The sequence below is a fragment of the Oryctolagus cuniculus genome, chromosome 17 (genome assembly GCF_964237555.1).
Source record: "Oryctolagus cuniculus chromosome 17, mOryCun1.1, whole genome shotgun sequence".
Taxonomy (NCBI): Eukaryota; Metazoa; Chordata; class Mammalia; order Lagomorpha; family Leporidae; genus Oryctolagus; species Oryctolagus cuniculus.
In genome coordinates this window covers 67,966,318-68,035,532 of record NC_091448.1, presented here as the reverse complement: position 1 = coordinate 68,035,532, position 69,215 = coordinate 67,966,318, and the positions used below count along the sequence as shown (strand labels likewise).

Here is a 69,215-nt window from a genome sequence, read left to right as displayed (position 1 = left end):
GCAAGCGTGCGCAGCCAGAGCCAGGGGCTACCCCAGCCCAGCTCCACCTGGGTCACATCCAGAACCCGCCTCTGCCCCTGTGGGCCCAGCGACGGGTAAGGAAGCAGAGCCTGGGAGCCCTTAGGTCAGCTGGCTGCTGCTGCTCCCTTTTTTGAAGATTTATTTTATTTGTTTGAAAGAGTTACAGAGAGAGAGAGAGAGAGAGAGAGGGAGGGAGAGAGGTCTTCCATCCGCTGGTTCACTCCCCAGGTGGCCGCAATGAATGGAGCTGTGCCAATCTGAAGCCAGGAGCCAGGAGCTTCTTCCGGGTCTCCCACGTGGGTGCAGGGGCCCAAGGACTTGGGCCATCTTCTGCTGCTTTCCCAGGGCTCTGCAGAGAGCTGGATCGGGAGAGGAGCAGCCGGGTCTCAAACCGGCGCTCACAGTGCAGGCTGGCAGTGCAGGCTGGGGCTTTAACCTGCTCCGACACAGCACCAACCCCAGTGCTGGCTTCTAAGCTTAGCTGACCATCACACTCATCCAGACAGCACGGAAATGCAGGTTCCAGGGTTGGAACCCCAGGCAGTGGCAGACTGTGAGTGTGTGTGAGTGTGTGTAAGTATGTACATTAAGAGGCCTGGAGCTAGGCAGACTGTGAGAATGGGGAGGGGGGATATGGGAACGAATGGGGGAGGGGCGTTCAAAGGCTTGGCAGTGCCTGCATTGGAAAAAGGCTTGGAGCCAACCGCAGGCTGTGGCTCTGGGGTTAACCTGCTGCTCTGACACTGGCGTCCCATGCGAGCGCTGGTTCAAGACCCAGCTGAGCTGCTTCCAACACGGCTCCCTGCTGAGGTGCTTGGGAACCCATGGAAGACGAGCCAAGTTTCCTGGGGGGCCCTGCACCCACGAAGGAGAATTGGATGGAGTTTCTGGCTTCTGGCTTCCGTCTGGCGCAGCCCCAGCCGTTGCAATCATTTGCAATCTGTTCTCCCTCTCTCTGTCACTCTGCCTTTCAACTAAATAATAAATACAACTTAAAAAAATGTGGCTTGATTTGCTTGCAGGCAAATACAGCTGTGTGTAGGTTCTTGTGGGGTCAGAGGGAGCCCCCAGGGCCCTTGGGTTACATGTGTGTTCCTAGAAGTGGCACAAAGGCACAGGCCACCAGCCCTGCGTGGCCGGCTCGGGCAGGACTCCACTCACCAGGAAACAGCCAGGATGTTCATTGCAGCTGCGTCTGATTGGACGGCCGGGTGCTCTCCTCCTCAGGGGCGCAGCCTGTGGAGCTGCCGCCCAGATCCAGCAGGTCCCTGCTTAGCTCTTGTTCTGCAGGGCCTGCTACCTGGAGCCCTCAGCAGGGGCAGGAGGGACTTGCGTGGTGGGAGTGTTCCGGAATTGTGCCTTGAGAAGGGAGGTGGTGGGTGGGTGGGACCCACTGAAAGGTGGGTGTGGTCTGAGGGCCGTGCCTATGGCAGCCTGGTCCCCTCGTTTCGGACTCAGAAATGGAGGAACTGATTCTGGCTGCACGCTTGGCAGGCTGGGAGCATCCAGACACGCCCTCCCCACCCCATGCCCCACTGGCTTGTTTTGTTTTAGTTTTAACTGTATTTTTAAAAAATGATATTATGGACACTGGCGTTGTGGCTCAGTGGGTGAATCTGCCGTCCCAGACACCAGCATCCCACGTGGGCACCAGTTAGAGTCCTGGCTGCTCCACTTCCGATCCAGCTCCCTGCTAATGCAGCTGGGAAAACAGCAGAAGGTGGTCCGAGTGCTTGTGCCCCTGCACCCGCGTGGGAGACCCTGATGGAGTTCCAGGCTCCTGCCTTTGATCCTGGCCATTGCAGTCCTCTAGGAAGAAGATTAAAGATTCTCTCTCTCTTTCTCTTTATGTTTCTCTGCCCGCAACTGTTTTCTAAATAAATACATCTTAAAAAAAAAAAAGATCATATAATAATATGGAGTATGCAGGCTTGAACAGCCCTATGAATTTTTTTTAAAGATATAGGCTAATCCTCCACCTTGCGGCGCCGGCACACCGGGTTCTAGTCCCGGTCGGGGCACCGGATTCTGTCCCGGTTGCCCCTCTTCCAGGCCAGCTCTCTGCTATGGCCAGGGAGTGCAGTGGAGGATGGCCCAGGTGCTTGGGCCCTGCACCCCATGGGAGACCAGGAAAAGCACCTGGCTCCTGGCTCCTGCCAGGATCAGCGCGGTGCGCCGGCTGCAGCGGCGGCCATTGGAGGGTGAACCAACGGCAAAGGAAGACCTTTCTCTCCCTGTCTCTCTCTCTCACTGTCCACTCTGCCTGTCAAAAAAAAAAAAAAAAAAAAAAAAAAAAAAAAAAAAAAAAAAAGATAAAAAAAAAAAAAAAAAAAAAAAAAAAAGATTTATTTATTTATTTGAAAGAGTTACACAGAGAGAGGAGAGGCAGAGAGAGAGAGAGGTCTTCTAATTTCTGGTTCACTCCCCAGTTGGCCACAACTGCTGGAGCTGGACCAATCTGAAGCCAGGAACCAGGAGCTTCTTCCGGGTCTCCCATGTGGGTGCAGGAGCCCAAGGACTTGGGCCATCTTCCACTGCTTTTCCAGGCCATAACAGAGAGCTGGACAGGAAGTGGAGCAGCTGGGACTAGAACTGGTGCCTATATGGGATGCCGGCACTACAGGAGGCAGCTTCACCCACCCCACCACAGCGCTGGCCCCACCCCTATGAATTTTAACACTTGTATGGATTTGTGTAGCCATCTTCACAAGCAGGGTGCTCGGTACTCCACATCTCCAGACCTCCTGGGGTGTCCCTTGGTAGGCACGCCCTCCCCTGCCTGGGCTGACTGCCCACCCCCCCAGTGTCACCTTTTGAGAGGAGTTTCCCTCACTCCCCACAGTGTCCTTGGGAGTCACCCAAGGTCGTCTGGAGGCTGGGCTGTGGTTCGCTGTACCTGATGGTGGAGCAGACTGTATCACCTAGACGTTCGAGTTTGTTTATTCATTCGTCCATTGAAGGGTGGCTGCCTTGGGTCTGGGTTGTACAGAGCTGGGTTACAGAGCTGCTGTAAGCGGGCATGCATGGGTTTGTGTAGGAGCCTCGATTTTCAGTTCTCTGGGGTAAATGCCCAGGGCTGAGACTGCTAGTGGAAAAGAGGCCCGTGTTGAACTTTGTAAGAAACCACCAAACCGCTTCCTGTACTCTCGCATGCCTCCCAGCAACGGAGGGGAGCCTGAGCGACTACATTCTCCAGAGCACTTGGTACATCCATAGTTTTTGTTTGGGCCTTCTAGTAAGTGTGCGGGGTGTCTCCTCAGGTCTTTCGCTGGTGTATTCCCAATGACCAACAATGAGCATTTTGTGTCTGTGCTTACTTACCATCTGGTAGGTAGAATATCTGTTAAGTTGTTGGCCTGTTTTGCTATTTGGAGTTTTGTGTTCCCACTCTTGAGTTTCGAGAGTTCCTTGTATATTTTGTTTGGGCCATGCGCTTTGCTAAATATATAATTTGCAAATATTTCTTCCCAGCCTGTGGCTTTTCTTTTCATTCTCCTAAGAGCGTCTTATGAGGAGCTTTGATTTTAGTGGGGAACAGCTTACACTTTTTCTTTTATAGCCCATGCTGCTCAGTGACATGTCACAGAACCCACTGGCTACTTCCAGGTCACAAAGATTATCTCCTGTAGGTTCTAATAAAAGCTTTATAATTTGTTTTTACATTTGGATGCATGATGTGTTTGAGTTAAGTTTTTATATGGTGTGATATTAAGCTGGAGTTGTATTATTCTATTACCATGATCTGCAGGAAGATGCCCAAGTGTTCCAAGAAAATTTCTAGAAAAGACTGTCCTTTCTCCCTTGAATAGCTTTTGCATCTTTATAAAAAGAATCAGTGGTCCATGTTTGTGTATCCATTTCTGGTTTTTCAATTCTGTTCCATTGATCTAGATATTCCTTTATGAATATCACGTCTGGGTTACTGTGGCTATGTAGTAAGTCGTGAGATTCTGTAGCTTGACTTCTGTAACTTTATTCTTTGATGTAAAAACTTTTTAGCTGTGCCTGCTCATTTGCTTTCCCATATAAATTTCAGAATAAGCCTGTTTAGTCTACAAAATATTCACAAATATCTTTTTGGGGATGCTCACTGAATGAGATTAAATCTACAGATCAATTTGGGGAGACTGGGCATCTTTCTTTTTTTTTAATATTTATTTATGTATTTGAAAGTCAGAGTTACAGAGAGAGGGAGAGACAGAGAGATCATCCATTCACTGGTTCATTCCCCAAATGGTCACAACAGGCAGGGCTGGGACAGGCCAAAAGACGGAGCCAAGGGCTTCTTCAGGGTCCCTACGTGGGTGCAGGGGCTAAGGCCTTGGGCCATCCTCTGCTGCTTTCCCAGGTGCATTAGCAGGGAGCTGGATCAGAAGTGGAGCAGCTGGGACTTGAACTGGTGTCCATATGGGATGCTGGTGTCGAAGGCAGTGGCTTAACCCACTGCGCCACAATGCTGGCTCTGAGAATTGTTATCTTTATTGTGCCAAATCTTCGGGGCCAAGAACGGAAGATGTCTATCTGTTTGTGTAAATCCAGTTTGATGTCTTTCATCCACACTATGTAGTTTTAGCAGATAGATTACCCATATGTCATATTAGATGTATACTAAGTATTTCATTTTTGAACTACTCTAAATGATACTGCTCTTTTCAAATTGTATGCTTCCTATTATATAGAGACAGAGTTTTGTGTGTTGATTTTCTGAATTTGTAAGCTGTTTTTAAAGATTTATTTTTAATTATTTTGAAAGCCAGAGTTACACAGAGAGGGAGAGGCAGAGAGATGGAGAGCAGTCCTCCATCTGCTAGTTCACTCTCCAAATGGCTGCAACAGACAGAGCTGAACCAGGCTGAAGCCTGGAGCCAGGAGCTTCTTCTGGGTCTCCCACGAGTTTGCAGGGGCCCCAGCACTTGGGCCATCTTCCACTGCTTTCCCAGGACATCAGCAGGGAGCTGGATTGAAAGTGGAGCAGCCAGGACTTGAACCGGTGACGATATGGGATGCCGGCACTGCAGGACCGGCCACAGCACCAGCCTCTCCTTTTCATTCTTGATGGCTAGGAATATATATATGTCTGTCTGTCTGTCTCTCTCTCTGTGTGTGTGTGTGTGGGGGGGTATGTGTATTTTCTTTTTGTTCTCTTACAAGTGTTGGTTGAGGTTTATGATAAGATATTTTTGATTTCGTAGATTTTTTTCCCCTGCTGTTTTTGCTTTCGGTTTCATCGATCCCTGATTTTATCTTTATTACTTCTTTTCTCCTGCAGGCTTGGGGGATGTTTAGCTTTTTGTTTTCTTCAAGTAGAAGCTATGATTATCGACTTGACACCTTTCTTCTTTTCCAATAGAAGCCTTTAGTACCATGTTTTTCTCTTTAAGCACTGCTTTAGTTATATCCTACACATTTTGATGTTATATTTTTATATGGTCCAGTTTGATTCAGAGTATTTTAGTGTCTTTTGAGAATTCTTCTCTGACTTGTGGATGATCCAGAAGTGCGTTGTTAGACTTCCAAGTGATGGGTACTTTTCTCGTCTTTCTGTTTCTCGTTTCTAGTTTAATTTCTTTATGGCTAGTGGACTGACATTGAATTATTTCACTTTTTTTTTTTAATTTGCTGATTTGTTTTAGGATCCAGGAGGTGGCCTGTGTTGGCACTGGGCGAGGATGTGTATGTGCTGTGGGGCAGAATGTTCTATGAAATGTCACGGGGATTAATTTGGTTGATAACCGGTTCAGGTGGTTTTCTGTGCACATGCTGTGTTACTGGGTGGGAGTGTGAACGGATCCTAGACTTGAGTGTGGGTATCTTCTCCCAGTGCTGCCGGGTCTTGGTGTGTGTGTTGTGTGGCTGAATTGGGAGGTACTTGCTTAGGATTACTGGGTCTTCCTGACGAGTTGACCCTTTCCTGGCTATGTAACATCTTTATAACCACGTAATCTCTTTCTTTGTCTTCTTTTTTGCCTTCTTTTGATCTTGTCTGCCTTGATGCTAAAATAGCCACTCAAGCTTTTTTCTGATTGGTGTTTCCCTTTATAATCACATTTTCAATGCATTTCCTGTAGATAACCCAGCGTTGAGACATATGTTAATTCTATTCTGATGACGTACGTCTTTTAATTTACGAGTTTGGACCATTTACACTTAATATAATTATTGACATGTGTAGATTTAAGTTTACCATTGCATTTTTTTTTTGGTTATTCCCTCAATTTTTCTTTCTTGTGTTTCTCTTTTTGCCTTCTTTTGGGTTATTTGATCTAGGTTTATTGGCATCGGATCACATTTTTAAAATATTCCAGTTACTACATTCTAATGGCCTTGGGGCCAGAGCTTACACGTGACTGTTTTTTCCTGTTTGCTGTTTTTCCGTGTCGTGGTGCGGCCTGGACTGTGCTCTTTATGTGGAGGCTGTGCAGTAGCTTTTCATCAGCTCAGCAGTGAATACTGAGGGACTGGCGTTTACGCTGCTTGTGATGCTTCACACTCAGGGCGGGGATAATTTCCTTTTCCTGGTGATGTGTAACTTGGGTTTAACATCTGCTGGATTAAAACTTTGGACTTTATAAACATATCTATGGTTGTATAAGGGTACTTCATAAAATTAAAGGAACATGTCTATTATGAAAAAAAAACTATGCATGGATTTGAAATTTTGCACCAAATAAGCATCATTTTAACCCATTCTCTCTCTAAGATTTTTGTAGTAGCCTGAGCTCAATGGAGAAATTGTGGCTTTTTTTTTTTTTTTTTTAAGATTGACTTACCTGTTTGAAAAGAAGAGAGGATGAGACATAGAGAAAGAGCTTTGGCATCTACTGGTTCACTTCCCAAATGGCCACAATGGACCAGGTTGTGCCAGGCCAAAGGTAGGGGCCCAGAATTCCATCCAGATCACCCCAGCGGGTTCCAGGGTCCCCAGCACTGGGTCCACTACCTGCTGCATTCCCAGGTGCATTAGCAGGAAGTTGGATTGCAGTCCAATATGGGATGCTGGTATGGCAAGCAGCGGCTTAACCCACTGGGCCATAAAACCCGCCCCTCAGCCCTAAAATGAAGTGTCCTTGGTGACAAACTTCAGAAATCAGTGTTCCCTCTGTGTGTGAAAGATAGTACCAACGCATGAAGGACTTCAGTCATGGCATTCAGAAAGCCTTCCAGGTCAGTCAGACTTGTCTATGCCTTGAATGAAAACACAACATGTTGAGAGGAAAGGGCTGGTCGAAAATGGCAGGAGAGAGAAGGGGACCCCAGAGGACAGCAGTGGCAGTGCCCGTCCAGCTCCCGACAAGAAAAGACGTTTACTTTGATGGTCCCATGGGCTGGGCCACCTGTCTCCAGGAAGCAGACAGATGCATGAGGTTTGATTAATCTGGTTCAATGAACGTTCAGTACTTCTACTTCTTTTCTGACTTGTGGATTGCCAAGCCAGTCTATCCGTGATTTTCTTCTAGTTAGGACAGCAAGAGTTGGTGGTGATAATGGAAGACGAGACACATGCAGCTACTTTGCTTCCTTCTGAAACCCCACTAGACTCACTGTGCAACAGCTGCCCAGAAAGATGTGGAGATAACACGGGACAGGAACGGATGGATGCACGGTAGCCGACGGAAGGAGACACGGCACCCTAGGCAGTGAGAGAATGGAGCAGCAACCAGATTTCTGTTAGCCTGATAGCCACCGGGCTGGGCTGGAGAAGGGAGGGGAAGCGGAGGGGAGGGGAGAGGGGAGAGAGAGAGCGAGTGAGCCTGAGACTTCCTAAGGAAATGATCCGGCTGGAGTGCTTCATGGCCCGAACATATTGAGAGGAGATTTAGATCCCAGGCAGAGGGTTTAGGGGTGAAATGTGGTCATCAAACACAACTGAACAAATGAAAAGGTGCCACACAGCAGAACAGACAAGAACCAAGACCAAGCAGAAAAGCTAGAGCACTCGCAGCGTGCCCACCCCTTGGCGGGCATGGCGTCCCCACAGTGCAGTGGTGGCAGGCACTCGGCCCATCCGCCGGGGACATGGCCATATGCTGGGCTTCCAGGGAGGAGGACACGCTTGTGCCTCGTCTTCCACAGTGACCGCTGAGAGAGCCCAGACTCAGGCCAATTCAAGAAGTAGCTAAGTATGCTTGTCACTTAACGGAGTAGAGAGAAATATGGAGCGAATTTGCTGTTAAGTACTTCGAGTGTTTCTTGTGGGGATTCAACAAGGGAGGAGCCGGAGGGGGAGGGGCAGAGGCTGCTGTCAGCACTCGAAGGCATACATGAAATACTGAGCCAAAGAAGTGTGTGTGTGTGTGTGTGTGTGTGTGCGTATATATATTTAAAAAGCAAATTTAATGCTCATAGCTAGCCTCAAGCAAAAATAAACAGACACATAAATGCATAGACAAATAAAACTAAAGCCATGATATAGGACAAGTTGGAGATGCTGCTAAGTGTGATGGATGGCACTCCTATCTTCACAGTTCACGGCTTCTTCCACAGCACCCACTGCTGTGAGCCTGGCAGCCCCTCCAGGGGGAAGCTTAGGAGGCTTTGCCTGCCTGACGGGGCTGGGATTCACGACATGAGCGCTGTGGCCAATGTAGTGCGATGGGAAGCAGCCTGCCCCTTCCCGGCGGCAGCTCTAAGGAGACTCCTGAGTCCTGCCATCCCTCTTTTTCTGCCGTCTGTCTCAGAAAGACCTGCCTTAGATAAGAGAGTTCTCGCAGTGTGCAGAGGACATGGGATGCAGAGCTGCTGCGAACTCGCAGATAGAATAGCCCGAGCAGGGAGAATGATGACGAGAACGATGACAACAACAACAAAAAAAACCCAGACAAAGCTGAGCAATGCAATCCATGTAAGTGAACAAGAGAGCGCTACGGCTGGGCCAGGCTGAGTCTCCCAGGTTACAGAGAGAGCGAGGGAGACACACACAGAGAGAGACATCTTCCATCTGCTGGTTTACCATCGTCCCCACCCCCATGGCCACAATTGATCCAAAGTCAGGAGCCAGGAGCTTCTTCTGGGTCACCCATGTGGGTGCAGGGGCCCAAGGACTTGGACCACATTCTGCTGCTTTCCAAAGTACATCTGCAGGGAACTGAATTGGAAGTGGAGCAGCCAGGACTCAAACCAGTGCCCATATGGGATGCCAGCACTGGGTGCGGAGGCTTAAGCCGCTATGCCACAGCGCCAGCTTCCATAATCTTTTTATAATAATCTTTTCACCGAGTGTATCACTTCTTCATGTACTTATGCCGCCTTCTGAAGCCTAGCTTTAAATAATTAAATAGAACTTTACCATTGCATATTTGAACAACAGACTGCTACTCAGCATTTAACTTTTCCTATTTTGTCTCATTGTCGCGATGTTCTTTTGATAAACATGCTCATGCTTAATTTTGTTTTACACAGTCATGATTATTTCATTATATCAAATTCAAAGGCAGAAGACAAAGTAGTGTGGCTTTGATAATAATTGTCAAGTTTATCAGACTTCTGTGGAAACACCCACTTCCCTACATTTCACCAACACTGAGCATTGTTATTTCTTAAACTGTGCACAAAGTTGAAAGGTAAAAAAAAAAGAAGTGATCTGTTTTAGTTTCCCTTTCTTTGATTATTGGAGAGACTAAAAAGCTATGTTTTTTTAATAGCCTAATGGAAGCATAATTTCCATGTCACAAAATGCAAAAATTGAAACGCACAAGACACTGACTTCTCACCGAATTACAGAGCTGCGCAGCGTGGCTGCAGCCCAGTTCCGAGTGTCTCCATCACCCAGACAGGTCCCTCGGGCACGCTTCCAGCCCCTTCCCATGCCCTCGGCTGCAGTCAACCACGTAGCCACCTTCTGTCTCTTGCAGACTCATTTTCGATTGCTCCGTGATGGACTTTCTCAGACCTAATGTTTCCCCACACGCCGGATGATGTCCTTCTGGTAAACTCCAGAGTCTGTGCAGAGGGACCCAGGCTTGGCTGTTCCACCTCAGTCCACCTGCTCGCTGGAGGGCTAGTGCTGGTTTACTGATTTATAAGAGATATTCAAGGACCACACCTGTCTGTACCTGCAGCGAAACACACAGTTCTCGAGGTCACCTCGCACGGCCCTGCCTACCCGCCTGGTCACTCCTCTCGCAGGCCCCTGGCCCTCTTGCTGCTTCTGCCCCTTTGCCTGGGCCCCTGGCTCCCTCCCTCCCTCCCTTCATATCGCTGCACTCAGCTTCTGGTCTCAGCACAATGGCACTTTTTTTGCAAGGTCCTTCCTCTGCTCATCCTATCTGCCTTCAGACCCCAAGAATGGGGTCTTCTTGGGCTTTGGGGTAACTCAGCGCTCTGTGATCCCACTGGGTTGCAAAGCTACAAAGCTATGGGGAGCCAGCAGGTTAAGCTGCTGCCTGCAATGCCCGCATCCCATATCGGAGCGCTGGTTCAAGCCCCAGCTGCTCCACCTCCAATCCAGCTCCCTGCTGATGTTCCTGGGAAGGCAGTGGAGGATGGCCATGGCCCCTGCCACCCACAAGGCACAAGTGGAGGGAGGTACAGGCTCCTGGCTCCAGTGTCGCCCAGCCCTGGCTGTTGCGGGTATCTAGGGAGTGGACCAGCAGATGAACTTTTTCTCCCTCTTTCTCTCTCCTTCAGATAATTAAGTGCATCTTTAAAAAAGAGGGGGGGGGGGAGAGAACTCAGGTATTTTGTTCATCGTTTGCCTGGTCCTGTTGTTTTCTTTCTAATTTGTTGTTTCCTCTCCCGTTTCTTTGCAACATCTTTAGGTCTTTTGCAGTATTTAAATGTTTATGCACTCAAGCTTATAAGTTTTCTCTTTATGGTTTCTTCCTTTACTCTTGCGCCTTTTCCACGCGAGAGCAAGGACGTCCTCCCTTACATTTTCCTGTAGGTCTTTACAATTTTTTAAGTGAAAAAGTATAGTGCCTTCATCCATTTGGGGTTTCCATTTGTGTTTAGTGTGAACAGTGCACTGTAAAGACACTAGACCCTAACTTAATTTATGAAACAGATCTGCCACTTCCCGCTGGTTGGGAATGTCACCCTTATTGGACACTGACGTCCTGTGTGTGCAGGACTTCCCAGCATGCACCATTGCTTTATGTTTGTAAATTTCAGGGTCAGTACCGACTAGACCAAGGACACTTCCCACCTGCAAATGCGCTTCATGTGGGCTGTATTGTTACTGCCGTGGCTGTGACTCGAGTATTTCCGGTTTTCTGGACTGCTTTCTTTGTCATTTGAAACCCAGCACTGGCTTCTTTGGCTTTCAAAGTCATTGTTATCAGCTTACAGAGTCTGACACTGCTGCTTCTCTCTCTCTCTTTAAAGGGCTAATTTATTTGAAAATTGGAGTTACAGAGAAAGAGAAGAGTGGGGGAGAAAGAGAGAGAGAGACAGAACTTCCATCTGTTGGTTTACTCCCCAAATAGCCACAGTGGCAGGAGATGGGGCAGGCTGATGCCAGGAGCCAGGAGCTTCTTCCAGGTCTCCCATGTGGGTGCAGTGACCCGAGCACCTAGGCCATCCTCTGTTGCTTTCCCAGGCACATTAGCAGGGAGCTGGGTGGGAAGTGGAGCGGGCAGGCCTGGAACCAGCGTTCCCAGGGGATGTCTGCGTCGCACGTGGCTGCCGAACCCACTGCACCGCTGCTTCCAATCATAGACTCCATCTTGATGAGCTCGTAACGTCACATTTCTGCATCTGCCAGGCCTCAGACCTGCCAGAGGGTCCTCTAAGAAGTTCACTGAAAGTGGAATTCCAGGATAAGTTTATTTTGGTGCAAAGCCTCTTTGGAATCCATGCAGAGTTTTTTTCATAATACTCATGTACCTGTTGAAGACTCCTTGTGCACGTGTGGCTTATTGTAGACATTCCAGGCTGGAGTCTTGAACTCAAATGTTCCCAGCCAGGTTGGTGGTAAAACGTAGGCCAGGGTCCTGGCGTTGTGGCACAGTGGGTTAAGCCTCTGCCTGCAGCACCAGCATCCCATACAGGTGCTGGTTCAAATCCCGGCTGCTCCACTTCTGATCCAGCTCCCTGCTAATGCACCTGGGAAAGCAGCAGCAGATGGCCCAAGCGCTTGGGCTCTTGCACCTATGTGGGAGACCTGGAAGAAGCTCCTGGCTCTTGGCTTTGGGCTGGCCCAGCTCTTGCCATTGTAGCCATCTGGGGAATGAACCAGTGAATGAAAGATCTGTGTGTGTGTGTGTGTGTGTCCTTCTCTCTCTGTAACTCTGCCCTTCAAATACACTAATAAGTCTTAATTTTTTAAAAAGGAGATACTTAGGCTGGGAGTGAGGCCGTATGAAGTGATGACTGTGGTATCCGGACAGTACAGGCTGGTCCAACAGCAGCCAACAGGTGTAACAGTGTGCGGGTGAAGCGAGGCGGAGATGGGCTGGATTGCAGATTAATTCATTGGATTCCTGCCCTAACCCTTGGAGGCAGATATTATGAATACTCCCCTCGCACTTTTTATGATGCACTTGCTGTGTCTCCAAGGGGTGCAGTAACCGGCCTGAAGCCTTAGAGCCAAGGCACCGTATTCCAGACTGGAGACTCTGCTTCTTCCACAGCATCTGCAGAGTGCTGGGTGATAACGTGAGAAGCCCAGAGGAGCTATTTCTGTTATCGAATCTAAAAATACCAGCCTCTGAGGAGTGACCTACAAAGTCCCACTAAGCCTGACTCTGGCTGGGTTCCAGATGTCAAGGCACAAGCCAGGGGGAAGTGACTCCCGCTGTGCACCTGCCTCAGCCCCCTGCCATGAGCCTGGTGGTGGTGGTGGGGCAGGGGGGAGGCGGCAAGGGCTTGGAGGGAGCAGCCCTACTGCCTCCCACCTGCTCAGTGTCGCAGACATCCAGGCCACCAGAGAGATGCTGATGCAAGTGATGCAGAGACTTTTAGATGACCAGTGTGTTTGCAAAGCTGACACAGGCTGGCTGGCTCTCTCCCCATCCCTTGCCTGTACCACTGTGGCGCTCGAGCCCTCCAAGGGTGGGCCGCTTCTGCCTCTTGCTGTCCAAAGCAGGGGGAAGACCCTCCCCCATTTCTAACTCCAAGCCTCAGCAAATCTGAGTCCTTCTAAGCGACCTAGGTAGAGACAGGGACTCAGGAAAAGGAGGCTGCTGTCCCAGGGCCGGGGTAGGGTTCACAGCCAGGAGAGTCCCCGGCTGCTTTTGAAAGGAGAGGGAAGAGGAAGGCAGGAGGGAGACATTCTTCCTAGAGACAGCCCTGCCTTGTCTGAACTTGGCCCAGAGGGAGGTCCTGCTGAACTTGAACCTGGGTCATCCCAGTGGGCCTCACATCACTGTCAGTGTGTTTGTGGGAGGGGATGACCTTGTGCGAGTACGGTGGGCAGCGGTCGAAGGTCCCTTGTAGGTGAGAAAGTCCAACACCTTGCAAATGAGCATGTGCAAATGAGCCGTCCTGGTGTCGGCCACGTGCTGCTGACACTGAACGAGACCCGCTCCTGGGCTCCTGGGGGCTCTGGCTTCTGATGCATAAACTAAAGCAGCTCCAGACCAGCACATCTCATAGGAAAGGCAGAAAAGCTCCATCCATCAGCTCTGGAGATGTTGCACCTATATGGGTAGGAAGTGTGTGAAGAGAGCAACGGAGGAGAGCCAGAGAGAGAGAGAGATCTTCTATCCATTGGTTCACTCCCCAGATGGCTGGGGTTGGGCCAGGCCTTAGTGCCCAGGCACTTAGACCATCTTCCGCTGCTTTCCCAGGGGCATTAGCAAGGAGCTGAATCAGAAGTGGAGCAGCCAGGGCTCAAACTGACACTCTGATAGGATGCTGGCATGGCAGGCGGCGGCTTAATTGGCTGTGCCTCAGCACCGGCCCCCCGAATTGGACACTGTTAAGCACCTCCCGTAAGTGGAATCCGACGGCATGTGTCTCCTCATCACTGCCTTATTCCACTCATATTGCAGAGTGTTTGCTTCCTTTTGGAGGCTGTCTAATCCGTTGTATGTGTGTACTGTGCTTTGGTGACAGGCGCTTGGGTGGCTGCCCCCTCTGGCCGCTGTGGGTAATGCAGCTGCTGTGGATCATGCCACCATGAACCTGGCTTCCAGTCCTCTTGGTGTGTCCCTAGAGGCGAACTTGCTGGTTTGCGTAGCAGGTCCATGCTTACTTTGCGGAGAGGTCGTATGCTGCTTCCCGTAAGGGCTGCACCGTTCTCGATTCCTCGGAATCCAAAGTGAACAAGGGACCCAGTTCCTCCACACCGCTATCAACACCCCGTTTCTCCTCCTCCTGCTGACAGTAGCCGTCTTACTGGGTGTGAGGTGGCATCGCGCTGAGGCTTCCTGTTGTGCTTCTCCGATGCCTCGTGATGCCCGGTGTCTTCCATGGGTGTGTTGTGTGTCTTCTCTGGAGAACTATCTGTTTCCGGTTTTCCTGGCTTTGCAGTCAGGATGGGTTTTGTGACTGTTGTTGAATTTTGGGAAGGGAAGCGGTGTTTTCAGGTTCATAGCTTCAGAACTTGGAGCAAGAACTGCTATGAGAAAACAACGAATAAAAAAAAAAAAAAGAAAGAAATCCTACAACCCTGCGTTCCCTCCAGCCGAAACCTCTGCGGGCAGCACCCTGCCCAAGCGCTGAACAGTTGGAGGGGAGAGCGTAGCAGGAGCCCTTGACATCTCCCGGCTCCCTGAGCCCCTGTGGCCACACGGTTCACAGCCTCCTCCTGCATGTGCACCCGGGACCCAGAAGATTCTTGGCCCCAGCATCTGCTTTTCTGATATGTCTCCCCATCCCCACGAGCCGGCTTTCCCTGCCCCTCTGTCCTTTTGGGGCACCTGTGCCATGTACTCTCTAAGGAGGCTGCCCTGTGCCTAGGGACTTCCTGGTTTATGCAGTGCCCTTTGGAGACCTGTCTGATCAAGACCTCTGCCCATTGTTTAACTGGGTTATTAGTAGTAGTAGTATTAATGTTGAGCTCTGGGAAGAGTCCAAGTCTTTTCATGCTCATATTTTTATAATTTATTTATTTATTTCAATATTTATTTTATTTATTTGAAAGACAGAGTGACAGAAGGAGAGAGAGAGAGAGAGAGAGAGAGAGAGGTCTTCCATCCGCTGGTTTACTCCCCAAATGGCTGCAACGGCTGGAGCTGCGCCGATCCGAAGCCGGGAGCCAGAAGCTTCTTCCAGGGCTCCCACATGGGTGCAGAGACCCAAGGACTTGTGCCATCTTCTACTGCTTTCCCAGGTGCATCAGCAGGGAGCTGGATTGGAAGTGGAGAAGCCAGGACAGGAACTGGCACCCATATGTGAAGCCGGCACTGCAGGTGGAGACTTAACCTACCATGCCATGGCACTGGCCCCTAACATGCATTTTTTGAGGAAATATTTGAAGATGACCCCCCTGCATTTTTAATTGCAATTAATATAGAGTATTTCTCATGTCTGTTTCCATTTTGCTGTTTGTATTTTTTAAAGATTTATTTATTTTACTTGAAAGAGTTACACACAGAGAGAAGAAAAGGCAGAGAGAGAGAGAGAGGTCTTCCATCCGCTAGTTCACTCTCCAAATGACCACAACCGCCAGAGCTGCACCGATCTGAAGCCAGGAGCCAGACGCCTCCTCCAGGTCTCCTAGTGGGTGCAGGGGCCTAAGGCCTTGAGTCATCTTCTTCTGCTTTCCCAGGCCATAGCAGAGAGCTGGGTCAGAAGTGGAGCAGCCGGGCCTTGAACCGGTGCACATATGGGAGGCTGGCACTGCAGGTGGTGCCTTCACCTGCTGTGCCACAGCACCGGCCTCCGTTTGTATTTTTTAATTATATCTTACTAGCCTCTGCTATTTTTGTTTGTTCTGTTTTCCAAGGCTTTAAGATTTCTTTATTTTTAATTAAAATTTGACATCTGTGTGTATGGCTTTCTCATAATACACAGGAACTATTTTTTAAGGATTGATATATTTTATTATTCGAAAGCCATAGTTACGATATGGGGGAGGGGACTTGGAGAGAGAGAGAGAGAGAGAGAGAGAGAGAGAGAGAGATCTTCCATTGCTGGTTCACTCTCCAGATGACCACAGTGGTTGGGGCTTTGGCTTGGCCAGGCCAAATCCGGGAGCCTAGAACTCCATCTGGGTCTCCCACGTGGGTGCAGAGGCCCAAGCGCTTGGGCCACCTTCTGCTGCTTTCCCAGGTGCATTAGCAGGAGCTGGGTGGGAAGTGGAGCAGAGGGGGTTTGAACTGGTGCTCACATGGGATGCCGGCTTAGCCCGAGACACCACAGTGGCCGCCCCAAGCGCTGAGATTTCTGTTTCACCTTCAGCAATGCTGACACTCGGTTCCTGTGTTCAGTCAGCTGCTGGCTCTGTTCCTCCCAAGCCCTCTCAGATCTGCCTGCATTGCTGCATGCCCACAGCCCTGCACTGCCTATGCCTCCATCGTTTTCCACAGCCCAGGCATTGGCTCCCCGCTGGCGTCTGGGCTGGGCTCCGTCCATGTCACTCTCCAGGCTGTAGTCAGGGTGACCACTGCAGGGCGCACATCACACTCCCAGTGAGCACCCTTTGGGGCTGTCGTCGCCCTGGCGGCCGGAGTCCCAGCTCTCCACTGCTAGTAAGCTGTGTGTCCCTGGCGGTGTGGCTGAGTGGTCCTCTTTGTCACTCCATGTCACCAGGCCCCACCCACTGTCACGTATCACATGCAATGCCCTTGGCTTGCTTATGTGTCTGTCTCTCTCTCTGTGTGTGATTCTGTTTGCCTGTGTACCTCCTTCTCCCCAGCAGAGTGCCCACGTCACAGCACGTGGAAGCCGGTCGTTGGTCAAATGAACGAAAGTGTTTCTAGTTGGCTTGTGTTAAGGCCTCATTAAATGCCAGACGGATGCTAAGCGGTTGATATCCTTTATGTCATTGAGGACTGTCGGGATTGGTGATGCTCCGTGTGACAGGTAGGGGGCAAGGGGACTGAGCGGTCCGGCCTGGAAGCGGAGCGGTTGCAGGATACAGTTCATCTCTGAGGGACTACGAGGCTCCTGCGTACGTAGAGGTCATCAAGCCTTTCTACACGAGATGGCAACAGCAGCCTCTGTGTCCTTGGGTGCTTTGTTCCCTGGGATGCAGCCTTCGAAGCTCAGCTGGTTACCTCCACAGAGTCGCCTTGATCTTCGTTGAACTCTTTGAGTGCTTTAGAATGTCTCGTGCCAATGCGGGATCTAGGCTGAGGATCTAGTGTGTCGGTGCAGGATCTACAGTGATCTACTGCATCAAATGTAGGATCTCTCCTGAGGATCTATTTTTCTCTCCCCACTGGGAACTTCATGTAACATCATTTATTGGAAAATCCAGAGCTTGCCATTAAGTTATAGTGCTAAAAAAAAAAAAAAAGCAAAAAACAAAACAACCAATTGCCAGACCCCTTACGTCTGTTTAGAAGCTTTTCTCATTGATGTGTCGACTCTTGAACCAGGTGTGTTTGCTTCACGGGGTGAATGCTGTCTCTGTGCACCACCCCCAGTGAGTCTCCTTTCACAAGATCATCTTGGCTGATCTCACTTCTTTTCTGAGTGATTTTAAGTCTTTCCTCGCCCTTGAAACATTTGCTTGGAGCCTTGTTTAAAATGTTGCACGCTTATTGCATAAAAATTAGGAAACAAACTAAATTAAAAAGAAATAAAGTCAAGAAACATTAGCATTTTACTTTGTTTTCTTATGGTTTCTTTTTCTTTTCCTTTTTTTTTTTTTAAGATGTATTTATTTGAAAGGCAGAGTTACTAAGAGGCCAGAGGCAGAAAAAGAGAGAGAGCGAGTGAGCGTGTGCTCTTCTATCCACTAGTTCACTCCCCAGATGGCCACAACGGCCAGAGCTGTGCTGATCTGAAGCCAGGAGCCAGGAGCTTCCTCTGGGTCTCCCACGTGGGTGCAGGGGCCCAAGGACTTGGGCCATGTTCTATTGCTTCCCCAGGTCACAGCAGAGAGCTGGATTGGAAGTGGAGCAGCCAAGGACTTGAATCGGCGCCCATATGGGATGCCGGCACTGCAGGTGGTGACTTTACCTGCTACGCCACAGTGCCGGCCCCACACGGTTTTCATTCCATGGGCCCTGGGTAGCATAACTGGGATCACGCAGCCAAGCATGTCACTCTTTTGCTTCCGGGTCCCCCCCAAGCCTGTAAGCATGTTCACATCCGACTCAAGTTTGAAATCGTGAGGTCGACTCTCGCACAGTTCTCAATAAGACTAAAACCTGAGACGCTCCTTGGTGACGTCACTGTGGGTTGTTGCCCATATTTGTTTCTCTCACACAGTAGTTAATGAAAATCCTTGTGAATAGATCTTGTTCACATTTGTTCATTTCTGCACGCTTTATTTCTAGATCTGGGCCAACAAGTCTGAGTCTGGTTTCAGGGTCCAAATTGCAGTTTTGAAAGATTACACACAGCAGTGTGGGAAGATGTGCTCCCATTGTATTCTTGCCAAAACTTGGGTATTATTATCTCATCGCGAAGTTCATTGGGGTTATGTTAAATTTATAAATCAATTTAGGAAGCATCGTCTTCTTTACTATATCGATTCATTTCTTCCAGGAAGCTGGTGTGCCTCCATTTAATTAAGCCTTTATTTTATATATGTCTCCGTGAAGTTTTGCTGTTTTCGCCCCATAAATCCTGCTCTTTGATTATTGGGATGGTTTGGGGCATATTATGGGGAGTTTTTTTCTGGTTGCTTTTGGCTGTTGCGAAGGCCACTTGAGCATTTTGCATCTTCTGCTTTCCCCCCAAGAGTGCCCACCAGGTGTCCAGCTGTGCCACTGCTCCGTGGGAACCCGAGGGCACTCTGTGTTGAGACTCGCTTGGCCAAGGCCATGCGCTTCCCTTTGAGACGCTCAGGGCGCACGCGTGACCAAGTGGACAAGTCCTGTTGATACAACATGAACCAAACCAAACCTGCTTAACCATCATTTATTTCCTCATCCAAGCACATGCTCAGCCTGTTTGTCCACTGAGTCTTTCTTTTTCACGTGAGAAACGCAAGGTCAGTGTCACATCTCTCCTCATCTGGTCCAGCTGATACCCTCGAAAGGCGGGTGCTGTGGCCTGATAGCTGTGCCCAGGGCTTCAGAGCCCCCTGGAGCAGCCAGCGGGCAGCCAACCTCGCCACGGAGCTCTCGGCTTCTGCTCTGACCCGGAACCTGGCACAGGGCTTGGCCTGTGGGATGGTAGCAGAGCCAAAGCGCATAGGGAGGGGCTTAAAAAGTGGTGAGGCACCCTTCCGTGCCCACAAGAGGCAGAGTGCAGTTACACTGTGCGTCCCGGGGAGACCAGACCAGCACAAGCAGAGTCAGCCAGCCCCTCCACGACGTGAACTCAGCCGAGACCGGAAGGAACCCCCCAAGCTGCGTGCTGGCAGTTCGAAGCCCCCAGGTGTGGGGGTGATGTCTACAGAACGTCAGCATGGCAGGAGACACGAACACACTGGCCTCTGGTGAGCGTGACGTGGGCTGTTGTTCAGGCTAGATCCTCTTTTGTTATTTTAAGGAAATTCCCTTTTGTTTTCTATTTTTCTGAATGCTCTTTGCCAAAAAAAAAAAAAAAAAAAACAAAAAAAAAACCCTGGTATTGAGTCACTTTCGGGCAGCCAGTGAGCTTCTTTTAAGCTTTGCTAATTGATGTGGTATTTTATATTAATAGACTCCCTAATGATAGCTTGTCCTGGCCTTTCTGAAATGAGTTATTCTTGGTAACCACTGGCCATTCTTTCCATGGACTTTGTTTCCATGTGCTCATGTTTTGTTTATGGACCTCACATCTGTATTCAGGAGTGGAATTAATTTACAGCTTCCTACTTTGCTTCGCCCTATGCCGACGCTATAGAATGACTCAGTGAGTTTTCCGTATTTAGCCACGTTCTAGGTCAGGCTGTCTCATGTTTGAAGTGGTAGCCAATGCAGAAACCACCTGACCACGGAATCCTTCGGATAGCTTATTGCTTATTTAATAGTCTGATTTAATTTTCAATTTTTACCTTGGATTACTAATCTCCCGATTCCTACCTGTTTTTAATGAAATTTTTAGAATTGCAGGTTGTTTTGGGGAGGGTCGGTAAGACACGTTGGACCTTCCATCTCTGGATGCGACCTTTTAGTCATTCTGGAACAAAGTCTGACCTGATACATAGGCACCAGGCCATCTCTTTCCCTACAACAACCTAACAGCACAGCTGGCGGGAGTTTGCGTCTCAGTGCGACCCGATGTTTCCGTGCGGCACCGTGTGATTACATAGGCAGCCTAACTTTTCCGTCCTTGGATCTTGGGCAGTTTGACGAGACCCGGTCCTGGCGACCTGCGCTCATGCATGTTAGAAGAAGAATCCGGATGCATGAATGGAGGAGATCTAGAATGGTTTTACATAATTTATGAGCACACTGAGCATATCTGAAAATGAAACTCGACCACAAACCTGAGACCCACACCGTCCTGTTTATTGGCCCGAGTATGGTTAGCATGCGTGAGGGTCACTCTTCCTGAGCCGGGCCGGTTCTCCAAGGCCTCCAGGGCCAGCTGAGGAAGCAAAGGCACATCCCGTGCACAAAGCTGATCCAGCTCTTTGCTCTGTGCTCCGAGCACTGCACAACAACGCCTCGCGTTCTTCCCTGCTTCTGCGCCCAAGGACCGGGCTGAGCCTCAGACTTCTCCTCCGTGTTGTTGGCTCCCAGATGAGGGTAGCAGAGGCGAAGGCAGAGCGGAAAGACACTGGGAGGATGAGGGCGACACTCGAGTTCTGAATTGAGACAGTGATCCCAGATCAGGGTGAATCTGAATTTCAGGTAAACAAAAAGCAATTGCTTAGTAGAAGTGTGTTCCCAGCATGTGGGACACGCTTACACCATACAATTATTTGCATTCATTTATTTTTGTAGAAGGTTTGTTTATTTGAAAGATAGAGTGACAGATGGGGAGGGAGGAGCAGAGAGAGAGAGAGAGAGAGAGAGAGAGATCTTCCATCCACTGGTTCACTCCCCAAATGGCCACAACAGCCAGGGCTGGGGCAGGCCCAAGCTAGGAGCCTGGAGCCCTAACCTGGTGTCCCCCCTGGGCGGCAGGGGCCCAGGTACCTGCACCAGCTTCAGCTGCTTTCCCAGGCCCGTTGACAGGAGCTGGATTGGAAGCAGAGTAGTTGAGACTACGCTTCACGCTCACATCTAGGGGCCAGCGTCACAGGCAGCAGCTTCACCCCCTGAGCCACAGCACTGCCTCCAGTTATCCACACTGAAAACTCAGTCTGTGGGCTCGCTGCCTGGCCCAGCACCCAGATCGCTCAGGGGCATCTGCTCCCGGCCTCCTCGTCCCCGGAAGTCACAGACGTGAGTTCTAGAATGTCTGTCTCTCTCACGCCCTCTTCTCTGCGAGCAAAGGCAGCGTGAGTAAGTGTGGAACTTTGCCGTAAATTACGAAGAGAAGAGCCTCTCCAGATTCAATAAGGCAATTATTATGTCTGGCCTAAAGAACAATTGATTATTCCCAACAAACGCGCCAGGCTGTGGTCTGACGGAAATTTGTATCTATAACCTGTTGTAGTTGTTAAGGCAGAAGTAAATACGTTCTTAATAACCAACTGGTATTTACTTAATGTACGATAACTCGACCGCTAAACTTAAATGAAACGCACAGTTAATTAAAACTATCTCTGTACCAAGTCCTCCAGGGAAACCCTTTTGCACACTCTTTGACTTGGGATTTTATTTTATTTTATTTTATTTTTATTTTCCCCCTTCCCTCCTCAGCTGAGCCCCTGTTGTTCGCTTTCAACAGGATCTGTCTGGGGGTAGGTCTACAGTTGCTTTTTGCTGGGCCCAGCTCACCCTGTGCAGGAGTGTGGGAACTCCGCTTCTGTGAGGCAAAGCTGAGAAATCCTTTGGGAGGCCCCAAGGTGAGGCTTCGCTGGCTGGTGCCCCAATCCTTGCTCTGGCCACTTGCGGGTGGGCCTGCCGCGAGCTTGCCCACTAACTCCCAGTTCAATCTGGGCCTTTTGTGTTGCCTCTCTGGGCCCAGGAAGCAAATACAACCTCCCAGGTCTTTGATGGACAGGTGGGAAGTGGACAAGAAAGACTTTAAAGCCAGCTGACCTTGACTCCCTCAATGGCCTCCCCTGCTGCGTGAGCCCAGATTTTGCCTTCTTTAGACTTGGCTTTGAGATGCTCCTCTGGTTAAACATTCATTGATTTCTCTCCCGTTCAACCTGCACTTGATGCCCAGGCATCTCCTGAGGCCCCAGAAGCACTGAGACTGGTCCCGTCTGGGTCCCCTGCACCTGTGCAAACTCTGCGGATGCAATTCAAGGAGGCATTCCTCAGCTCTGAGCCTGTTTCCTTGGCTGCAAAGTAGGGGTGAGGGTGCGCCCTGCAAATCAGAGATGGCTGTGAAATGCAAATGAGACAGCCTCTGCCCAGACACTGAAGAATTGGGCAAGTCTGAAAGAATTAGCATATGCACATATACTTTCCCCCAGCAGCTGTGGGATTTGTAGATCTGTGCAGTGCCCAAGGCCAGTGTGACAGCTTGGGTGCAGCGGGCACCTTTGGCAGGCCAGGGGGGTGGGCACCCAGCCTCCCTCCCAGAGACCCCTGGGGCTGCAAGTCAGCTGGGTAGTGACGAAGCATTCGAAGTTATGACCTCCTTTGATTTCGGCATTTCTCCTTGGAGGCTTAGGACCTGAGCTCAGAGAAGGAGGGTGGCTGGTTCACGGTCAGAGCTGGGGTGGGCAGCTGTCAGGACCAGAGTGAGCGTCCAGGGCTTCCCTTAATGGTGTAGTGGGGGCAGCAGACAGTGAGGATTTGAGCTCCTGGTGCCTTTTCTTCCATTTGTCTCTTGGGGTCTCTGCACTGGTTGTTGTGGCTGGGCCCCCTCTCAGCGCAGGTGGGTTTCAGGACCCATGAGAATGTGCAGGGAGCCCTGACCCTGGGCCGGGTGCCCCCAGCTTTGCCTCTCCTGTCCTCAGCCAGGAGCAAGGAGCACCCTCCCTTGTCCCCCATCTCCCTGCCCCTTTCCCCCTCCCCTCCCCGTCCCACCCCCTCAGGATTTACCCAGTAAAAATGCAGGATGCAAATGCAATTAGAATTTCAAATCAGCCACCAATACTCTTTTTTTTTTTTTTAGCATAAGTAGATGCCATGCAGTAGTTGGGATATACTCACACTAAGAACATGATTGGTTGTTCCTCTGAAATTTTCAGTTAACTGGGTGTCCTGTATTTCATCTAGCAACCCTATTGCCGTTGCTTATCACTGTTGGGCCTGGGGGGTCAGGTACACAGCCAGAGGGTGTATATTCAGGGCCTGGGGGCACTCGCTGGGTGTCCAAAGATATTTCCTTCCTTTTGTTTTTGTTTTAAGATTTATTTGTTTATTTGAAAGGCAGAGCTACAGAGAGGCAGAGCAGAGAGACAGAGAGGTCTTCCATCCACTGGTTCACCCCGCGAATGGCTACAATGGCTGGAGCTGGGCTGATCTGAATCCAGAAGCCAGGAGACTTTTCTGGGTTTCCCATGAGGGTGCAGGGGCCCCAACTCTTGGGCCATCTTCTGCTGCTTTTCCAGGCACATTAGCAGGGAGATGGATAGGAAGTGGAGCAGCTGGTACCGAAACCGCAGGCGACAGCTTTACCCACTGGGCCAACATTTTCTTATGTGGCCTGGTGTGTGTGTGTCTGACTGCGGAACAAAGGCTGGGGTGTGCGGAGGGACTGCAGGGGTCTGGGAAGCAGTGGAGGCCTCCAGCTCTGGGTCAGCTGTGTGGACGCGGGCAGTGGCGCTGGGGCTGTGGGCTTCTTTCCGTGTCCCCCGTGTGTCTGGGTCTCAGCTGCCATCATCTCAACACCCCAGAAGGGACCTGGAGATCCGCTGCCTGACCTGTCCATCTCTGATGCTTTGGCTGCACCGTGTGTCCACCAGAGGGGCCAAACCCTCAGCGGGCGCATGCCAGCGTGTGGGGAGGGGGCTCCCGCTTCCTTCTCCCACTCCGCCGTGGTCTCCAAGTGGGTTTTCAAGTCCTGCATCCCATCTGCTCTACTCTGGTCTCTGGATCCACCTCTTATCTACATTCATGCTTGTGTGTGTGTGTGAGAGGGAGAGAGAAGGGGGGGGGGAGAGAAAGAGAGAGAGAGAGAGCGCGCACCCACCCATCGGCTGCTTTACTGCCCAAAGGTCTCAATGGCAGGAGCTGGATCCGGCTGAAGTCTGGAGCCTGGCACTCAGTCCCAGTCTCTCCAGCCCTTGCGCCATCCCCTGCTGTGTCTCGGGGTTCACGTTCATATGAGGAGCAGAGCCGGGCGTGAAGCCTCATCTCTTGTGGGATCCCCCTGGGGCCATGTGTACAGGGGTGGGGCTGAGTGGGGACAGGAGATGATGGGGGGAGCCCCCCACCCCGTTGTGAGAGTCTCGCTCTTCTCCTGTGTGGTTGCCCCTCTCTTAACTTGGACCCCCTCTCTTGCCTCCAGCCCAGGTGGCCTCCGGGTCAGAGCCTGAAGTCCACTCCCGGCGCTCACGGCTGTCCTGCTCAGAGGTTCGAGTCTGCATGGAAATGCTAGGAATGGTTGCCCCCGGCTCCGCCCACTGTCCCCACTCTTCCCGCGGGGGCCCTGTGTCTCCCCACTCATTCCCCCCACAGCTCCTGGGGTACTTGATGTCCTCCCAGCCCTGCCTGCTGGGCATGCCTGTGCCCGGCGCCTCCACCTCCGGCTTCCTTCACCTGTCCTGCAGGCTGTGCGCCAGCCCCTGCCTCTAGGAAGCCCTGTTTTGCATCGGCACAGGCTTTCTGTGTGGTTCTGCCCCCTCCTCAGCCACCTGTGGATCTCTGATGGGAAGAGCCTGGGATGAAAACCATCAGCATTGCTGCCTCCCAGTCCAGGGTGTGTGTCGCACAGATATCTGGTGGGGAAGAGTGTCAGGGAGAGGACTGGCTCCTCCCCTCTGGGCCATCTGGGGCAGAACAGACCACGTCAGACTATGTAGTGGATTCACGATCGCATCGATCGGTGTGCATTTTCAAATACCGATCACGCAGGGCCTCAGCGCGCTGAGCTGTCGGGGAGCCCTGGCCGAGGGGCTGGCTTCTCAGGGGTGCGCCACTCCCTCCTGCAGAGCTGGGCTGATCGTGGTAAGAGTGGGCAGATGCAGAGGTCTTGGGGTAGAACACGGGGAGCCACTGTCTTTCTGGCATAGCTGGCTATGTGCTTGTCCCCCGGGAATAGCTAGGAGCCTAAGCTGGCCGGCGTGGTGGGTGAGAGCCATAGCTCATGGCAAGGTGTTGGACAAGCTCTGTTCCCTGCAGTCCCTGGGCTGTGGCAGCTTATTCTTGGCACCTGTTAGAACACCCCTGCACTGGCAGAGATGTGTCAACATCGAGGTAGAGCTTAAATGAGTTCCTACTTGGTCACCATCCAGAGCCCAGGACCCAGCGTGGGGCTGATAATACTGACCGCTAACATTTCTCCCTGTCTGTTAGGCACATTGCACCTGCTTCACTCATATCCACTCATGTGTCCCTCACAAGAAACCAGTGAGGCAGGCACCACTGCCGTGCCCATTCTGCAGAAGAGGGAGTCGAGGCCAGCAGAGAGCAGTCACTGAGCTGGGGCTGGGCTCTGCGACCTCCCATGGCTGTGCCACTGGCTCTCACCCCGCCTGCCTTGCAGGGTTGTCAGGAAGTTCCAACGGGCCGATGGACGCCAAGGCACTTGGCAAAGCATAAAATCCTTATGCAAACACGAGGTGCTTTATGGACGGCCTGCTCCTTCTCCAGAGGCGGGGCTGATAGTCAGGTTTGACTTTTTAATTAATTCAGACGCAAGGCTGTCAGGTGGAGGCGGGGGAACATCTCTGTCCTTCCCGGTGCCTGCGGATGGCTGTGGTTCCCTCCCGGTGACACGGCTCCAGTCTACCAAGCGTGTCATGGGGCCCAGCTTCCGTCACCAGCAACATGGCCGCCTCGACCCGCAGCGGGAGCAAACGCGCAGACCACTGACCTGCCTGGCCTGGTGGAGGTTTGTCAGTATCACCCTGGGCTGTGTTCCATTCACTCTGTGAAACAGCCGTCCACAGCTGTTCCTAAACCTTACACCATCTGTATTTCCACGCGTGTTTTAACATCCCCTGTGTTTTCATAGGGGCTCAACCTGGGAGCAAAGTATTGTTTTCATCAGTTTCTTTTTTCACTTAGAGATTTATTTGTTTGAAAGGCAGAGTTAGAGGGAGACAGAAAGAGAAAGAGAGAGAGATTTTTAATCTGTTGGTTCACTCCCCCAAATGGCTGCGATGGCCAGGACTGGGCCAGGCTGAAGCCAGGAGCTAGGAATTCCTTCCAGGTCTCCCACGTGGGTGCAAGGCCCAAGCACTTGGGCCATCCTCCACTGCACTCCCTGGCCACAGCAGAGAGCTGGCCTGGAAGAGGGGCAACTGAGACAGAATCCAGTGCCCTGACCGGGACTAGAACCCGGTGTGCCGGCGCCGCTAGGCGGAGGATTAGCCTAGGGAGCCGCGGCGCCGGCCGACTTCATCACTTTCATGTTCTAAAATCTGAAGATCAGAGCAGACGTCTGGCCTGGCTGGTAGTGGACCGGTTAAGATGCCCCCTTCCCACCTCAGTGCACCTCGGTCATTCCTGGCTCCAGATCCCAGCCCCAGCTTCCTGCTAATGCAGACCTGGGAGGCAGAGATGGCCCGAGTACTGGGCTCCTGCCACCTGCAGGGGAGACCTGGATGGAACTCTGAGTTCCTGGATTCAGCCTGGCCCTGCCTTGGTCATTGTGGGCATTTGGGTGATGAACTAGCAGATGCAATTCTCTCCCTCTCTCTCCCTCCCTGTGTCTGTCTGTCCATCTCTGTCTGTCTTTGTCTCTGAATTTGTTTGTGTGTGTGTATCTGATTCTCAAATCATTTAAAACTGACCTATGTGATCTGAATACGTATTAGGGAACGTGTGAGGTACAGCGATCTTTAAAACAAGCCAACTTTACTTTCTGTTCTTTTCCTTTTCAGCCTTAACAACCTAAGCTACAGACCCCAAGGAAATACAAGTCTTAGAATAAAATACACAGAGTCTTTTAATTCTTATAATTAAAAGATTGTATCATAAATTAGTGGCCACAGATTGAGCACTTACCATGTACCAGCCAGGATGCTGGACACGTATGTCATAGTCTCATGCAGTAACACAGATGTAGTCAGCATGTCAGGGACACACACGTGGGGAACTTAACACGCAGAGGTCAGCACTAACCCTAACCCTAACCCTGGGCCTGAGGTAGGACTGTCCACTTCCTTCTCTTTTTTAAATAAGGATTTATCTTATTTATTCGAGAATCAGGGTGATGGAGAGAGAGAGAGAGAGAGAGAGAGAGAGAGAGAGACTGAGATTGAGAGAGGCATCTCCTATTCACTGGTTCACTCCCCAGATGGCTGCAAAGGCGGGGCTGGGCCAGACTGAAGCCAGGAGCCTGGAGCTCCATCCAGGTCTCCCACATGGATGGCAGGGGCCCAGGCACTTGGGCCATCTCTTGCTGCTTGTCCGGGAGCATCAGCAGGGAATTGCATTGGAAGTAGAACAGGTGGGACTCAAACTGTCATTCCCATATGGGCTGTGGGTGTCCCAAGCAGTAGCTTAACACACTGCTGGCCCCTGTCACCTTCCTTCTGATGAACACCAAACAAATGCTGACTCAGCATCCCATCAGCATGGGCGTCCAGTCAGCTGGATGCTGCAAGTCCTTATGATACCTGGGGCGGGGCAGCGAGAGAGGCCCTTGCCTCAGAGAATCACACCTGCAACCCACAAACACATCCAACCCTAAGCATAAGACTGCAGGCACAAATGGGAGCCCGCGATTGGCTCACCCCTGACTCTGCTCTGGGGCAGGAGAGACGAAGATACAGAGCCCAACATTGAGGTCCGGGGGCGTGCACTGTGGCACAGTGACTTAAGCTGTTAGTTGGGATGGCCACGCCCATCTGGGAGTGCCAGTTTGAAAGGTGTGCATTCCGGATGCTCTACTTCTGGTCCAGCTTCCTGCTACTGGGCTTGGGAGGCAGCAGAGGACGGCCCAAGTGTCTGCATCCCTGCCACTCCTGGGGAGACCCAGATGGAATTCCTGGCTCCTGTCTTTGGCCTGGCCCTGTCCTGGCCACTGTTGCCATTTGGAGAGTGGACCTGCAGATGGAAGAACTCTCTCTTCCTCTCTCTCTCTCTCTCTCTGTAATGCTACCTTTCATATAAATAAAATGAATCTCAAGCAAAAACCCCCAAAACAAAACAAAACAAGTGAAATAAAACCAGAAATAAAGAGTCGTGGTCGCCTTCCCTAAGGAATTTGTAAATGACGGAGAAAGACAAGGAGAAGGCATCAAGCATTAAAGGTGGATGAAGACAAGAGCAGGAGAATGGAAACAGACACCCCCACAGATCCCCCCGGACCCCCCCCCCACTACTGAGGCGCACCCAGAAGTTTGTGGAAAATGAAAATGAAACTGCAGCGGTGAAGTTCCTGTTGCTGCCAAATGTGAAATTCACACGTCGCGTTTAGCCTATTACTCATTGCCCGTGGACCTCCTGAGGAAGCCTCCTCAGGAACATCCTGGAATCTAAACAGACCTCGATGGGTGAGGCTGGCCGCATGGCGTTGGCCAGAGTTTCTAGCACCGTGCAGAGGGCTGTGGGAGGCGCCCACGCTGGGGCAGAAGGCCCTTGTCTTGGAAGAACTCGCATGTGGGAAGAGACAGGATGTGTTTGAAGCACGGGACCCGCAGAAGTGCTGGCCCCGGAGGTCCCCAGGTCCTCGTTCTGGGTCCCTTTAAGCTCCTCTCTGTCTGCTTCTGCTCACAGCTCCCTGGCTGGCACGGCTGCACCCCTCGGAGGAGGGGGGCTCTCAGACGCCACCTGCCACATTTCCCACGGCCGTGGGGGAGCTGATGAGCCTCGCAGCTCATCCCTAATTAAGAGCGCCGCTAAAAATGCCACCAGAGAGCCCTGCCCAGAGCTGGAAGCTGCCTACTTGCTGATGCCGGGGTGTTTGTGTTGATTGATACTTGTTGTGCGATTCCTTCCGTCAGCTCTCTCTGGTCCAGCCATCTGCTTCCCACCCAGCGCGGGCACGCAGGCTCAGGGCCTTGCTTGATTTGGGGGCAAAGATGACGTCATGGCAGGCCGGGGGGCTTGGCCGTCATTTGCCTGTGGTGTGCAATCATCTCTGAGCGGATCAGGCTCCCTGGGCTCGGAGGCTTTTCGGGCTCCGGGTTTTAGTGCTGGCTCTTTGGAGCCAAGTTAGCCCTGCTGGTGTTCCTTCAGCTTTGTAGTCCCAAGCCACAGAGACACCAGTGGATTTTGAAAATGGCAATAAAGCCTTCAGCAGGAATGCATCCCGCGACTTAAGCCTCGATGATCACGTAGCGGGATAGACGGCGGCAGCCACAGGAACGGTGGAGCAGAAACCGACTTCCCCCACGAGCACGGCGTGTTTGGGCTGGACTGCTTTGGAATAAACATCGGCGTGTGAAAGAGAAGTCAGCCCAGCAAAATGCTAAGTTGCTAAACTGTGTTTGCTAAGTTGTCTCCCCAGCCTCCGTGGGAGGGTGCTGATGGAAATCAGCAGAGGAGCAGGACTGCCACTGCCAGGGGGAGCCTGGGAAGAGTTCATCCTTGCTGGGCAGGGTCAGCTCGGGGAAGAGCGAGGGTTAGGTGGGCTTCGGGGGTGGCCCGGCAGGGCGGGCTGGGGATACTCGGCGGCTGCTGCCGTCAGCACGCCGAGCCCTGGCTCCATGCAGCGGGGCGCTGAGCACGCAGAGAGGGGAGTCCACTCATCAGATTTCGGAGATGTCTGCACGTGGCCCGGTTCCCGACGTTGGCAGGGGACAGACAATGGCAGGAGCTTACAAGAGCCAGGAGCGCCAGGACCAAGCCAGCAATCCGGGGAGCTGAGCACGCCACTGGCTGTGATGAGAGCAGTGCTGAGGAGCGGGGGGGAGGCAGGCGTGGAGCCCTGGGCCCTGGGAGGCTGGGGACGACCCAGGGGCCTGTGTGCTGGAGGAGCCGGGGTGCTCCCCTTGCATTTGGCGCAGGGGCTCATGGTTGGCAGCCGGATTCCAGGGCGTCAGGTTGACTTGGATTACAAGCATTTCCTTTCCCTAGCAGGGCTGCGGGTGGAGGGAGAGGTGACTGAACAGCAGGGTATCTCATAAAGGCTTGCCAGAAGGTAAAAATGGGGGCCGGAGTTGTAGTGCAGTGGGCTAAGCTGGCACTGTACCGCTAGCGTCCCACGTTGGAGTACCAGTGCGAGCCTGGCCGCTCTGCTCTGATCCAGCTCCCTGCTAATGTGCCTGGGAAGGCAGCCAAGGGTGGCCCAAGTGCTCGGGTCCCTGCCACCCATGTGGGAGACCCGGATGGAGTTGCAGGCTCCTGGCTCCTGCCAGGCTCAGCTCTGGCTGTTGTGACCATTTGGGGAGTGAACCAGCAGATGGAAGATCATTTTCTCTCTCTCTCTCACTCTGTAATTCTGCCTTTCAAATAAATAAATAAATCTTTAAGAAAAAAAAAACTTGGTCATGGTTAGCAAGTTAACTACTAATTTGTTTCAGAATAAACATATACTCTACATATATATATATATATACACACACACACAGCTTCAAAAAGGTCACAGAAAATGAAATTAAAATTTTATTTTGGTGCAAAAGATTTGAAATCCATGCATAGTTTTCTTTAAAGGTTTATTTTGACTTATTTGAAAGAGTTACAGAGAGAGGTAGAGACAGAGACAGGTCTTCCATCTGCTGGTTCACTCCCCAATTGGCCAAAACGGCTAGAGTTGTGCCCATCCAAAACCAGGAGCCAGGAGCTTCTTTCGGGTCTCCCACGTGGGTGCAGGGGCCCAAGGACTTGAGCCATCTTCTACTGCTTTCCCAGGCCATAGCAGAGAGCTGGATTGGAAGAGGAGCAGTGGGGACTAGAACCGACACCTGTATGGGATGCCAGCACTGCAGGCAAGGGCTTTAACACTCTGAGCCACAATGTCAGCCCTACAGGCATAGTTTTTCATGACATGGATTTGTCATGAACTTCCTGGAGACCCTTTATATACAGGTACATACATGAAGGTATATCATTCCCCTAAAACCTACAATACCTTGGTCTGAGCCAGGAACCAAAAACTCCATCCAGGTCTGCCACATGGGTGGCAGGGGTCCAAGCACTCGGGCCATCTTCTGCTGCCTCCCTGTTGCGTGAGCAGGGAGCTGGATCAGAAATGGAGCAGCCGGGACTCGAACCAGTGCCCATAGGGAGCCACAGTGCCAGCCCTTTCAAGTGCTGGTCCTGAGAAAGGCTTTGAAATGATGCCTTGCTGTTGCAGTGTGTCTTACGCCAAATTCTCAGATCACAGTCTCCCCTCAGCCAAGCGTCTCTGTACACACAGGTGGAAGCAGCGAGGATCTAATTTTCCTTTACCTGCTCATTCCCCCTCGAGGGGCTTGTTTTGTTGTTTTCTTCAGGCTTCATATTTGTGTGTGTTTGGCAAATGTGAAATGCAAAATTTCATTTTCATCCATATTTATTGAGAAGCTGTTATACTCTGGGTACCCTGTAAGCATCTGGATCTGCAGGAGTGAGCAGGCAACCATTTTGCCCTATACAAGGAGCTTAAGAGTCTGGTAGAGGGGCTGGCACTGTGGCGTAGCAGGTAAAGCCGCCACCTGCAGTGCTGGCATCCCGCATGGGCGCCACTTTGAGTCCTGGCTGCTCCACTTCCAATCCAGCTCTCTGCTATGGCCTGGGAAAGCAGCAGAAGATGGCTCAAGTGCTTGGGCTCCTGCACCCACGTGGGAGACCCGGAAGAAGCTCCTGGCTCCTGGCTTTGGATCTGCCCAGGCCCTGCCATTGTGGCCAATTGGGCAGTGAACCAGCGGATGGAAGACATCTCTCTCCCTGTCTCCCGCTCTCTCTCTGAACCTATGCCTTTCAGATAAGTAAAATAAGTCTTTTTAAAGTTACTCATCCCAGTTTTAGGCACAGGAAGTTGCATGGGAGAGAATGGAGATGTGGGACAGGGAAGGGCGTGTGGAGTGTTACATCATTAGAGCAGAAAGGATGGGAATTGAGACTGGGAACCAGTCATGACCACCCTCTTCATCCCCAAAAGAATCTTGAGCTTTATCCTATTGGCAGTGGGGAGCCATTAAACCGGAAATGGACTAGGGCGGGACAAGGTCCTTCATTTGCTGTCATGGCAACGTAAACAAAGGTGGGTTGGGGCAAGACCAGTAGGAGGAAGGTTGCCTGGACACGTAATGGCAATCGTTCAAGCAAGACCCGGGGCAGCCTGACTGGGGAAGGACATTGGAAAGAATTCGAGATGAAACTGGCCTTGGAATTCTGCAGGGTGCTGATGGGATCCGGCCCTGAGCCTTGAGGTTGTGTCCTGTCCTCCCTGGGCAGCATCAGGTGCATCCTGCCTTACATGGTGGCCGCAGGCTCCACCCGCGGCCGGGATGATGAGCTCATGGCTGGGCACCGGGGGTGGGCTGGGGAAGGAGGAGATCTCTCTTGGATGCACCATGCTGCAAGTGAGAAAGTGTCCCAACTCCAACGGACTTGAGCCATCGCAAAGTGACCTGGCGTAGTCTAGTCCAGAGGCAGGGTGGCTCCCGGGCTGGCTGACTCAGCACCCAGTGGTGGCAGGGCTCGGCGCTGCTTCCCCGCTCTGTTCTGCCATCCTCAGACCAAGAATTGGTTCTTGCCTAGCTGCCTAAGGGTTCGCACCCAAGGTCGTCCACAGGCAGGAAATGGCTTCTTTCCTTGTATCTCTTTTACAAAGTGGTACAACTGTCCCCAGAAACCCTCAAGGAGCACCTGAACTCTTAGTGGCCAGAATTGATATATCCAATGGCTCAGCCATTAGCAAGGGCAGTAGGACCATCACGATTAGTCTGTGCCGATCAAGACAAACCCCTGGGCCTGGGGAGGGTGACAGGGCTATTCCCAGGCACATGGCTGGCCAAGGGAGAGGAGGAGTGATGACCTCAGTGTGAATTCTGCTAGGAAGAAGAGACCTCAAGTTGAGGAGGCATCTGATATGGCTGGAAGGAGAGGGAATTCAGTCCACAGCAAAGACACAGCCCTCGCCACTCCAGCAGGTGGGGGCGCAGAGCCAGCAAGGTGTCTTCCTAGGGACCCACTGTACGTCCCTCTGAGATCTGTGGGAGCTGGGAGACAAGCAACTGAGGAGGCGAACTCGGGAGAAGACCCCCAGCTTGCCATGGTGAGGACCAAGGGAAACTGGATATGCTTTGAGGGCTTGCTTCGCGATGACAGCAAAAGGCAGGGAGCGTGCATTGCCCTGCCATGAAAAAGCAGAGTGCCAACGGGAAAAGCGCCAGGGCTGAGCCCCGCCCTCTTCACTGGCCTGACAGGTCAAGGGCATTTGAAATGTGAATGAAGAACTCCCTGGGCCTTGGGCACTCTGTGACGATGCGTTATCTGTGGGGAGTCCTTCCCAATGGCTCACTTGCTTTGCTTGACTGAGAAACTCCTCCCTCCCCGGTTCCATTTTACAGGTAAGGAAATGGAGTCCAGGAAGAAGCAGGTGACTTGACCGAGGTCCCACAACTACCAGATGGTGGAGCAAGAACCGGGCTCCTGGGGAATCTTCACTGGGGCTCCTGTGCAGCCCAGGAAAGTGCCAGAGGTGGGTTGAGCGACAAGGGGGAGAATAACAAGGAGACTAAAAGGGGCCGAAGCCCAGAAGCAGAGGGAGAAAGGGTAGGTGAGCCATCGCTCCCTTCCTTACAAGGCTCCTCCGAGTGCCTCAGTCTGTGTGCTGTTGCTGCCTTGGCTGGGCAGGTTTTTAAAGAAGAGGTTCATTTCACGGCTCTGGAAGCCCAAGAGCAGATTGCTGGAGTCAGCTTCTGGAGGGGCCTCCTGGCGATGGCATCACGTGACAGGAGCTCCTGTGAGCGAGGTCACAAGGGACGGGAGGGCGAGTGGAGAAGCCCCACCCGTGTTACAGCAAACACAGTCGTGCAGCGGCCAATGCAGTCCCGCGAGCTCTAACCCAAGCCTGAGAGATGGGCTTGATTCCTTCAAGGGCTGCTGGCGCCTCTTCAGTTCCACCACCGCCTCCCAAAGCTATTACGGTGGGGACCAAACCTCCACTCTGTAGATGCGGGGCACAGCCTCATCCCACCGACGCCCTCCCGTTCTTCCGCGTCACCTGGCCTTGGCCACCTTGCTGTGAGCCTCGGGCTCACTCACGTGCATCAGAGAACGCAGATCCTAACGTGCTCCCGAGGGGGAGGGCATGAATGCAAAGCTCTTTGGACTTTGCTGTCTCTGCCCACAGGAATTTTACAATTTCATTTTGTCCTCGCCTGTCTCTTAAAGAGGAACCAAACACAGAACACAGCACTCTGGCACGTGGCTTGCTTCCAGCAGCCCCGCCCTTGGGATGCTCCCCCTACCACAGCGCCTTTCTCTTTATCCCTACACGCCAAACACTTTCAAAGTTAATTTCAAAAAGCTGGGAACACTTGATAGTTTTAATTAATCCCATGCCTGGGGAAATATGATGTTGTGCGTCCGGGGCCTCTCAGCTTCCTTGGATAGATAGCGTACTCTGGATAATGCCAGAGTTTCCAATTTAGCTGTGATTATGCCGCCAAGCCGCTTGTTTGCGTATTTGTTTATACCTAAAAGGGAAGCGAATGCTGATGTGTGTGTGTGTGTCTTTAAGAAGAGAGTTCTAGAATTCCAGATCATGCCTCCCAGGTGAGTGGCCCAGCAGGCCTCCTGTGGTGTTGTCACCATAGATAGCATCTTTACATGTGACACGGGGGTGGGGGAGGGGAGGCACCGCTGCCCACGCAGGGAGGAAGAGACAGGCCCACAGAGCCCTGGCGATGGGCGCCTTGTCACACATCGGAGGGGAGTGACATGCGACGCAAAGGGGACTAGAGTGTGTAGGTCCTGGTTCTTCATACAACACCTCATTTCCTTCTTGCTGTGAGTATTCTGGTGAGATCCCGCTTTATCAGAGGGAGGGAGGCCAGCTGGGCTGTAGGGCCTTTAGCTATTGGGGAAGAACTTCCCACTGCCACCCGAGCCTTGGAGTTTCAAGCTGGCGCAGCACCTGTGTCACCATTCTCCATGCCCCTGCCTGGCCCTGTGTCACCATTCTCCATGCCCCTGCCTGGTCCCGTGTCACCAGTCTCCATGCCCCTGCCTGGCCCCGTGTCACCAGTCTCCATGCCCCTGCCTGGCCCCGTGTCACCAGTCTCCATGCCCCTGCCTGGTCCCGTGTCACCAGTCTCCATGCCCCTGCCCGGCCCCGTGTCACCAGTCTCCATGCCCCTGCCTGGTCCCGTGTCACCATTCTCCATGCCCCTGCCTGGCCCTGTGTCACCAGTCTCCATGCCCCTGCCCGGTCCCGTGTCACCAGTCTCCCTGCCCCTGCCCGGTCCCGTGTCACCAGTCTCCGTGCCCCTGCCTGGTCCTGTCTGTCCCAGCCGTGGCGAGAGAGCAGCAGTCACTCAGCTAAAATACCGGAGCTATCAACTCCAGTAGGTACATCATAGGTAAACAGTCCCGTATTCTCTGCAAGTTTCTGTAAGCCATCTATTGCAATAGTTTTATGAGCTTGGGTTTAAAGTTGGGGGGAACCCAACTCAAACCGGCTGCATCACTCCTGAGAAGCTCAGTTCTAAGTCCAGCACCAGGCGTGGGGCGTGGCACGAGCTCACGGTCTCCATATCCTGGCTGCTATTGTACTGACTCCTAGGCGAGCTCTGCCTTTGTGGTTGGAAGACGACTGTGTGACTTCCAGCCCAACTCCTTTAGTCTTCAAATGTTTGAGAACGAGGAAGCGCTTCTTGGGGTGGTGCTACAGGAACCCTGATTGGCTTAACGAGTCCTGAGCCCACCGCTCCGTGATGAGCTGACTGGTTGGGCCGTGGCTGTGTGTTTCATGTTTGGGACTAGGGGTGGAGTCAGCCCCACCTAATACCTGGGGTGCTAAGAATACCAGTAGGGTTCCCCAGGCAAAATCAGAATGAAGTTGTCTACAGAAGAGGAGTAGGTGTTGGGTAGGGAGCCCGTGCCCCTCAACATGAAGATGTTCTAGTTCTTTTTCTCTTTCCCGCTGATCATTTCCCACTGAGCCCTCAGCCCAAAGCCGGGTTGCAGGTGCCTGATGTCAGTGCCCCTGGACTGTCTCTTCAGGACATTCCACACCCAGACTTCCATGTGATGCAGCTCTGGGAGTAGGAATGCCACGTCCTTGCAGGAGAACAACACTCTTCTCTCCGTGGAACCCAGGCTCCTCTCAGGTCCTGGCTAATGTATACTTTAGACCCCCGCCCACCCACTGTTCACCAGCTGGACCTTGGCCTCTCCCATCCCGCCCTAGCTTGCTCCTGCTTTCTTGGCAAAGCTTGTTGGCTTAGGTGAACAGTTCTCCCCACCAGGGTCAGTTTGTTTTCCTTTCTCTCCCCATTGCTTCCTGCGCGCAGGTTCTTTGGGGACCAGAGATGCATCCCAGTGAAGTCACAATGCACCCCTTCCAGCTTTTCTGGGTCCAGGGAAGAGGAAAGTTGGCAGAGCCTTCCCCCACCGAACCAACACCAAAACCTGCACAGGTGCGCGTGGCAGAGACCATGCCAGCTACTGCAGGTAACGCCAGCCCGGTCCCCAGCTCCCCAGTATACCTGATGCAATTGGAGGGCTCGAAGACTTCCCGGGAGACACGCGACCTTCCTGACCCGCCTGTTTGGCTCGTTTCTCTGCTGGCTGGCCTGGGGGGATGCCGGCACCTTGAGAGAGAGAGAGAGATTCCATGGAGGACAGCACTCCGAGATCTCACCCTGGAGCCCTCCACAGGCAGGCAGAGGAGGGCCCTTCCACCTGCGTGTGCCAACACTGCACTTAGACTCCTCAGACTTGGGCCCCAGGAATTAGTTTCTTGGCTCTTGGATGACTTCCTCCCCAGTTCAGGAAGCCCTCGGTAGCAGTGAGGCTCTAGGTGTGGATTTGGGGAGTAGCTTTTGTAACGTATCTTGACATTTACAAGTGGGTAGGTAGAGGCCAAGAGCCAAGGCGAGACGGGATGCAGCCACAGATCCCAGCACTCCGAGGCCAGCAGTAGCCCGTGTGCGTGTTGACCCGGGACTGAGGGCTCCGGCCTTGGGTTCCTCTGTGCTTTGAGAGAATGGCCTGTGTGTTTTCTGATGGCAGGAATAGCACCTTTCTTCTCATTCTCCCAAGGGGCCCCAGAGTGGTCAGTGGGCGTTGGTTAATGAGTGAGCGCCAGACTGCACAGATGAGGGCGCCGATAAACAGATGGGAAGAAACCCACTTGGGAAAGGCGGGTCAGCATGCTACAGCACCGAGTCCAGCTTGACTCCTGATTACTGATGATGAAGACAAAGATAATGACATGATGATGACGGTGACCGCATGTGAGTTAGAGACCTAAGGCTTCGTGGACCCTGGTAGCTTCGTGACACACAAAACAAGGCAAATGCAGGGTGGGCGTTTTGCTTGGCGACTAAGATGCCAGTCAACACCTGTGCCCCCCCCCCCGCCCGTCACAGAGCCTGGGCTGGGTTTCCAGTCCTAGCTCCCGTTCCCACTTCCAGCTGATGCAGGGGCGGCTGTGACGGCTCCAAGTAGCTGAGCTCCTGCCACCCACCTAGGAGACCTGGATAGTGTGGAGGGAGCAGAGGACGGGCAGTCTCTCCCACCGCTCAGTCTCGCTGTTTCTCTTCCTGTCTCTCAAATGGGAAAATAAAAATAGAAGTAGGCCAGCGAGCTAAGACGTGATTTAGACAACCGAAGTTTCCTTTTTCCTTAGAAGTCGCTCTTTCTGCCAGGAACCGTTTCCCGGGACTGCTCCAGCCCCCTGAGAGGGAAGAGAAGGGGAGCAGGTGCCGGGCGACTTCTCTACCTGGTGCTGCCAGGATCCGGAGCCCCTGGGCCGCGGGGCTGTGCCGTCTGCCAGGTGCTTCTTCCGCTTGTGGTGCTCAGGGCCCTATGCTGCACAGCTGGGGCAACCCCTGTGCTGTGGGCTCCTGATCCCGGGTCCGGCTCACGCAGATCCCGGGAGGGGGCAGTGGGCGTGTGTCACTCCTGGAGTTACTGAGACGCTTAGAAAAGGACACTGACTTCCCTGCTGCTGGGGCAACACCGGATCTGGCCTGGGGTCCATTTCTCAGGGCTCTGCCCCTGCCCCGGCCCCTCTGTGTTTCCCCGCTTGTGAGTCCTGGTCTCGATTCTGGGGCCTCCCCTTTCTAGAAGAGTGAGGGCCAGGGCCAGAGCATGGTGTCCTGTACTGCCGCAGCCATGCTGGCTCCACCTAATTGATAAACAAACCCTGGCTGAGTTAAACCAGAGACTCCAGAAGACCACAGGGGCAGGCGCGGAGGTGGGGGGAGGGTTGAGGCTGGGGACACTCCAGAGGGTCCCTGCAGGTGGGAGAGGGAAGAATCGAATTACAGGCTGTGGGAGCAACACTATGGACCCTGCTGGAGGTGGGCAGTCCCAGGCGGGACTCCTGGCTCCACTTTCTATTGGCCTGTGAGCATGTGTTTCTGTTCTGATATTTATTTTATTTATTTGAGAGGCAGAGTGACAGAGAGAGGGGGAGCGTTTTCAATTCTGGGTCAGTCCACGAATGGGTGCAACAGCCGGGGCTTTGCCAGGCTGAAGTCAGGAGCCATGAATGCAATCTGGGTCTCCCACATGGGTGCAGGGGCCCAAGCACTTGGGCTATCAGCTGTTGTCTTCCCAGGGAGCTGGATCAGAAGTAGAGCAGCAGGGACTTGAACCTGCACTCTGATACAGGATGCTTGCGTCACAAGCAGTGGCTTGACCTGCTGGGCCCCAGGGTCAGCCCCAGCTTGGATTTCTTCCTGTCTGATTCAGGGATGGAGTTTACTCCAGCTCCATTGTGAGAAATTACCCAAAGTACACCAGCATTCATTCATTCATTCATTCATTAAAAAAAAAAAAAAGGCAAGACGATGGGTAAGTCAGGGTTACATCAGCGCCCATGAGAGAGCCTGCGAGAGAATCATTTCTCAGAAGGACGCATCTGCCTCTTCCTTCAGACCTGGGTTTCCTCCCAGAAGTCGGGAAGGGTGGAGGACTCCTGGGCTCCAGTCTTTCCTAGCAGGCAGCGCCCGCCCGGAGCAGCAGGAACTGGGGTTATCTGGCAGAGCACAGGGCCCATTCCTGCTGCAAGGGCAGATCTGTCCCCAGAAGCTACTCTCCCCGCGCTGGGAGCCTCAGCCCTGCCATCCGGCTGGCGTTTGGGAGAGGCCACGCCTGTGCAGCAGTTTGGAGCCGGTTAGCATCAGCTGGCATTTGCAAGCGACATTTAAAGGTCACCTCCAATCCTCCTGCTGGGGAAACAGCGAGGGAATGCAGACTCGGGCTGGGTCTAATGAGCCTGGGTGAGAAGCAGAGGTGGCCGCACAGACAGGCTGGGCTGGGAGGGGGGCAGGGGTGGGGCTTTCCCCTGCGTGAAGGCTGGAGAAGCTCCGGGGAGAAGGGGCAGAGGGCAGGTGCAGTGGGCTCCTGGGGCTGGTGTCTTCCTGGAAGTATGGGCATGGAGGAGCAGGCTGGTGGGAAATGCAGACGTCGGGTCCTTCCTTAGACATCCTGTATCCTGCTCCAGGAACGAGGGCCCCATACGTAGGGGGAGGAGGTTCATGGAGCCTGTTCTCTGAGCTAACAACTAGGCCTCAACAACTGAGCAGCCCCATGCGAGTGGAGGCACACTGGGACATCCAGGCTGCCACGGAAAAGGGGGACCTGTGGGTGCCGGGTGAGCAGGTGACTGGTCTGGGTCACGGGACACCCAGCTGCGGAGGGAGACCAGGAGGGCCGTGTGTCGGCCACGCCCAGGAGCTGTCTGATGCTCAGTGTGGGGTGAGCACGCCCTGCCCCCAGCCCTGCTGCCTGCTCTGTGCGCCTGAGTTCTGCTCTGTGCGCCTGGGCTCCTCACTGCCCTGTGACTTCCCTTCCCTCCGCAGCCCAGCGTGGCTCTGGTAGCTGCTGCTGCTTCCCCTCCATGCCATGGGCACAGGTGCTGCCAGTGCCGGCCACCCTCCACCCGACAGGGGCAGCCTGTCCAGCTCTGGATGCCAACTGCAACCAAGCTCGAGCTCGGGTTGGGGGCAGGGTAGCAATGGGACAATCCCACGTCTCCTCACAGGGGACACGTTGTTGTGTGGCTCTCTGCTCTGAGGGGGGGCGGGTGGTTTGCATTCATAACTCCAGAGGGCCATGGGAACTGCTTGCTCTCTCTTTTGATTCAAGCCTGTCAACTGTGAGCCCAAAATGAACCTACCCAAATGCTGTGTGTGTACATATATCTATTTAAATATATAAGTATCACATATGTAATTATATATTTTTTAAATGTGAGAAAGAGAGAGGGATCCCATCCTCTGGTTCACTCCCCGAATGCCTTTCATCTCCAGGGCTGGGTGGCAGGCCAAAGCCAGGAGCCACGAGGGCCCCACGTTCTCCAATCCCATGAGCCATCCTTGCTGACTCCCAGGGTCCACTTTAGCAGGCAGCTGGAGCTGGGGGCCAGGACTGCGTGTTGAACCCAGGTGCTCCAGGTTGGGCCCTGGGTGTCTTAATCCCTGGACCCAAGGCCCGTCTTAAATGTCGACAGCTCACCGTGAAACTGCCCGTGCCTCTCAGCTCTCCTCTCTTCTCGGCCTCCCAGTGCAGGGCAGAGTGGCCAGCAGGCAGTAAACATTCCCGCCACACTTGAGGGAGGCTCAGAAATGGGTGAGCAGGTAACCGGGGTGACCCCACGGGACCCCTGCTTGCCCTCAAGCGTGGGTCCCCTGCCCTCCCTCGTTGCCCGGGGCGGGGGTAGGTGGTGCCATCTCCCTCTTTGAGGACCATCCTCTGTGTCTGATAAGACACACATCCTCTGTGTCTGATGAGCCCCGGGGAGGGGCTGAACTGCAGGACGCTCGAAGCACGTTAAGCTGCTGTCAGTTTTCCGGGGACATTTCTACAGGGATTACCGTATCTGGCTGCGTTCAGATGTGACACCGAGTTGAGAGGGATTTGGATTAGGGGAGAAGGAGTGTGATGGCAGGAAACAGAAGGAGAGACAGACAGGAAGAGCCCAGTGTGGGAGGCGAGGGCTCTGACAGCCACCTGCTGGGGGTGACCTGCCTGGGCCCGGGGCGGGGGTGGGGAGCAGTGGTGATGCCCTCCTGGGGGAAGACAGAGGCTGGAGACGCCGCTGCAGGGCCAGGGAGGCTGTGTGGAGGACAAGCCCCACGCCTCGCGGCCGTGTAGCCATGGAGGCCTCCCGCTGGGGTCTTGGGCTCAGGAGCCAGGTGCCCAGGGGGGTCTCAGGAACCCTGAGTTTCCCCGAGGGACTGGGACGAGTCATGTGTTGGCGCACGCAGGGAGAGGAGGAGGTTGAGGAAGTGAGAGGAGAGCGGGAGAATGGCACTGGTTGAGCACCTATGTGCCAAGCATGCCTGCCTCACGCATGGGACTACGCAGGAGCCGTCACCAGGCTGGCACGGAGCCGAGCCAGCAGGAATCGAGGGCTCTGATTTGCAGAGCAGGCCTGTGTGGTGCCGGAGGAAGGGAGATGGAGGGGAGACGGGGCTGCCTCCTGCGGAGCCAGGTCCCTGTGTCACACGTGGGCAGCTTTGCAGCGCAGAGCTGTGCAGTGCAGACCAGGGGTTATAGGATGCCTTCCAGGGCACCAGCACATCGCTCCAGGTCAGGCGCAGGCAGGGGGCAGCCTGCAGTCCCGAATCTGGGCTGTGGGAGGCGCTCACGAGCCCTGCGCTGATACTGACCAAGTATTGAGCCATGTGGCCTGTGCAATGAGGCATTGTGTCTGTGCAGGAAGCCTAACAGGTGACCAGTGGTGCTGGGATGGAACGCGCCCGGGATCCCAGAGACTCAGAGGGTGTTCTGGATGAGCTGGTTGGATGCCCGGGGCAGCTGCTTCCCCCCTAGGCTCCTCCCAGCACTGACTCAGCCTCAGACCGAACCTCCTGTTGAAAGGGAGGTGCAGATACAGACAGGAATCAGTTCTACTAGGTCTCTGAGCTACTGTGGACCAGGGAGGAAGTGTGTCTGCAGCCTCAAGCCCATTGGGCTCTGGGAAAGTGGGTCTTGCTGACATGGTCAGTGAGTGCCCAGGACCCTCTCATACCCACCAAGTCACAGGTTTTATAATTATCCAGGTCTGGTGCCTCCAATACAACGGACATTTTCCGAATTTCCCAGGCACGTGAGCAGGGAGCTGGATTGGAAGAAGGGCAGCCAGGACACAAACTGATGCCCGTAGGAGATGCTGGGGCTGCAGGTAGAGGCTTAGCCCGCTACGCCACAGCGCCGGCCCCCGTGCACAGTGCTTTGGCACCAGCCTCTGCAGAGGAACCTCTGCCCCTTGGTAGCAAAGCATAATGAGTCGCCCCGGGTGCTGGAAGAGCAATGCACTTGAGACAGCTGAATAGATGTGCAAGCCGGTTAATTAGGTTAATTAATTGGAGAGAGGGGGTGGGAGGCGCTCCTGGGAGCTCTACCTCCTGCCCACACACCACACACGCGTGCACACACACACGTGCACTGCACACGCACACACTGGCTTCTCCTGAGAGGCCCAGAGTCTTGCCCGAAATGGGTCTATGACTTTCACCCATCTGGGATGTGTGCGGGGCGTGGGCGGCCATGGGGGTGGCCCAAAATCCATCCGCGCTAGCGAGCCATCTGCACACACAGGGCGGGGGCCCCCAGAGCCGCAGCAGCGTGGTTTCAACTGCCTTAATGAAGCAATCGTCTCTTACAGAGAGGAAGAGGTTTTACCAGAACGTGAGCATCAGCCAGGGCGAAGGTGAGTGTCTGAGCTCTTGAGCGTGGACGGCCAGCAGTGCGGGCTCCTTTGCTTGCTTGCTTGTTTTATTTTTTTCTTTATCCGCTGCCACTTCAGTGGCGGGATTGTCCTTTGCGCTTTCGTCCCTACGCGTTTCTGTAAAGGGACTCCGGCCAAATACAGGCTCGGCCCCCGCTGCCCCGTGACGACCCCTGAGAGGCCTTCATTTGCTGTCCCGAGGTGGCTTTGAGATAAACCTGGACCACAGGAAGCTGAAGACGCCCCAGGCCAAGCTCTTCACCGTGCCCAGCGAGGCCCTGGCCATTGCCGTGGCCACCGAGTGGGAGTCCCAGCAGGACACCATCAAGTCCTACACCATGCACCTGGTAACAAGCCCGGGGCTCCCTTCTACGTCCTGGCAGGGCCCGGGGATGGGGGTGGGAGGGCTCCGGCCTGCCCAGGACAGCCGCACGTCTCGCCAGGCTCTCTCCCCAGCGGCCTAGCCACCGCAGTCCCTTGCGTGGCCCCTCACATGGCCAGCTCTGGTCTGAGGACATTCGTCACCTCTGCCGGCTGCCCGGCCCTCTTCTCTGTCACGGCGGCTCGTCCTGCATCCGGGTTGTCGCTGTTGCTTTTTTTTTTTTTGGCGTCTGCACAGGTCCTGTCTGTCTCCCCTGCTGCCCGCTGAGCGACAGAAGGGCAGGGGCCACGTCCCTTGCACTCTTAACCAGCGACAGCCAGCCCCTGGCGGGAAGCCTCGTTGGCACTCGGTAAATCCTGGCTAAAGGCAGCAGGGGCAGGAAGGCTCCCATAGTGCCAGCCCCACCCGTGCCCACCGAGGGGGCTGCTTGAGGCCCCCAGGTCCAGCCCGCAGCTGCCTGACGGTGACCCTGGGCAAGGGGCTCCCTGACCCTGGGCAAGGGGCTGCCGCTTGCTCGGCCCTGGGCCCCCCGCCTCTAAAAGGTGGGTGAAGAGCGCTCGCCTCAGGGAGCTGTGGTCAGTGCAGGGGGCACCCCGCCTGAGGATGGTGCTCCCACCCTGGCCCACCAACCCGGAGGGCGTCCTGTTGAGGGGCCAGCCTGCTCCTTGGCCAGCAGATGAGCTGGGGGCGACCAGGGCCGCAGACAGCGCACTGAGCAACCTCTTATTGTCCAGGCAGATCTCAGAACCAGTGTGGGTGCGGCCTGGATGTCAGCGTCCCCGCTGCCTGTGTGCTAAGGGCGCCCGCTGGAAAAGCCGCTCTGTCAGATCTGTGTCCCATTCCTGCCTACGGGTCTTATTCACTGTGTCTGACCGCCCCGGGCCTCAGTCTCTTACATCTATGAAATGGGTATGATAATTGTACCTACTCCAGAGCTTTGTCATGGGGATTAAATTAGATAGGTACTTTGTTTTTAAATTTTTATTTATTTTAAAAGTCAGAGCTACAGAGAGAGGGACAGACACAGAGAGCAGTCTTTCATCTGGGGGTGAACTAGCGGGTGGAGGATCTCTCCTGCTGTCACTTCTCTCGTTCTGTAAATCAATGAATCCCGAGACCTCGGGGAGGCCCACCGCGCTGCTGCGAGCATCCCACAGCTGCCCCGGCACACGGGAGCACAGTCCCTGCCGCTCCAGGGCTCCCCGCCCTGCTGCCCTGCACCCGGCTTTCGGCCGAGCCCGGCCGGTGCTGATGGCCGCCCCCTCGCCTCACCCACCTCTCCCCGCAGACCACCCTGTGCAACACGTCCTTGGACAACCCGACCCAGCGGAGCAAGGACCAGCTGATCCGAGCGGCCATCAAGTTTCTGGACACTGACACCATCTGGTAAGTGACGCCCTGGCGGTAGCAGGTCCCGGGGGCCCTGGTGGGTGGGGAGGGGCCCGCTGTTCTGCACACGCACGGCCTCTCTCCTCCTCTCCCTTGCACGAGACCATGGCTTTCCACGGCGCCCACCTGGGTTGCGGTCCCGTGACACCCCTGCAGCCCGGCTCCCCCTTAGCCAGCTGGGTCTCCGTGTCTCTCAGTCAGCGCGAGGGCCACAGCCTGGCCTTGAGGACCGTGTGTCCACACCGAGAGGGGGGCGGGCTCCTGAGAAGGCAACGGGCCATTCGTGTGCGTCTCTGGGAAGGCGGCAGCGACCGGGCCGGGGCTCAGCCTGCGTGCTGTGGCTCTCGCCCCAGAGGGTCCGGTTTCTGTAGATGGGTGGGGTGGGGGTGTGTGGCCTGGGAACATGCATTTCTCACGGGCTCCCAGGTGCTGCCGCTGCCGCTGGCCCCAGGACTGCCACTTTAGGGGAGAGCCTTGCAGGGCTGGGGGGCGGGGCCAGGGCGGAGCAGCCTGTGCCCTCCCCCTTTGTGGTCCTTTGCGGTCACCGAATGAAAGAATTGTACTTTTCCATTAATGAAGGTGGTTTTTGCCATGAATTAGCTACAGGGTGGAAGAGCCCGAGACCTTGGTGGAGCTCCAAAAGAATGAATGGGATCCAGTGATAGAGTGGGCTGAGAACAGGTAAGAGGTGGCACAGACCGGCCGGCCCGGTGACACACACTAGGCACCCCGAGTGAGGGGTGGGGCCCGGGCGGGGGAAATGTCTGGGAGCTGGCCGTCCTAGCAAGAAAGCGGGGCTTGGCTCTCCAGCCGATGTCTGCAGTTACAAGCCCTTTGGGAACCCGCTGCGGGGCTGTGGGGCGGGGCTGCTCTAGTTGGCCAGGCTGGGTGGAGGAGGACGCCAGGGAAGAGGGCGCGGACCCCAAGGGTGCAGCACACTCTCCCCCTCCCTTTCCCTGCTCAGGGGTGCAGGGGCTGCCTGAGGGCATGGGCCTGACTCCGCTCGCGGCCCCGCAGGGATCGAGTTCGTGGTGACCCAGCTCAAGTCCATGGTGCTGACCTTGGGCCTGACCGACCTGCACCTGACGGTGGAGCAGGCCGTGCTGCTGTCGCGCCTGGAGGAGGAGTACCAGGTGAGGGGCCGCGATCATAGTCAAGGGACAGGAGGGGGACAGCAAGGAGGCAGAGGGGCCAGCAGGGATGCTGCCAATGCAAGCCCAGCGCACCTCTCTGGGGACTTGTCCCTGTCTTCATGGTCTTCCTACTGTTACCCTATTTTCATTTTCATGCATATATACACAGATGCACGTATACGTGTGTGTGAGAGAGATACTGACCAAATCATTTGTAAAGTGAGATGCAGCTAACACGCTATGACAGATCACACGAGACACACACCAAGCTGCGGCTGTCACGGCCGCTGATGCGGTTAGTTAACAGTAGGCGCTCACTGGACAGCGGGACTTTCATGATCTCCATGTTCGCAGAAGGACGAGTGCACAAGCTGTGGCCGCGTGCTCAGCACGAGGTGGCTGAGGACGCAACGCTCAAGCTTGTCCGTCTCTGAACCCCGGGCTCCCCCACTGTGACGGGCCCGCCCCTCTAGAATGCTGTCAGCAGGAACTCCAAACCTTTGCTTTAAGAAGGGGAAGAAAAAAAATCAGTGTTCAGCATTTTCTTTTGAAAACAACTTGAATAATATCTTGGACGATGCTGTAAACACATACTTCTTTACCCTGCAAGGATTAAAACCTAAGGCCTGGCCCCGGCGCTGTGGCGTAGCAGGTAAAGCCACTGCCTGCAGTGCTGGCATCCCATATGGGCACTGGTTCAAGTCCCGGCTGCTCCACTTCTGGTCCAGCTCTCTGCTATGGCCTGGGAAAGCAGTGGAAGATGGCCCAAGATGAACCCCTGCACCTGCGTGGGAGACCTGGAGGAAGCTCCTGGCTCCTGGCTTCAGATCAGCTCAGCTCTGGCTGTTGCGGCCATTTAGGGAGTGAACCAGCGGATGGAAGATGTCTGTCTTTTTGTCTCTCCCTCTCTGTAACTCTGTCTTTCAAATAAATAAATAAATCTTTACAGAAAATGGCAATGTAGTGTGTGGAGGAAAAGGAGATCCCTTAGTTTGCTCTCAAGCTTTAAAAAGGGCAATGTTAAGTTAAACTCATCCAAACAGACTCTGAAGATTCAAAGGCCCTGCCGTGTGCATCCTGGGCCCAGGACGATGGGCAGAGGGCGTGGGTTTCTCGCCAGACACAGGGTTCCCATGTTTCCACGCCACACCGGTGTCACTCCTGTTAAAGACAGGAAGCCGGGGTGGGTGTTTGGTGGGCACTTGAACGTCACACAGGACGGCGGCATCCACGTCAGGGTGCCTGGGTCACGAGTCCCGGCTCCCTGCCTCAGTGCAGCCTGGGAGGCAGGAGGCGATGGCCCAAGCGGCTCGGTCCCTGCACCCACGGGGGAGACCCGGCCTGCGTCCCAGGCTGCTGGCTTCAGCCTGGCACGGCCATGCATGCTGCAGGCAGTGCAGACTGGGGGGGCAGCAGACGGGGGTCTCTGTCTCTCTGCTTTCCCGTAGAGTAAGGACGGGGACCCCGTGTCCCCAACCAACTAAGCAGCTTCCTGCTAATGGCCTGGAAACCTAGCAGCCGCCAGTGTCCAGGCTGGCCTTCTGTTTGGACCGGCCCAAAGTCTCAGGAACTACAACTCCCACAGTGCACCAGGAAGAGGAAGTGCCGGTCTCAGCGCAGCCCCAGCGCCTTTATCCTTTAAAACAGTGCCATCTGGTGGCCGCCTCTGTTGTCTGCACCCCTAGGGGCAGCTGTATTTCTAGGTAGCAAAATCTCCAGGCGAGATAACATAAAGAACCCTTAACAAATCCACAATAGAAAGACAACCCAATTAAAAAATGGAAGAGGGATTTTAAAATAGACATTTTTCTCAAAGAAAATATACACGTGGCCGAGAAGCACGTGCAAACACACGTGAGGTCATTCACAAGTAGGGAGATGCAAACCAAGACCACAGGTGGAGATCCCGCCTCACACCCTGTCCCATAGCTGTTGTCAAAAAGACCTGGGCAGCTGTTTAGTGTAGAGGCTGAGACACCACGTCCCCCATCAGAGTGCCCCGATTTGACACCTGATTCGTTCCCGACTCCAGCTTAGTGCAGACCCCGGGAAGCAGGGGTGATGGCTCACGCAACTGCGTTCCCACCACCGGCTCTGGGCTTTCTGCTTTTTAAAGATTTTTATTTATTTGAAAGGCAGGGTTGCAGAGAGGCAGAGGGAGAGAGAGGTCTTCCATCCGCTGGTTCACTCCACAAATGGCTACAACAGCCGGAGCTGCACCCATCCAAAGCCAGGAGCCAGGAGCTTCCTCCGGGTCTCCCATGTGGGTGCAGGGGCCCAAGCCCTTAGGCCATCCTCTACTGCTTTCCCAGGTCATAGCAGAGAGCTGGATGGGAAGAGGAGCAGCTGGGACTAGAACCGGCACCCATATAGGATGGTGGTGCGGCAGGTGGAGGATTAACCTACGGCACCACATCGCCAGCCCCGAATAAACATTTTAAAAATAGCAGTAACTGTTGGCAAGGATGTGGAGCAATCAATCCCCACGTATTGCTGCCGGGGCCTGTGACCCAGCGCAGCCCCCGTCGGGAGAAAGTTAATGTCACCATCTGACCCGGCAGTTCCAGGGCCCACAGAAAACCTGCACGCACAGGGCGGGTGCCTGGCACGGCAGCGTAGATGGCTGCTGGCACACCCATACCCTGGATCAGAGCTGCCCATTCGAGCCCCAGCTACTCTGCTTCCAATCCAGCTTCCCGCCAGTGTGCTGGAGGCGGAGGCTCATGGCTCAGGAGTTTGCTTCCTTGTCACTCCTGTGGAGAGACTGGGGTGGAGTCCCTGGGCTCCTGGGCTCAGCCCTGGCCGTTGTGGGCCTTTGGTGAGTGGGAGACCTCTGTCTGTCTCTGCCTTTCAGACAGAATGAAAATACAATTTTTTGAAAAGTGTACACAAATGTCAACAGCAAAATTATTCATAATAGGCAAAAAGTAGAACCAATCCAAATGCCTTATCAGTGAATGAACGGATAAAATGAAATACAGTCCATGTACACAGTGGAACATCAAGTGACAAAAAGTAATGGAGGCGTAGCAGATTAAAATGCCACCTGCAGTGCTAACATCCCACATGGGAACTGGTTCTAGTCCCGGCTGCTCCTCTTCCGATCCAGCTCTCTGCTATGACCTGGGAAGGCAGTAGAAGATGGCCCAAGGACTTGGGCCCCTGCACCCACGTGGGAGACCTGGAGGAAGCTCCTGGTTCCAGATCAGCACAGCTTCAGCCATTGCAGTCATCTGGGGAGTGAACCAGTGGGTGGAAGACCTCTCTTCTCTCTCTCCCTCTGTAACTCTGCCTTTCAAATCAATCAATCAATCTTTAAAGAACCAAAAGTACGAATACTTGATACGACCTTAAAGACGAAGGCAAAAAAGAGACAAGTGGGGGTCCCATCAAACTAAAAACCCTCTTACAGCAGTGCAACAGTCAATCAACAGAGCGAAGGCACAACCCACAGAACAGGAGAAAATATTCACAAACTCTGCCCCTGACGAGGGGGCACAGAGAAGCAACTTCAGCCCAAAAACAGCACCCAAAGGAGCCAGAGAGAGAGCAAGAGCTGTACACAGACACCCCTCGAAGGAGGACACACAGATGCCCAAAGGGACCCGAGCAAAGGCTCAGCACGGCGAATCGCCACGGGAGCACAGAGCCAGCCCGGGGAGAGAGCGTCTCCCTTGTCAGGTGCAGGAGATAACGCACACCAGCTAGGAGGTGAGGGAGGGCACCCTCGGAGGCTGCGGGTGGGAATCTGCGCAGTCGCGGTGCAAGGCAACACAAAGGCTTCTCCAGAAACTACAGCTAGAACCACCACAGGTGGCCGGCGCCATGGCAGAGTGGGTGAGGCTGCTGCCCGCAGCGCCGGCATCCCATATGGGCACCAGATCAAGTCCTGCTGCTCCACTTCCCATCCAGCTCTCTGCTGTGGCCTGGGAAAGCAGTAGAAGATGGCCCAAGTGCTTGGGGCCCTGCACCCGCGAGGGAGACCTGGAGGAAGCTCCTGACTCCTGGCTTCAAATCGGCTCAGCTCAGCCACTGTGGCCAATTGGAGAGTGAACCAGAGAATGGAAGACCTGCCCTCTCTCTCTCTGCCTCTGCTTCTCTCTCTGTGTAACTGTGACATTCAAATAAATAAATACATCTTTAAAAAAAAAAAAGAAAGAAAGAAACTCAGCCTGCTGCAGGTTTACTGAATTTCTGTCCAGCCCTGCTGAGACCACATGGTTCTGTGTTCCTTACACGGCCTGTGGGCTGAAACCTTCCCAGCCCCGGGACTCCCATGGTAACCGATTTGAGTTCTCACGGCATGTGCGATGCACTGACACATCATGTGGGACCCCGTCAGAGTGTACAATTTTTATATATCAGCTAAAAAGGTTTTACAAATAGATTTTTTAAAAAAATTATTTATTCATTTGAAAGTCAGAGTTACAGAGAGACAGGAGAGGCAGAGAGAGAGAGAGAGGTCTTCCATTCACTGATTCACTATCCCAGATGGCTGCAACGGCTGGAACTGTGCCGATCCAAAGCCAGGAGCCAGGAGCTTCTTCCAGGTCTCCCATGCAGGTGCAGGTGCCCAAGGACTTGGGCCATCTTCCACTGCTTTCCCAGGTCACAGCACAGAGTTTTATGGGAAGAGGAGCAGCCGGGACTCGAACCAGCGCCCATATGGGATGCCAGCACTGCAGGCGTCAGCTTACTCGCTACGCCACAGCGCCGGCCCCCTAAATAGGTTTTAAAAGACTACACTCTCTTTACCTGAAATGTCCAACGCAGAGGTATCTAGAAATGGAGACAGGGCAGTAGCGGTTGCCCGTGGCTGGAGGGTGGACAGGGTAAGGGGAGATGATAACTGCAGGGTAAGAGTTCCTTCTGGGGGTGACAGAAATGCTCCAAAATTGAGCGTGATGCAGAGTGCGCGATCGGAATGTACTAACACCCCCTGAATCTGACCGAAAGAGAATGACCTGCAGCGTAAGCGAATCAGCTCTCGATGAAGTGCTCAACTCTTTTTTTTTTTTTTGCCCCAGCCCAATGTATGAACACGCTATTTTCCAGACAGCTCTGACATGCAGGCCAGGGGCTGACAAACTTCCTGTCAAGACCACAAGGCAGGGCTGGTGCTGTGGCGTATGGCGGGTTAAGCTGCCGCCTGTGACTCGGGCATCCCAGATGGGCGCCGGTTCGAGTCCCAGCTGCCCCATTTCTGATCCAGCTCCCTGCTGTGGCCTGGGAAAGCAGTGGAAGATGGCCCAAGTGCTCACGCGCTCGCTCTCTCTCTGTCTCTTTCCCTTTTCCCCACCCCCATAACTCTGCCTTTCAAATAAAAATAAATAAAACAAGAACCACAAGGCACACGTTCCAGGCCTTGCATGCCACGCAGTCTCTGCTGGGAACTCCCAACTGCCCGTTCGGTGAAAGCACCTGGAAATGACGGGTAAATGAAAGAGCACTGTCTCTGTGCCAATAAAACTTTATTTGTCATTTGCTCAAAAAAAAAAGAAAACAAGTAGCAGGCTAGCTTCCTGGTCTACGCATGACAAACCCTGCCTGGATTTCACAGCGCACCCTAGGAGGCTGCCGGGGCTGGGGTAGGGGGTGCCGGTACACACTTGGAGCACCCGTGATGGCTCAAGTCCCTGCACCCGCGTGGGAGACCTGGAAGAAGCTCCTGGCTCCTGGCTTCGGATCGGCGCGGCGGGTTAGAGGTTCAGCTTGGTCACCTGGCTACACACACTCACCCCTGCTGCGCCCCCGGCCCAGGAAAACAGCGGAAAGAGACGGCCACTCCCGATGTCCCCCCGCCCCGTAACTCTGCCTTTCAAATAAAAATGAATAAATAAAACAAGAACCACAAGGCACAAATTCCAGGCCTTGCAGGCCACGCGGTCTCTGCTGGGAACTCCCAACTGCCCGTTCGGTGAAAGCACCTGGAAATGACGGGTAAATGAAAGAGCACTGTCTCTGTGCCAATAAAACTTTGTCATTTGCTCCAAAAAAAAAAAGAAAACAAGTAGCAGGCTAGCTTCCTGGTCTACGCATAACAAACCCTGCCTGGATTTCACAGCGCACCCTAGGAGGCTGCCGGGGCTGGGGTAGGGGGTGCCGGTACACACTTGGAGCAGCCGTGTGGCCCAGGCGACAGACAAGGCCCCACTGGGCATGCCCACGCAGCCAGGACACCTCCCACACGGGGCAGCATGGAGCCAGGCTGTCACATCAAGTCTCCCAGCGCCTCAGAGACCCTCTCCTAACCCCCCTGCCCCGGCCTCTGATGACCTCAGGGCCACACTGCAGTCTCCCCCGAGAACAACCGGCCTGGCGCGACTTCCCCCACGCTGAAGCTGAGAACTGGAGGAGCCTTCTAGAACGCAGACACGCACATGCGCACATGCACGCACACACATGAGCGCACGCACACAAACAGGCATGCACACACGCACGCACCCACACACATACGCACGCACACACACACACACACACGCGCGCGCGTGCACGCGGGGGCCTGGTCTCCGTGTCTCCTCGCCCCTTGCTGCGTTCCCTCATCCACGCGTGTTTTCTCTGCATCTGACTGCCGACCACGCACCGGGGACATCCGGGGGATCCGCACTCCAGAGGAAGCCGGCGGGTCCAAGGCCAAGTGAGCGGCCTCCATTTCAACCCTTTCCTTCTGCGCCCTTTGCTGGTGCTGGGCCCCACTGGGGACGCCCGTCCTTTGTCCTTTTCTGCTAATGGCTCTTCCTGGCACACCTGCGGGCCCTGACCGGGGGGGGGGGGGGGGGGGGGGGGGCACGACACATCTCATTTGTATAACCAGGAGGCGGCGCTGTGGTGTAGTAGGTAAAGCCGCCGCCTGATCCCATATGGGCTACGGTTCGAGTCCCGGCTGCTCCACTTCTGATCCAGCTCTCTGCTGTGGCCTGGGAAAGCAGTGGAGGATGGCCCAAGTCCTTGTACCCACGTGAGAGACCCGAAGAAGCTCCTGGCTCCTGACTTCGGATCGCCGCGGCGGGTTAGAGGTTCAGCTTGGTCACCTGGCTACACACACTCACCCCTGCTGCGCCCCCGGCCCAGGAAAACAGCGGAAAGAGACGGCCACTCCCGATGTCCCCCCGCCCCACCCCCAAACCCCGCTCCTGCGGGGAACCAGCGTCACCGCCTCCCACAGGCCTCCTCGAGTTGGGAGGCAGAGGGGTCGCCCACTTGTTCAGGACAGACGGCTAGACACGGCCAGGAAGCTGCAGCCTTGACCTCTGCCCTGTGACCTTGGCCAAGTCCTGACCCGCGACCCGAACCTGCCCCGTTTGAAACCTCGGCTGACCCTCGCTTCCCTTAGCAGACGCCTCGTGCTCCCATTAACCATGCGAGCCCGGTCCCGCCGCCCGGCCCTGCACGCCCAAAAGCTCGCTCTCAGCCCACCCCAGCCCGACGTGGCCCCTCACCTGTCGGCGGCGCGTAGGCCCGGGCCGGGGACCCCAGGGCTGGCCCCGGCCCCACGGGCCGAGTCAGGAGGCGGCGCCCCCGGTCCCGCAGCCGGAGGCAGCTCCTCCACATCGCGCCCCAAGGGCCTCGGGAGCACGCGGGGCGCGAGACCAAGCCGCGCTGTCCGGCTGTACGGAAACCTCTCACGCCTCCCCGGATCCCCTCAGCCGCCTCTGGACGCCGCCATTTTCCGCATGAGCCCTACGGCGCACCGTAGCCGCCGCGCGCCTCCTGCGCACACCGCCCCCCGCCCCTGACGGAGAACCTGCATCACAAACGCTCCTCGCCCCGCCCCTCCTCCGCGCCGCGCCTCCGGAATAAGACTACAATTCCCAGAAGTGCCCTCGCGCTGCCCGCCACGTGTTTTCTCTGCTCGCCAATGGGCGGAAGCGCCGCGTGAGCTTGCTCCCGCCCTCCCCGGCGCTCCGGAGCAGGTGGAGGGAAAGTAGAGTAGGGGTCTGAGCTCAGTACCGGGAGGCCCTGCTCGCAGGTCCAGGGTCGCGGGGGCGGCCGGAGTGCTCGGTGCGCAGCGAGCGGGCGCCCCCCCCCCCCGCCCGTGCCCCGCGCGTGCGCGCTGTGCCCCTAACGCCCCGGCACCCGCGCGGCAACGGTGGCGGTTCCTCTCCCCTCCCCTGCCCCTTCCCCGCGATGCCGGTGCGCACCGAGTGCCCCCCGCCGGCCAGTGCGTCTGCCGCGTCCGCGGCCTCGCTCAACCCGCCGCCGCCCATCTACACCCAGCAGCCCGGCGTGGCCACCAGCCTGCTCTACAGCGGCTCCGAGTTCCATGCCCACCAGAAGAGCAAGGGGAATTCGTACGACGTAGAGGTGGTGCTGCAGGACCCTCTGGCCGGGTCCTCCCGCCTGCTAAGACCCTGAGGGAGCCTCCCCGAGTCTCCCAGACCGAGACCCGCTGTCCAGGGTCCTCCTCTTGGGGCCCTCCTCCTGCTGGAGTTTGCTGCGGGCAGAGCAGGATCTCCCGGTGCAACCCACGACTGCTGGCTGCTCAGACCGGGCACTTTCCGCCCGGGTGCTGTCAGCATCTTATTAACTGCCATGCCCTTCCCCGCCCTCTCGAGCGGCTGTGAAACCCCCAAACTCTATGGAATTCAGGGAGAATCGCCCACAGGACGGGAGCTGCAGGTCAGAGCTGTGGGTGAGCGAGTGTGGCTCAGCTGTTCCAAACGCTTCCCCAGTGCCAAGGTCAGCAGATGACGGTACCTACAAGTGCTCTGGCAGGTTTCGCAGGGAACACCTTTGTCACCAGCACCAAGCCTGGAGGCACCTCGGCGTCCCTGCGGTGCTGGCATCCTCTGGATGCCCGAGTTCATTGCTGCGTGGAGGCCTTGCCTTAGTGTCTGATTTATGGCGTTACCCGGAAGTAGTTGCCGTCTCAGACCTGATAAATGGCACAAAAACTTGTCCAGTTTCTCAGCCCGAGCCCTCGCGTGACGTGAAACATCTCAGCGTGTGCTCCAGGGAGCACGATGCTTTAATCCGAGGGTTTCCTGTGCCAGGAATCCCGCTCAGGATGACGCCACGGGTGTGGGTGTACTATGCGAGTTCAGCCACAAAGTAACCATGCCGGTCTCAGAGCCACATAAGAAGTCACTGGAGCTGTCACAGCACACCTCGAGGCGTGTGGAGCTGGTGTGGTTGCAGGCTGGCTCCTGGCGGGACCCACAGCGGGCCCGGTAATCTTCCACCTTCCCTCGCAGCCAACCCTGACATTCCCTGTCCCATCTGTCTCGGTCTCCAAGAATGGACCCTGCACACAGAGCCTCCAGCCACCGGGTAGCAAAAGCCCTTGCTCGCTCACTCACCACTTTGAAAGCCCTCCATCCCTAACCTAATGGCTCCAAGGGCAACAGGGTTGACCAGGTCTCTTGGGGCGGGGGAGGCCAGCGTGGAAGAAGAGGAAATTGGCTGGTGGGTGGGCATCGGCTGGCGGCTGCCACCCTCAGAATCCACTGTGCCCCTCGCGCCTCTTCCTCCTGGGCTCCTGGCTCTTGTCATTAGAAACATGAGCGTGTGGACAGGGCGGGCACTCACAGGGTGGTCAGGGTGCTTGACTGGCATCTTAGTTTGTGGCTGGCACGTGCTGTGCCACGGGGGTTTGCTAAGAGGCTGCTTGGAGTCTTCTGCCCATTCGTGGGACGGTCACGCAGCACCGACGCGGAAATGGACTAGGGAGAGAAGTCAGCCGGGGTCAGGGGTGGCGGGCACCACGTGCACGGGTGGGGAGGGCTCGTGCCACAGCCTGCAGCCCAGCCAGAGGCCTGAGCAGTCAGTGAGCGGTCCAAGGTCCTCAGCTGCAGGGAGCTGACAGCGTTCTGGGACCAGCTGGCTTTGTCTACAGGCCACTTGGCGCATGTGTACAGGGGACTCCTGAGGGCCCCGGGGGCTGGTGGGGAGCCTTGGGCTCTGCCGCCTTCCCCAGCCTGGCCTGGCGGGATCTCGCAGCACCGCGGCGTGTCCCCCGCTGGATATGTTGTTCATCTGCGTGTCTTCTCTTTGCAGCACGTGGACACAGGGAACTCTTACCTTTGTGGCTACTTGAAGATTAAAGGCCTCACCGAGGTAAGCCCCTGTGCACTCCAACCAGAGCCCGGAAGGGTCCAACTCACCGCAGCCTCACAGGGAGAGGGGCAGGCTGTCCCCACCCGGGACCCGAGCAGAGCACGTGGTCGGTCGCCAAGCACCTGTGCTGCGTGGGGAGCGGGCAGCATTGTGGTCGTGGCACATCCTGTCGGAAGTCATTCAGAGGAAGCTGTGTAAATGATGTCCCGGTGTGACCCACGCTGTTGGTGTTGTTTTGAAGTCCTCCAGGAGCAGGTCGCCCTTAGTAAGGGAAGCCCCTGCAGTGCTGAGCATTAGTTAGGCTCCTCAGAGGAGGAGGGTGTGCCAGCCTTGGCCTTCCCCGGGGTCCAGCCTCACACAGCACGGAGACTTGTCCCTCCCCGGTGCAGATGGCGTGGCCTTGACAAGCGCTGGCTCCTCTGCACAGGCCCAGATATGGGCTTAGCGCAGCCAGCGCAGGGACATGTAGTGGAGAGGGCCCAGCGCGTTTCCAGGAGGCCCCGGCCATGTCAGGCCTCAGTTGCATACCTAGGGGCTCTAGGTCACATACCACCAGTGGAGCCATTGTGAATGGGCAGGGCCTGGGCTTCCAGCATAGTCAGGGTTGTGCAACCATTTTTTTTTTTTTTAGGATTTATTTTATTTATTCGAAAGAGTTACAGAGAGAAGTAGAGACAAAGAGAGAGGTCTTCCATCTGCTGGTTCACTCCTCAAATGCCGCAACAGCCGGAGCTGTGCTGATCTGAAGCCAGGAGCTAGGAGCTTCCTCCAAGTCTCCCACGTGGATGCAGGGGCCCAACCACTTGGGCCATGGAATGACTTTTTTTTTAAAGATTTATTTATTTATTGGAAAGTCAGAGTTACAGAGAGAGAGGAGAGCCAGAGAGAGAGAGAGATCTTTCATCTGCTGGTTTACTCCCTAGTTGGCTGCAGTGGTCAGAGCTGTACCAATGCAAAGTCAGGGGCTTCATCAGTGTCTCCCACCTGGATGCAGGTGCCCAAAGACTTGGGCCATCTTCTACTGCCTTCCAAGGCCGTAGCAGAGAGCTGGATCAGAAGTGGAGCAGCTGGGTCTCTAACCGGCACCCATATGGGATGCTGGCGCTTAAGGCCAAGGCATTATCCCACTGAGCCACGGCGATGGCCCCCCTGAAGACTTTATGTATTTATTTATTTTTTGACAGGCAGTGTGGACAGTGAGAGAGAGAGAGAAAAAAAAAGGTCTTCCTTTTTGCCGTTGGTTCACCCTCCAATGGCCGCCGTGGCCAGAGCGCAGTGGCCGGTGCACAGCGCTGATCCGAAGGCAGGAGCAATGTGCTTCTCCTGGTCTCCCATGGGGTGCAGGGTCCAAGCATTTGGGCCATCCTCCACTGCACTCCCGGGCCACAGCAGAGAGCTGGCCTGGAAGAGGGGCAACCGGGACAGAATCCGGCACCCGAACCGGACAAGAACCCGAGAGGCTGGCACCACAGGCAGAGGATTAGCCTAGTGAGCCGCAGCACTGGCCCCCTGAAAGACTTTGTTAAAAGTATCCATCTGGACTTTGGACACAGTGCTTACCATAAATGCAAAGCGTACCAGGAAGGCTGAACATTCTACAGCCCTGAAGAAGACTAAAGTACCTCCCGTGCTCCATGAGGAGGTACTTTCACAACCAGACCAGGTTCAGGCTCAGCATCCAACCCTGACAGAAGTCACAGTTCAACCTTTTGATGTAGAACTTACCCTAACTCCAGAATCCGTTGTGGAGGGTGAACCACTCCCAACCATGCAGGAGACTTCAGGGCAGCCTCCAGGGCCACATAATGAAGTGGTCTGTCAGCCTCCAGTTTATTATGAGATGGTAGTTCCAAAACCAAGTCAAGATCAAACTCCGCATCCAATGTCACCCAGTGGCACAGCTGAACCTTCGAAGTTAGAGTCAAGCATAACTCAGGTACCCACTACACAGGATGAACATTCTACAGCCTCCAAGTCTATATCTCCTCCTCCTTATCCAATGTACCCTGAGGTGACATTTTCACCTCCAGTCCAGATTCAGACTCAGTATACAAACCTGCCTCAAGTCACAGTCAAGCCTCTGGACCTGGAAATTACCCAAACTCCACAACGTACTACAGAGGCTACACCTTCTACTACCATGCAAATGACCCTAACTCAGTCTACAGAGCCACTAAAGGAGCTCGTAACTCAGTCCCCAGGGGACAATGAGATGACAGTTCCAACAGCAGGTCAGCATCAAGCTCAGCACCCAACATCACCCAGTGTCATAGCTCAGCCTTCCAAGATGGAGCTTACCAGAACTCTGGTACCCACTGCAAAAGCTGGCCATTCTCCATCCCTGAAGAAGACTACAGATCTGCATCCAGGCCAGGTTCAGACTCAGCACTCAACCCTAACTGAAGTCACAGATCAACCCCTGAATGCGGCTGCCACCATAAATGTCTGTGAGCTCTGCACCTGCAAAGATGAGACACTTTCGTGCACTGGCCTCAGCCCAGTGCAGAAGCTTCACAGAGTTCCTGTACCAGAGCCCAACAGCTACAACGGCACCTTCAGCATATTGTAAGAATCTCCCTTCCTCATGGTTCCCTACAGCCTGCCTGTCTCAGCAGCTTTTCCCCAAGAGCCTCCTGAGCCCTCCTCAAGTCCCCACCTTATGTTGACTGTGTGTGTGTGTGTGTGTTTTGGCAGGCAGTTAGACAGAGAAAGAGAGAAAGGTCTTCCTTTTGCCATTGGTTCACCCCCAAGTGGCCACTTTGCTTGCGAGCTTTCCTGATCCTCCTTCTCTTCTTCTCTCTGTCCCTTCTACAGTCTCATGTGATTGCCCTTACTCCTTTTCCTGATTCTTTATTTATTGACATTTGCCATATTATTACCTCATTGCTTTACTCCCACTCTTCAACACAGCCCTCATCCCAACATATTAGAGATGATACAACAGGTTTAAGGATAGATTCTGGAGCCAGGTTGCCTGGCTTTGAACACAGGTCTCCCAGTGATTAGCTTTGTGACTTTCGACAAGTTATTTAGCTTGGATTCCATCTCTTCATCTATAAAACTGGATTATGGCCGTGATCAGTTCACTAGACCGTTGTGTATTTAGATGAGTGGATGCATACAATACATCACTTCCAAGCATATGTGAATGTAAACTCGTAATAAATACCATTATTGCTGAGCCCCTCAGTTGTAGCCTGACCTTACCTTTGTTCCTCTATACATAGTAGCCATTTTGTGCCATTCCAGGGTGTCATAGGAACCACAGATAGAGCACAGTTATTCTAAAACTTTACCTGAGGTTTACAACATGGCCATTATTTGTAAAATCAAGAAAAAAAAAGGGGGGGGGAGTCTGTTTTAGGCAAAGATTTGTCTGATGGAATGATCAAGATTTAGACTGTCTGGCTACAAGAGATGGACTTAGGAAGCAATGAAAGATATGCAAACAAACTTGAATATTGGCTGAGGGGTTTCAAAGTTCATAATGAGATATGGAGTGTCATTAAAAGCTTGTGAGTAAGAGAAAGATGATTTAAAATGGGGGGTATTTTAATCTACTATTTTCTTTTTAAAGGTTTTTATTTATTTACTCGAGAAGCAGTGCAACAGAGAAAGAGGTCTCATTCGCTTATTCATTCTCTAAATGCATGCAATGGCAGAGAGTGGGGAGGCCAGTGCCGGGAGCACAGAACTCAAACCATGCATGTGTATACAAAGGCTGTTGATTTTTGTGCATTGATTTTATATCCTGCTACTTTGCCAAACTCTTCTATGAGTTCCAATAGTCTCTTAGTAGAGTTCTTTAGATCCCCTAAATAAAGAATCATATCATCTGCAAAGAGGGATAGTTTGAGTTCTTCCTTCCCAATTTGTGTCCCTTTAATTTCTTTTTCTTGTCTAATAGCTCTGGCTAAAACTTCCAGAACTATGTTGAATAGCAGTGGTGAGAGTGGGCATCCCTGTCTGGTACCAGATCTCAGTGGAAATGCTTCCAACTTTTCCCCATTCAATAGGATGTTGGCTGTGGGCTTTTCATAAATTGCTTTGATTGTATTGAGGAATGTTCCTTCCATACCCAGTTTGTTTAGAGTTTTCATCATGAAAGGGTGTTGAATTTTATCAAATGCCTTCTCGGCATCTATTGAGCTAATCATATGGTTTTTCTTCTGCAGTCTGTTAATGTGGTGTATCACATTGATTGTTTTGCACACATTGAACCATCCCTGCATACCAGGGATAAATCCCACTTGGTCTGGGTGGATGATCTTTCTGATGTGTTGGTGCATTCTATTGGCCAGAATTTTATTGAGGGTTTTTGCATCTATGTTCATCAGGGATATTGGTCTGTAATTCTCTTTCAATGCTGCATCTTTTTCTGGCTTAGGGATTAAGGTGATGCTGGCTTCATAGAAAGAATTTGGGAGGATTCCCTCTTTTTTGATTGTTCTGAATAGTTTGAAAAGATTTGGAGTTAGTTCTTCTTTAAATGTCTGGTAGAATTCAGCAGTGAATCCATCTGGTCCTGGGCTTTTCTTTGCTGGGAGGGCCTTTATTACTGTTTCAATTTCTGTCCCAGTTGTGGGTCTGTTTAGGTTTTCGATGTCTTCCCGGTTCAATTTAGGTAGGTTGCATGTGTCCAGGAATCTATCCATTTCTGATAGGTTTCCCTGTTTGCTGGCATACAATTCCTTGTAGTAATTTCTGATGATTCTTTTTATTTCTGTGGTGTCTGTTGTTACATTTCCTTTTTCATCTCTGACTTTATTGATTTGGGTCCTTTTTTAGTTAGTTGGGCCAATGGGGTGTCAATTTTGTTTATTTTTTCAAAAACCAGCTCCTCGGTTGGCGGATTTTTTTTGTCATTTTTTTTTTTTTACTCAATCGTATTGACTTCTTCTCTGATTTTAATTATTTCTCTTCTCCTACTAGATTTGGGTCTGGTTTACTACAGTTTTTCTAGATCCTTGAGGTGAATTGAAAGCTCATTTATTTGGTGCCTTCCATTTTCTTGATATAGGCACCTATTGCTATAAACTTTCCTCTTAACACTGCTTTTGCTGTATCCCATAAGTTTTGGTATGTTGTACTGTTTTCCTCATTTACTTCCAGGAAGTTTTTGATTTCTTCTATGACCCAGTGTTCATTCAGGAGCATGTTGTTCAATCCCCTTGTGTTTGCATATGCTCTAGGGATTCCTGAGTTGCTAATTTCCAACTTAGTTCCCTTATAGTCTGAGAAGCTACATCGTATGATTCTAATTCTTTTGAATTTGCTGAGACTTCCTTTAAGGCCTACTATGTGGTTGATCCTAGAGGAGGTTCCATGCACTGCTGAGAAGAATGTAAATTCTTTAAGTGTAGCATGAAAAGTTCGGTAAATATCTATTAGATCCATTTGGGCTATAGTGTTGTTTAAATCTACTGTCTCCTTGTTGATCTTCTGTCTGGTTGATCTGTCTATTTCTGAGAGTAGAGTATTGAAGTCCCCCAGTACTATTGTATTGGAGTCTAAGTCTCCCTTTAAGTCCCTTAACAAACCTTTTAAATAAACCGGTGCCTGCAATTAGGTGCATATACATTGATAATAGTTACATCTTCCTGTTGAATTGATCCCTTAATCATTATATAGTGCCCCTCTTTGTCTCTCTTAACAGTTTTTGTGTTGAAGTTTATGTTGTCCGATATTAAGATGGCTACGGCTGCTCTTTTTTCATTTCTGTTGGCATGGTATATCTATTTCCAGCCTTTCACTTTCGGTCTGTGTGCATCTTTGTTGGAAAGATGTGTTTCTTGTAAGCAGCAAATAGATGGGTTTTGTTCCTTAACCCAATCAGCCAATCTGTGTCTTTTAACTGGACAGTTGAGGCCATTAACGTTCAATGTGACTATTGATAAGTAGTAACTTTGCCCTGCCATTTCCCAAAGATATTTTCTAATATATGCTTTGAACTTCCTGTGATCTTTTGCTGTGAGGTTTCCTTCCTTTACCTTCTTACATATTGATGACCGTGTTTCCGTGTTTCTGTGTGTAACACATCTTTAAGCACCTTTTGCAGGGCTGGACAAGTGGCAACAAATTCTTTCAATTTCTGTTTGCTATGAAAGGTCTTTATTTTACCTTCATTCACAAATGAGAGCTTTGTAGGATATAGTATTCTGGGCTGGCAGTTTTTCTCTCTTAGTACCTGGGCTATGTCTTGCCATTCCCTTCTAGCCTGTAGGGTTTCTGATGAGAAGTCTGCTGTAAGTCTGATTGGAGATCCTCTGAGAGTAATCTGACGTTTCTCTCTTGCACATTTTAGAATCTTTTCTTTATGTTTCACTGTGGTGAGTTTGATTACAACGTGTCGTGGTGAGGATCTCTTTTGGTCATGGTTACTGGGGGTTCTATGAGCTTCCTGTACTAGGATGTCTCTGTCCTTCTCCAAGCCCAGGAAGTCCTCTGCTAGTATCTCACTAAAAAGGCCTTCTAATCCTTTCTCCCTCTCCATTCCTTCAGGAATTCCTAGAACCCAAATGTTGGGATTTTTTTTTTTTACTAGTATCCTGTAGATTCCTAACAATATTTTTTAGATTTCTGATTTCCTCTTCTTTTCTTTGGTTTGACTGTATGCTTTCCTGTGTTCTGTCTTCTAAGCCCTGAGGTTGCTATTATGCATGTCCAAAATGGCATCTGTTCACTGTCTTGCTCGCCTTTGAGAGGTGAGCGGAGAGAGTGAAACTCCTGTCCGTACTGGTCCCTTTTATTATTTTCCTCTCTCCTGTAGTTAGCCTGGTGAACTTTCGCCTACGGGGCTTCAAGCCTCGTTCCCTCTAGGCTCCTTCTACTTTCCTGCCGGTTGTCTCAAGCTATTGAGGTTCGGTTCACTTCACGATCCAGCACTGGTGGGTAGATTCTGCTGCTGGTGTCCCGAGCTGTGGACTCCCACGCCCTCCACCGTGAATCACTAGTTCTGGAAGAGTTTCCTCTGCTGTTTCTTCCACAACTCTTCCTTGAACCTGCAGTATCTCCACTTTTATTAAACTGTCTCTTCCCGGACTATCAGTGTGCTCCCTTCCTATTCATCAAATGTAAATTTTATTATCCCCACTGACTATATAGGTAATAGCTAATCAAGGCAATGTTTTCCTTTTCCTAGAGATTTATCCTGCAACAAAATGGAGTCTATCGAAAGACGTGCATTTGAGTCATTCCCTTTTTTGCAGTCTATGTAAGTTGCAATTTCATCATATTTGGAATTTGAGTAAATCTTCCCTGTAAACCACCTTGCTGTTCACCTTGAAATAGGGTGAAGCTTCTACTTTACATTTGTAGTAGAAGGTTACTAAAATTCTGTAACAGGTCCTTTTCATCTCTAGCACAGATGCTATCAGATACAAAGGTCAGAGTGAATCCCACAGAGCAGGGCTTCTCAACCAACTCAATTTTGTATTCAGGTAACATTTTGCAGCCCTGCACATGCTGCTGGCACCTAGTGGGCCAAGGCCAGCCTGCTGTTAAGCCACCTACTATATACAGGACAAACCTCCACAAGAAAGGCATTATCGAGCCCAAAATGTCAATAGCATTCAAGTTGTGAAACTCTGTTCCAGAGAAGTAAAGATCACGCAGTACAAGTATGTCATGTAATATGAAAATGATATGATGAAATTTAATGTAAAAGTGCAAGTATAATTTAGAAGCCAAATCTTCCAGTACAAGTAAATTCTTTAGTGTGTAGATAAAATGTGGAAGTGTTGTTTCATCTATAAAAATTAGAATCCCTCCTGAAAGAGGAGTATTCTTCAAATATATCCTTTTTTCTTCTTCATTCTCTTTGACTTCTGTCTTTTTTTGTAGAAATCTTGGTTGCAATTTACTGACAGAACTGAGCTTTGGGACATTTCAGGCGTGGCATGGAATGCAGTTTTTGCACAATGTGTAAGTGAAATAGATGATGAATACATATTTAAAAACCATTTGTGTATAAAAATGGTATATAGTTATGCTTATCTGGGTATTAAGTCCTGTATATAAACTCTGCAAAGAAGGTCTTCATTTCAATTTTTTTTTTCAAAAATCTAACACAAAGTACTCTGGGAGAAAAAGGTTCTGGTGCTTTCTCAGGGTTACCTGCTTTTAAATCATAATGCAAAAATAATTCCTGGGACCCAGCCAAAGGGCATGTCTCTCCCCATCACCCAGATCATGAGCTTTTTCCAAAATGTATTTAGCTCTCAATTTATAAATTATCTGTGGATACTAAGAACCTTTATACTTTAGTATAAAAAAAATAAGAAAATACACTGCTCTAACATAATCCCACATGTTCTGTCCTGACTAAACTGCAACAGAAAGTGAGTTTTATTCCCTTTCAGCTCAATAATTCTGTGATGTTCAATGGCCAGAGGGAATTTTAGATTCAAGATAAAGATTCTCCACTCAACCTGACGTTGAAAGACTATCCACCTGTTCTGTAGTTCAGAATCCCAGTCATAACCATTCTGGTTATGAGGGAAGGTTTTAGGATGTGTGGAGGATGGACCAACAGTGCCTGCAGATCTTGGGGAAGAACACTGAAAGTCTGTTTTTCCTACACCCATACACTGGGGAGCTGGTTCCTGAGGCTCCTACACCAAGTGGTTTTGGTAGAATCAGTAAAAATGGCCTCAACATATATCATTCCATTAGATTCCCTCCTAAGGGGCCTCTTAAGTTTTCTGTAGACAACACAGGGAGAAAATCTGTGGAATCACAGCATATGAAAAGTAATGAATTCATTTAAGAACATTCACTGAGTGCCAGGGCCACCGAGTGCCAGGTGCTATATTAAGTGCTGGGGGTACAAATTGGAACAGGACAGAAGCTTTGTCTCCAGAGACTTTCATGCCAGCAGGGGGAAGTTGGGAAAATGAGTGACAGCCATGCTAGCATCTGTGCAGCAAGGCCAGAGAGATGAGCTGGAAAAGTAGGAGCAGAGCTAGGGATGGCGCACAGTACACAAGGCACCAGTTCATTTATCTCAAGATTCTGTGTCCATCTTAAGCCAAAGGAAAAAAAAAGCATTTGCTTCATGGTGATGCAAAAACCAGAGCTAGCTGGTATTGGAAACTAATTCTCTTATCATGTGATCTGAACATATCTAACTCGTGGTTACTTCAAAAATTGGCACAATGGCTGTAATACACCAAGTGTGTGTTGGGAGCTGGTCTCCTTTATTTGGGGACATATTCTTTTATTAGACAAAGCTAATCTGCTTCAAGGAAACTTTCGCTATCCCCGTTGCCCCAGGAAGACACCAGTGATCTTATGACCAAAGATGAGGGTTTTTAAAGTGAAAACAATGCTGTTCACTGCATTACAGAGTCCAGAAAAGAGTGCCAGCTGAGCTGGATTCATCATGAACTGGAGCCTAAGCTTCAAGGCTTTACGCTTGCACGTGCCCCTTCCAAGGTCCTGGGAGGGGCTGGAGCAATTTTTATATTCATAATTCTGCATGTTTCATTATAAGGGATTCCCCAAATTAGGTTAAGCTCACGCTCAGCAAAATCTGCATTCACCGTTACTTTGCACGTACTACATGCAGCCCAGTAAACATTCTTCTGAATGAAGCCTCTGTGTAAACAGCAGTGTGGTAGGATCAGTCTATTGTGAATCTGAAATCCACCTCAAAGACATGCCAAGAGCTTACCAGTGACATAACTCTCTTCAAATAGTAATAATCATTAAATCTTTCAGCTGAAATCAGAAATAAATTACAGAAAATCAGCAGTAATTGATAATTCTAAACATTAAGTATACATTTTTTTCTTCTGCTTCATGCATGTACATTAAATGTTTTCTTTAAAGAAATATTTAGTTGAAAATCAGAGTTACACAGAGAGAGGAGAGGCAGAGAGAGCAAGATCTTCCATCCAATGGTTCACTCCTCAATTGGCCGCTACAGCTGGAGCTGTGGTGATCCAAAGCCAGGAGCCAGGAGCTTCTTCCTGGTCTCCCAAGCAGGTGCAGGGGCCCAAGGACTTGGGCCACTGCTTTCCCAGGCCACAGCAGAGAACTGGATGGGAAGTGGAGCAGCTGGGACTAGAACCGGCACCCATATGGGATGCCAGTGCTTCATGCCAGGGCGTTAACCCACTGTGCCACAGCACCGGCCCCTTGTACATTAAGTCTTAACCCAATGGCTTATTTTTAAAAATTGTTTTAGTCACTTCATTGGTTCTCACAATAAAACTCAGGTCTGCCCTTTGGGGTGTTTTGTAAGGGTTCAAAGGTTTCCACATTGTCACTTCCAGCAACTTTTCTTCTCATAATCTTCTCATCTGCACCATATTCTCATCTGTGTAACAAGAGATCTTCTTTTCTCTTAAGGTACTTCTTCCTCTGCCCCATATGTTTCTAAGTATTCTCTTCATTGCCTTTACTTTTTCTTCTTTAAGATTTATTCATTTATTTGAAAGTCAGAGATGGGGCTGGCACTGTGGCACAGCAGGTTAATGTCCTGGCCTGAAGCGCTGGCATCCCATATGGGCGCCAGTTCGAGACCTGGCTGTTCCACTTCTGATCCAGCTCTCTGCTATGGCCTGGGAAGATGGCCCTAGTCCTTGGGACCCTGCACCTCTCTCTCTCTTTCTCTCTCCCTCTCCTCTCTCTGTGTAACTCTGACTTTCAAATAGAAAGAGAGAGAGAGAGAGGAGAGGAGAGGAGAGGAGAGGAGAGGAGAGGAGAGGAGAGGAGAGGAGAGGAGAGAAGGAAAGATAGTTACAGAGAGGTGGGGGAGGGGGTCGCCTTCCATCCACTGGTTTACTCCCCAAATGGCCAATATGACCGGAGCTGAGCTAGCTGATCCAAGGCCAGGAGCCGGGAGCTTATTCCAGGTCTCCCACATGGGTGCAGGGGCCCAAAGACTTGGGTCATCTTCCACTGATTTTCCAGGCCATAGAGAGAGCTGAATTGGAAGTGGAGCAATGGGGACTCAAACTGACATCCCATGTGTGATGCCGGCACTGCAGGCAGTGGCTTTACTCGCTATGCCACAGCGCCAGCCCCTGCCATACACATCTTTAATTCCTCCTTTTATTAGGTCATTACGTTTTAGGCACTATACTAAGTACTTACACAAGTGAGATAACATGAAGAATGCACAGTAATGCTTGGCAAATGGTACATGATTACACACGTTGCTTCCATCTTCCCAACAACTCTTGCCATTTAGAAACGATGACCCCTATTGTGTAGGTGAGGGAGGTTAAACTGAGATACTAGCAGAGAACTTCCCAGGCTTGGAGAAGGACAGAGACATGCTAGTACAGGAAGCTCATAGAACCCCCAGTAACCATGACCAAAAGAGATCCTCATCACGACACGTTGTAATCAAACTCACCACAGTGAAACATAAAGAAAAGATTCTAAAATGTGCAAGAGAGAAACGTCAGATTACTCTCAGAGGATCTCTAATTAGTTCACACTGTTAATGTGTGATACAACTATTTAGGAACTTTACAAGAAATTTTCTGTGCAGTTCTTTGTCCCCTGGTGAACAAGAGCTGAAGGAGGGCAACTTGACCTTTTTGTGCATTGTACCTTTTTTAAAAGATTTATTTGTTTATTTGAAAGTCAGAGTTACACACAGAGAGAAGGAGAATCAGAGAGAGAGAGAGAGAGAGAGAGAGCGAGAGAGAGAGAGAGAGACCTTCCATCCGATGGTTCACTCCCCAGTTGGCTGCAATGGCAGGAGCTGTGCAGATCTGAAGCCAGGAGCCAGGAGCTTCTTCCGGGTCTCCCATGCAGGTGCAGGGGCCCAAGGACTTGGGCCATCTTCTACTGCTTTCTCAGGCCATAGCAGAGAGCTGGATGGGAAGTAGAGCAGCCGGGACTAGAACCGGCACCCATATGAGATGCCGGCACCACAGGCAGAGGATTAACCTAGTGAGCCACGGCGCCGGCCCCTAGAACAATATTTCTCACACTTTGACTCTGATTTGGCTTGTGCTGCCACATTTTACTCCCACAAGCGTTATCAAAAAGGCAGTGGAGTAGGATTCAATAGACCGCCATTTATCAAGTGAGGGAATGGGGCCAGAAATGGAAGCGATCTTCAGTGCGGAATCCATGTGATCCTCAAAGCATAATGGTTCACGGTAAAGAGCGTCTGTAGAGTCCTCCACCTAGAGCTGTTGAGACAGTTCCTGCTCAGTCTCTGCACTGCCCATGCACAACCCTAGTGAAGAAGTGAATGCTCTGCAATGGGAGGAAGAGGTGGGAGAGTAGAGTGGCCTCGCAGTGTGACTTCACTGGAGACACATGCAAGGCCCCTACGTCAGCTACAGAAGGGCTGCCCCATGAAAAGGAAAGGCTGAGCCATTTGGTACAAGGCCATGGGTGCTGCTAAGGAAGAGGGAAGCAGTGGAGAACGACAAACTTGGCCAAATTGTCTGCGCTGCTTAATGTTCTACCATCATTCTTCACAGCTTGGGGAAAGGGTGCCAAGGGGAGATGCAGAGGCCAAGGAGCCTTCTTGCACAAGGCTCCCTCGTGATCTCACAGAACAAAGAACAAAGAACAAAACAGATGATGGTCAAAGTCCAGTCTGAGAAACCCTGCTTCACCAAGCACGTGATACATTTTTCATCTAGCATCCTTAGTGACTATTAAAGAATTTTATGAGTTGAACAAGTTCATGATGCTAAAAATACCTGCGAGAACACACTTGAACGGGGGAGATCACAGGCAAGACAATACATGGTTCTTGAACTCACCACTGACCCTGACCTTGATCACAGAAGAATCAGATGTTTCATTCTTTTCCCATATAGCAGCATGTCTGGTTTTCTGGCACCTGTGTATAATATGGTTCTGTTTCAAAACTGAAATATAATCCACTTATCATAAAATGCATACAATCCAGTGGTGTCTAGTATAGTCATTCACAAGGCTCTATAATCATCTCCATTATCTGATTCTGTCACAGAGAGAAGTCATGTGGGGTTCTTGTCTTCATGCAAGAAAGAATTCAGGTGTGAGACAGAGAGCAAAGTAGCAAGGTTTCACTGGGGACAGGGCATCCGTCAGGATGGAAGGGACAGAGAGAGTTTGCCCAGTCACTCGGACTGGGGGAGAGCAAGGTGACATGTTTGAATGGAGAAAATACACTTGGCAGGCCAGGCGGGCAGCTCAGGGGAGAGCAGAGAGCTGAACGTGCAGTCTTTGTCTAGACTGGGGTTTATAAGGGAAAAGGGGTCCAGGTTTTTCCTTCCCCTCCTTCTCCTCCTCCTCTAGGACAAGTCAGATGCAAAAGGCCACAATACTGTGTGGTGCATTTGTATAAAATGTTCAGAATTATACAAATGCATAACACA

General features: G+C 52.5%; 2 protein-coding genes and 1 long non-coding RNA gene across 14 annotated transcripts; 2 read left to right on the top strand and 1 right to left on the bottom strand.

The window, feature by feature from the left end:
* Positions 1-15,922: 15,922 nt before the first annotated feature.
* On the bottom strand, positions 15,923-53,542 carry LOC138846348 (uncharacterized). The gene is made up of 3 exons (XR_011383833.1): positions 53,259-53,542; positions 36,716-36,820; positions 15,923-20,793 (listed from the first exon to the last, which is right to left on the bottom strand). It is a non-coding gene; the product is annotated as an uncharacterized lncRNA (long non-coding RNA).
* On the top strand, positions 19,257-51,167 carry LOC138846347 (ATP synthase mitochondrial F1 complex assembly factor 2-like). Of its 12 annotated transcripts, none has more exons than XM_070061779.1 (9): positions 19,258-19,462; positions 33,572-33,702; positions 36,521-36,680; positions 42,853-42,897; positions 43,117-43,262; positions 44,586-44,683; positions 45,287-45,367; positions 45,704-45,819; positions 50,847-51,167. In XM_070061779.1, exons 2-9 carry the CDS (start codon positions 33,631-33,633, stop codon positions 50,882-50,884), a joined length of 756 nt encoding a protein of 251 aa, XP_069917880.1. In that variant the 5' UTR covers positions 19,258-19,462; positions 33,572-33,630; the 3' UTR covers positions 50,885-51,167. The 12 variants fall into 12 exon arrangements, 10 of the variants coding, with proteins under 10 accessions (XP_069917885.1, XP_069917880.1, XP_069917881.1 ...); XM_070061780.1 differs by having other exon boundaries at positions 48,929-51,167; XM_070061777.1 differs by lacking the exon at positions 50,847-51,167 and adding an exon at positions 46,430-46,772.
* A 196-nt stretch (positions 53,543-53,738) lies between the features above and the next one.
* Positions 53,739-63,064, top strand: LOC108175431 (glucose-induced degradation protein 4 homolog). The gene is made up of 3 exons (XM_051829646.2): positions 53,739-54,123; positions 55,816-55,875; positions 63,017-63,064. Exons 1-3 carry the CDS (start codon positions 53,947-53,949, stop codon positions 63,062-63,064), a joined length of 285 nt encoding a protein of 94 aa, XP_051685606.2. The 5' UTR covers positions 53,739-53,946.
* Positions 63,065-69,215: the final 6,151 nt, after the last annotated feature.

What these genes read in the sequence shown, in the direction of transcription:
- LOC138846347 (XM_070061777.1), top strand. Translation starts at nt 33,631, where the DNA reads ATGGTGGAGCAAGAACCGGGCTCCTGGGGAATCTTCACTGGGGCTCCT. An exon ending in GACCATGCCAGCTACTGCAG is followed by an intron (nt 36,681 to 42,852) that starts GTAACGCCAGCC and finishes CGTCTCTTACAG; the next exon opens with AGAGGAAGAGGTTTTACCAG. An exon ending in ATAGAGTGGGCTGAGAACAG is followed by an intron (nt 45,368 to 45,703) that starts GTAAGAGGTGGC and finishes GCGGCCCCGCAG; the next exon opens with GGATCGAGTTCGTGGTGACC.
- LOC108175431 (XM_051829646.2), top strand. Translation starts at nt 53,947, where the DNA reads ATGCCGGTGCGCACCGAGTGCCCCCCGCCGGCCAGTGCGTCTGCCGCG. An exon ending in GGAATTCGTACGACGTAGAG is followed by an intron (nt 54,124 to 55,815) that starts GTGGTGCTGCAG and finishes TTCTCTTTGCAG; the next exon opens with CACGTGGACACAGGGAACTC. An exon ending in AGATTAAAGGCCTCACCGAG is followed by an intron (nt 55,876 to 63,016) that starts GTAAGCCCCTGT and finishes TCCTTTTCCTAG; the next exon opens with AGATTTATCCTGCAACAAAA.